Source organism: Salmo trutta, chromosome 33 (genome assembly GCF_901001165.1).
Source record: "Salmo trutta chromosome 33, fSalTru1.1, whole genome shotgun sequence".
Classification (NCBI taxonomy): Eukaryota; Metazoa; Chordata; class Actinopteri; order Salmoniformes; family Salmonidae; genus Salmo; species Salmo trutta.
The window spans coordinates 25,014,328-25,086,416 of record NC_042989.1 but is presented as its reverse complement, the minus strand read 5'-3'; the positions used below and the strand labels follow the sequence as shown (position 1 = coordinate 25,086,416).

At 40.1% G+C, this 72,089-nt stretch overlaps 2 protein-coding genes across 5 annotated transcripts; both read left to right on the top strand.

Moving 5' to 3' along the window:
* Positions 1-12,871: 12,871 nt before the first annotated feature.
* LOC115172741 (homeobox protein Nkx-2.2a-like) lies at positions 12,872-39,662 on the top strand. 2 transcript variants are annotated; one of them, XM_029730458.1, is made up of 3 exons: positions 12,872-12,966; positions 18,156-18,461; positions 19,283-20,778. In XM_029730458.1, exons 2-3 carry the CDS (start codon positions 18,206-18,208, stop codon positions 19,831-19,833), a joined length of 807 nt encoding a protein of 268 aa, XP_029586318.1. In that variant the 5' UTR covers positions 12,872-12,966; positions 18,156-18,205; the 3' UTR covers positions 19,834-20,778. The 2 variants fall into 2 exon arrangements, with proteins under 2 accessions (XP_029586318.1, XP_029586317.1); XM_029730457.1 differs by lacking the exon at positions 12,872-12,966 and adding an exon at positions 39,257-39,662 and having other exon boundaries at positions 17,676-18,461; positions 19,283-19,585.
* A 21,418-nt stretch (positions 39,663-61,080) lies between these two features.
* On the top strand, positions 61,081-65,450 carry LOC115172740 (thyroid transcription factor 1-like). 3 transcript variants are annotated; one of them, XM_029730455.1, is made up of 3 exons: positions 61,081-61,149; positions 63,123-63,704; positions 64,145-65,450. In XM_029730455.1, the coding sequence occupies exons 2-3, from the start codon at positions 63,335-63,337 to the stop codon at positions 64,831-64,833; spliced, it is 1,059 nt and encodes a 352-aa protein (XP_029586315.1). In that variant the 5' UTR covers positions 61,081-61,149; positions 63,123-63,334; the 3' UTR covers positions 64,834-65,450. The 3 variants fall into 3 exon arrangements, with proteins under 3 accessions (XP_029586315.1, XP_029586316.1, XP_029586314.1); XM_029730456.1 differs by lacking the exon at positions 61,081-61,149 and having other exon boundaries at positions 63,024-63,704; positions 64,172-65,450; XM_029730454.1 differs by lacking the exon at positions 61,081-61,149 and having other exon boundaries at positions 63,024-63,704.
* The last annotated feature ends 6,639 nt before the right edge of the window (positions 65,451-72,089 follow it).

Below are 72,089 nucleotides of genomic sequence, written 5' to 3'. Positions count from 1 at the left end.
TGACAGGTAGGATCAGAAAACCAGCCTGTATCTGGTGACCACCATTTGCCTCATGCAGCACGACACATCTCCTTCTCATAGAGTTGATCAGGCTGTTGATTGTGGCCTGTGGAATGTTGTCGCACTCCTCTTCAATGACTGCGCGAAGTTGCTGGATATTGGCGGGAACAAGAATAGATTATCCTGAAGAAGCCGGATGTGGAGATTTATTTATATATTTTTTTATTTCACCTTTATTTAACCACGTAGGCCAGTTGAGAACAAGTTCTCATTTACAACTGCGACCTGGCCAAGATAAAGCAAAGCAGTGCGACACAAACATCACAGAGTTACACATGGGATAAACAAACATACAGTCAATAACACAATAGAAAAATATATATACAGGTACAGTGTGTGCAGATGTAGTAAGATTAGGGAGGTAAGACAATAAATAGGCCATAGTGGCAACATAATTACAATTTAGCAATTAAACACTGGAGTGATAGATGTGCAGAAGATGAATGTGCAAGTAGAGATACTGGGGTGCAAAGGAGCAAAAAAATAAATAACAATATGGGGATGAGGTAGTTGGGTGGGCTATTTACACATGAGCTGTGTACAGGTGCAATGATCGGTAAGCTGCTCTGACAGCTGATGTTTAAAGTTAGTGAGGGAGATAGAAGACTCCAGCTTCAGTGATTTTTGCAATTCGTTCCAGTCATTGGCAGCAGAGAACTGGAAGGAAAGGCGGCCAAAGGAGGAGTTGGCTTAGAGGATGACCAGTGAAATATACCTGCTGGAGCGCGTGCTACAGATGGGTGCTGCTATGGTGACCAGTGAGCTGAGATAAGGCGTGGCTTTACCTAGCAAAGACTTATAGATGACCTGGAGCCAGTGGGTTTGGCGACGAATATGAAGCGAGGGCTAGCCAATGAGAGCATACAGGTCGCAGTGGTGGGTAGTATATGGGGCTTTGGTGACAAAACGGATGGCACTGTGATAGACTACATCCAATTTGCTGAGTAGAGTGTTGGAGGCTATTTTGTAAATGACATCGCCGAAGTCGAGGATCGGTAGGATAGTCAGTTTTACGAGGGTATGTTTGGCAGCATGAGTGAAGGATGCTTTGTTGCGAAATAGGAAGCCAATTCTAGATTTCATTTTGGATTGGAGATGCTTAATGTGAGTCTGGAAGGAGAGTTTACAGTCTAACCAGACACCTAGGTATTTGTAGTTGTCCACATATTCTAAGTCAGAACCTTCCAGAGTAGTGATGCTAGACAGGTGGGCGGGTGCGGGCAGCGATCGGTTGAAGAGCATGAATTTAGTTTTACTTGCATTTAAGAGCAGTTGGAGGCCATGAAGGGAGTGTTGTATGGCATTGAAGCTCGTATGGAGGTTTGTTAACACAGTGTCCAAAGAAGGGCCAAAAGTATACATAATTGTGTCGTCTGCGTAGAGAGCGACATCATTGATGTATACAGAGAAAAGAGACTGCCAGAGGTCCCCCATAGAGACTGCCAGTGGTCCGGACAACAGGCCCTCCGATTTAACACACTGAACTCTATCTGAGAAGTAGTTGGTGAACCAGGCGAGGCAGTCATTTGAGAAACCAAGGCTGTTGAGTCTGCCAATAAGAATGCGGGGATTGACAGTCGGAAGCCTTGGCCAGGTCAATGAAGACGGCTGTACAGTATTGTCTTTTATCGATGGCGGTTATGATATCGTTTAGCTACCTCATTCATCTTCAAATAATATTTTTGCAGGAATCTCCTTGCGAATGATTTTGCCGAAGATTATATCTCCGCCGGCCTGGGCAACCTGAGCTTTTGCTATCTCATGAGGTGCACCCATGACCAGCTCGGAAACCAGATTTCATAGCGGAGAAGGTACGGTGGGATTCGAAATGGTCGGTGATCTGTTTGTTAACTTGGCTTTCGTAGACTTTAGAAAGGCAGGGTAGGATAGATATAGGTCTGTAACAGTTTGGGTCTAGAGTGTCTCCCCCTTTGAAGAGGGGGATGACCGTGGCAGCTTTCCAATCTTTAGGGATCTCAGACAATGCGAAAGGGAGGTTGAACAGGCTAGTAATAGGGGTTGCAACAATTGCGACGGATAATTTTAGAAAGAGAGGGTCCAGATTGTCTAGCCCAGCTGATTTGTAGGGGTCCAGATTTTGCAGCTCTTTCAGAACATCAGCTGTCTGGATTTGGGTGAAGGAGAAATGGGGGAGGCTTGGGCAATTTGCTGTGGGGGGTGCAGAGCTGTTGACCGGAGTAGGGGTAGCCAGGTGGAAAGCATGGCCAGGAGTAAAAAAATGCTTATTGAAATTCTCAATTGTCGTAGATTTATCGGTGGTGACAATGTTTCCTAGCCTCAGTGCAGTGGGCAGCTGGGAGGAGGTGCTCTTATTCTCCATGGACTTTACAGTGTCCCAGAACGTTTTGGAGTTTGTGCTACAGGATGCAAATTTCTGTTTGAAAAAGCTCGCCTTTGCTTTCCTAACTTCCCTGAAAAGTTGCATATCGTGGGGGATATTCGATGCTAATGCAGTATGCCACTGGATGTTTTTGTGCTGGTCAAAGGCAGTCAAGTCTAAAGTGAACCAAGGGCTATTTTCTGTTCTTAGATCCTGGGTTGGCGTGGTTACACGTGGTCTGTGGTTGTGAGGCCGGTTGGAGTTACTGCCAAATTCTCTAAAACGACATTGGAGGCGGCTTTTTGTAGAGAAAGGAACATTCAATCCTCTGGCAACAGCTCTGGTAGACATTCCTGCAGTCAGCATGCCAATTCCACACTCCCTCAAAACTTGAGACATCTGTGGCCATTGTGTTGTGAGACAAAACTGCACATTTTAGAGTGAGTGGCTTTTTATTGTCCCCAGCACAAGGTGCACTTGTGTAATAATCATTCTGTTTAATCAGCTTCTTGATATTCCACAGATGTCAGGCGTATGGATTATCTTGGTAAAAGTGAAACGCTCACTATCAGGGATGTAAACAAGTTTGTGCAAAAAAATGGAGATAAATAAACTTTTGGTCCGTATTGAACATTTCTGGGATACTTTTGTTTCAGCTCATGAAACACTGGACCAACACTTTACATATTGCGTTTATATTTTTGTTCACTGGCCCCTTTGATTTCAGTTCCAGTCAACTGAGGGGAAGGTTCATTGTGCTACTGAGCATCACTCTGGCCGTGTGTCTGCTTTGGCTGCTTCCCAACAGGCCCAATGGACAACTCACTTCATGGTGAGTGGGGTTAGTGGTGCAATCAGCGCCATCAACATTTTTTTCTGAACCTTGACTCATGAACAGTGAGAGAGGGAGTTGACATGCCTTGACCACCGGTGTGTAAGTGTGACCGATCACATTAGCCTAAGAGGCCTAAACCTCTCCTGTATCCAATTCACCAGTGCTTCCCTCGAGCAGCACCATGTCAATGTTTAGACAGCGAAGAACATAATTCTCTTTTTGTGTACTTTAATAAGGAGACATCCGAGTGTTCAGTTGACATGAGCACACAGACTGAAAAATACGGCAGAATGATATTATCCCCTTCATTCTACGCAATTAAAACATTAATGATTAATTGGCCCTAACTAACACGACTGGTATGCAAATTCAGGGATTTTCAAGAGTTAAAGACCACAAGGATTTTTTTTTTTGCCAAATAGGAGCCATTTAAAGTTGACCTCTGGAAATGTTATTTTAAATGCATTGTGTGGTGGCTGTTTAATTTGAAGAGGTACTTATCTCAAAGTCAACATCTTACTTCTGTTTTCCTGACGTACGCTTGGTCGCCCTATATTAGTTGGTAGCCTGGCAACCACAAGAGCAAAGCTTTAGCAAATGGATATGTTTGCAATATGACGGGCCCTGTGCGCTCCTCCAGCACTGACCCCGCCAGCCATTTTGTTCTGGCCCGTGAAGGTGTCAGTTATAAACGTTACCTTGTTTCAGCAGGTGTGCCTGTATGGAGAGGCCTGCCGGCTCTGAGGGGGTCACCAACCCCACACTGTTACCCCCATTTATTTAAATAAGGGGCCATTAGGACGGCTGGATGTCCAATGTGAAAGTAGCTGTTTGTGGATAAAAGAAGCAATTACCTGAGAGGGGACGATGTGCTGCTGCTGGGGTTGCTCTCCTACTCTTCCTCAGCTGGGCTCCAGGGCTTAGTTGAATATGCTCCCACCAATAGATGGCGACAGAGAGGGGAGTAAGGAGAGGTACAGTCTAGTCTAGGCCTTGAGGAAAACTGGCATGAGAATCACACTTACATAGTTAAATCACAGTTTACTTTGATTACATTGGGGAAATGAATATGGAGCAATGATGAATAGGTGAATAGGCCACCAAGTAATGGTGAAAAACATTGTGATTGCTAAGAAGCTACCTCATTCAGGATTTGTAATTTAAAAAAATAATCAAAGCTTGATGATGAGCTGATTTTATAAATCAGCTGTGTAATGCTAGGGGAAAAAACAAAATGTGCGCCCAGGGAGGGTCCCAGGACCGAGTTTGGAAAACTCTGCTGTAATAGACATCGATCTGGTTTATGTGTAGAATAGATATCCATGGCCGCAATCACTTGAATGTCATTGTATTCATCCTAACTGCTCATGGCTGCTGTATTCACACATGCTGGTTTAATGCCTACTTTGACCACAAAAATAATGTCTTATTTTCAACCCCAGAGTTCACTGCTTAAATCAGCAAGTGTATTACACATTCATGTTTGTAAAGTTGGTGGGGAAGACATGAAATGTAAATCATCTTACTATAAAATGAAAAATGAAGCATAGGTTACTCTCAAACTTTTAAGAGATTGAAAAGATACTTGTTATTCTTAACAGGCATTGTGGTTCTTATTTCGCTTCCCACAATCATTGAACTTCTTGTTGTACATTGTGTGTGCAAATGTGTAAGCAAGACATTTAGCTCACTTAGAAAGGCACAAATTGTTCTTTTAGTTGTTATTATAACTCCCCTTGCCTTCTGGAATCCTATAGCTCAAGAGGGCCTTGCCATGAAGTCAAAAGAAAATGTGGATGGGCCTTACCTTTATAATGGAGTTGTATTCATATAAACCAACAAGATGGCCAATTAAAGATTAGTTCTCATCATTAATTTGCCCTTGGAGGTTTATTCTTCAATTGATATCACCTTATAAAAGCGTCCTTTCAATGTTTTATAATGGGAGTCCAACCTCCTCTAATTGATTTCTATCTATCGCCATCACATTCAAAAAAAGTTTTCACCTCTCCACAAAACATGTTAATTGCCATCGTGGGCTTGTATAAAAGAATATCTACAACTTAATTATCCTGATTTTTGTAAAAGGCACATTGACATTTCTAAATTGCATTTTCCCTTTTCTGCTTTTATTTTGGACACATTGTTAATCAAAAGGCTTCAGAAATGTGCAGATGGGTAATGCGGTCTGGTTCAAGGTGAGTGTTACCTCCTTGTAGACTCTCCTGCTGCCCTCCATTGTCCTCTTTGGGTGATGTATCTGGACTGAATCTTGAGGTTTCATTGGGCGCCATACGGACTACTTTCTGTAGCCTATGAACACACACATACACACACAAACACACACGTGTGCTTTATTCCGCCACACACACACACGCACGCATGCATGCCGCACACACACACACACACACACACACACACACTTTCACACACACTAAAGGTCTACAATGCAAAGAGGAAGGCACTGATTACCAGGTGTGACTCACTGATGAGTGAGTGGTCATTGCTGATTTCAGCACCATCTAAGGCCCAAAAAGGCTTTTCTTTTCTCGTGAACATAGATTTTTTTAGATCCGAATTCAAACTTGGGAATGTGTTCATTTTCAAAAACTAGATTCCTGTATGCTTAGAGTTTACTGTGTCAGATTTAAGATAGGCCTACAGTTTTAGCACATGTCGAGACAAGGCCTAAATCCCCGTCGTCTGTGTGAAGAAAAGACAGAAACAATGTAACAATTTGCAGACGAGTCGGTAAACCACTACTACCCTCCGTGTTATAGGCCAATGTGTAACCATTGGAAAACAAACTGGACAATCTACGATTAAGTCTATCCTACCAACGGGACATTAAATATTGTAATATCTTATGTTTCAACAAGACGTGGCTAAACAACAAAACACATATAATATAGAGCTGGCTGGCTTCTCCTTGCATCGGCAGGACAGAGCAGCTATGTCTAATAAGAGGAAGGGCGGGGGTGTGTGTCTATTTGTCAATAACTGCTGGTGTGTGATGTCTAATATTAAAGAAGTCTCGAGGTATTGCTCGCCTGAGGTAGAATACCTCATGATAAGGTGTAGATCACACTATCTAACAAGAGAGTTCTCATCTATATTATTCATAGCCATCTATTTACCACCACAAACTGATGCTGGCACTAAGACCGCACTCAACGAGCTGTATAAGGCAATAAGCAAACAAGAAAAGGCTCATCCACATGTGGCACTCCTAGTGGCCAGGGATCTGTTAACTTAACTCAGTTTAACCTCATTTCTACCAGCATGTCACATGTGCAACCAGAGAAAAAAAAACTCTAGACCACTTTACTCCACACACAGAGATGCATACAAAGCTCTCCCTCACCCTCCATTTGGCAAATCTGACCAAAATTACAACGTCCTGATTCCTGCTTACAAGCAAAAACTAAAGCAGGAAGTACCAGTGACTAATTCCACATGGAAGTGGATGAACCATCAAAAAGGCAAAGCATCAGTACAGGACTAAGATTGAATCCTACTACACAGGCTCTGACGCTCGTCAGATGTGACAGGGCTTGAAAACTATTACGGACTACAAAGGGAAACCCAGCCGTGAGCTGCCCAGTGACACGAGCCTACCAGATGAGGCAAGCAACACTGAAGCATGCATGAGAGCACCAGCTGTTCCAGACAAATGTGTGATCATGCTCTCCGTAGCTGATGTGAGCAAGACCTTTAAACAGGTCAACACTCACAAAGCCGTGGGGCCAGAAGGATTACCAGGAATGGTATTCAAAGCATGCACGGACCAACTGGAAAGTGTCTTCACTGATATTTTCAATCTCTCCCTGACCGAATCTGTAATACCCACATGTTTCAAACAGACCACCGTAGTCTCTGTCCCCAAGAAAGTGAAGGTAACCTGCCTAAATGATTTCCGCCCGTAGCACTCACAAAGGTAGCCATGAAGTGCTTTGAAAGGCTGGTCATGGCTCACATCAACACCGAGACCCACTACAATTCGTATACAGCCCCAACAGATCTACAGATGACGCAATTACATTTACATTTACATTTAAGTCATTTAGCAGACGCTCTTATCCAGAGCGACTTACAAATTGGTGCATTCACCTATAATATCTCAATCACGCTTAACACTGCCCTTTTCCACCTGGACAAATGGAACACCTATGTGAAAATGTTGTTCATTGACAACAGCTCAGCGTTCAACACCATAGTAACGACAAAGCTCATCACTAACATAAGGACCCTGGGACTAAACACCTCCCTCTGCAACTGGATCCTGGACTTCCTGACGTGCCGCCCCCAGGTGGTAAGGTTAGGCAACCATACATCTGCCAAGTTGGTCCTCAACACAGGGGCCCCTCAAAGGTGCGTGTTTAGTCCCTTCCTGTACTCCCTGTTCACCCACGACTGCATGGCCAAGCACGACTCCAACACCATCATTAAGTTTACTGATGACACAACAGTTGTAGGCCTGATCACCGACAATGATGAGACAGCCTACAGGGAGGAGGTCAGAGACCTGGCAGTGTGGTGCCAGGACAAAAACCTCTGCCTCAATGTGAGCAAGACAAAGGAGCTGATCGTAGACTATAGGAAAAGGAGGGCCAAACAGGCCCGAATTAACATTGATGGGGCCAAGCTTCCTGACACCCAAGACCTATATACTAGTGGGTGTCAGATGAAGGCCCAAAAATTGTCAAAGACTCCAATCACCCAAGTCATAGAATGTTCTCTCTGCTACCACAGAGCGCCAAGTCTAGGACTTACACTGCTACTACTCACTGTTTATTATCTATGCATAGTCACTTTACAAATTAGCTCGACAAACCTGTACCCCCGCACATTTATTTGGTACCGGCACCCCTTGTATATAGCCTCGTTATTGTTATGTAATTTTCTTCTTACTTTTAGATTTTATTTTATGTTTTTACTTTCGTTTATTTAGTAAATATTTTCTCAACTCTATTTCTTGACCTGCATTGTTGGTTAAGGGCTTGTAAGTAAGCCTTTCAAGGTAATATTGTATTCGGCGCATGTGACAAATAAAATTTGATTTGATTTGCATTAATGAAAACAGTAGATTAGTCTTCTCCTACCTTCAAAGGCACTTCGATACAGCTCTCAAGATACTTTCAAATGTAGTTTTAAAAGAAACTGGATATGAAGGACACATGGCATAATAGGAAGACTTTATATCAACTATAAATCCAAGTCATGTAAATGTGTCATGAAATGAAACAAGTTGTGTTAACCAAAGGCACTAGTTGAAAGTGCAAATGCTAAAAGTGGTGCTGTTATAATGATGTCAAACAATCGTCACAAATGAATCTAATTTAAACTGAAATTAACCTCAACAACCACATTCAACCATCTTTTCACATCCAGAGTTTATCGTTGTATGTAGAACCATTGTATTTTTAACCAATGTATTATTTCCATTAGGCCATCTTTTGTGAATGGTCCTTCTGATATTGTACATGTCAGAGGAGGCTGGTGGGATGAGCTATAGGACAGGCTCATTGTAATGGTTGGAATGAATATATGGAACGTTATCAAACACATCAAACATATTGAAACCACGTTTGACTCCATTCCATTAATTCCATTCCAGCCATTACAATGAATCCATCCTCCTATAGCTCGTCCTACCAGCAGGTAGGCTAGTGGTTTACCACGTCGGGCCAGCAACCGAAAGATTGCTGGTTCGAATCCCCAAGCCGACTAGGTGAAAACTGTGTCAATGTGCCCTTGAGCAAGGCACTTAACCCTAATTGCTCCTGTAAGTCACTCTGGATAAGAGCGTCTGCTAAATGACTACAATGTAAACTAAACTGGAACCAGACTCCTCTGCTACAAATACTTGTCCTTTGATCAACAGCAGTCCATGTTTTCCATACATTATCTAGGTTTACGAATGTAGCTATACAACAGTATAGCAGCAATGAGCTTCCTCTCTCTGCTATTTCACTATGAACGTATAGGGATGAGGCAAACATCATCTTTTACCGCTGGACAGCTTTTGAAATAGAGGCTCTAAAGCAGTCCTTGAGGGCTGGAGTGTGCAACCAAGGACTGACTCACTTACCTGGGATGGATCCGGCCTTGGCCGAGGCTATGGATTGTTACCATCAATGGAAACCTCTCTGAAACCACTCTCTCCATTCCTTTAGTGCATTTTCCTCTACACCCACCCTCCCCCCACACATACACACACACACACACCTCACATCTTAATTTTTGGAATCAATGGAGAACAGTGGGATATCATGATAGTGGAAAATGTTCATAACTGCTCTGAGATATCATCAGATCTCAGACAGTCTGCTTGCTTCTGTCCCCGTCGACCAATTGGTGGACATCTTTTGAGAGCTTTTATGTGTTAGTATATTCATTGGAAGGCATTTCAGCAGTTATCATGTAGCAATTTTTGGAAGCATACTCAACATTCCACTGTAAATGTTTTGCTCCTCTTTCCATTGATCACTGGTCAAAAAGATGGTTTGCACCATTCAATTAGTTTCCATCCAAGTGAATTTAATGAATTTTCACCTAGTGGGTCAAGGTAACAAGTGTTGCTTAATGTTGCCTTTTTCAGTTCAGTATGTGACTGGATGGGCAAATAGTTCATTTATGGTTAAGTATCGGAGTAAACCAGAAACATTCTTCATTTTGAGTTTGGTGACATTAGTTAAATAACTTTGTATAATTTCACAAGACAAAATGTGTCCCTGTTTTTTGTGTACTACGTCATTCATTTCGTGTGATATATTACGAATTTTGCAATTCGTATGATATCATAAGAATTTAAATTAATTTATTTGGAAACATCTTACCGCTCTACTAAGCCTCTCTCCAGCCCTCATCTCCTTACCTTTCCCTTTCCAAGAGGAATTGTGCGAAGCCGGAATGTTTAAGACCCACCACCCAGCACTCCACAGCTCCCCTCTCTGTACAATGTGCCATCACCACACAACACACAAGAAATGATAGTATCCTCCAATCTTTAGAACCAGGCACTTTTGTTTGAGCCTGAGCAAAACAAGGCTTTTATTTCAACATTCCCTCTCAGCTCTTAGTAGACCAAAGACTTCCATTCATCAGGCCTGGCACCCAGGCCCAGGACTACTAGTGCCTCACGCTCTCTGAGTGCATGAGGAAAAATGGCTGTGCCTTTTAATAGGAGAGGGCTGTCTATGATACGAACCAAAGATGATGTATATTAACTATTCCCATACCAGGAGTCTCAGCCGTTCTGCAGGGCTCACACAAAACCACACAAGTGTGCCCTCGTGTTAATTAAACATTTTACCGAAAGTGAATCTTCCCGTGAAAATCAACCCAATTTCCCCTGGTAATTGTGACTCGAGAAGCTCCTCTCTCAGCTCTCCTCGAGTGGTCGATATATTCAAACATAAACTGATTGATTTGAGAATGCCGTGCCGTCGGTGTTTTTATATGGCGGTTGACTACATCTGAAGTGTCTTAGTCATCAGGCTTCAGACCAGGGATTGATAGTAGCTTGACCGCTGGGCCTATTTTACGCATCCTTGTTCAGGAGGTCTTGTATTTAGTCTCCAGAGCACTTTTGATGAATCTGAAGCAGCACAAGAGGATTCACAGTGCGGTTGAGTGGAAGGTATTTCTCATTCCTCGGGACCTATGAATACATTCAAACTCTAACTAACTACTTTGGCTTAATGTGGAATGTTAAAAGTGGGATGAGGCCAATGTATTTATTTGTATTCCCTACGTCTTAGCTATACTCTTGAACACAGTGATAGCAGGAAGGATAATCTCAGTCTTTCAGCAGTAAAGTGGACGTGCACAAAACCCATCAGTAATGTATTCTGTATTGATTGATGGTCGCTCCTGCAGTACTAGGCAACACCATTATTATCATGTAAAAATTCCAAACTGCCCACAATAAAATCACTGTGGCTTGATTCAAGTTGTCCTCCCCCCTGTCATAATACCACAGCTGATGTTTGCTTCATATATCTTTCTTCACAGCAGTCGTTGGCATCCCCGCCTCATCCTTACAACCACACATAATGTACTTAGTAGTCCTGTTGCTACAATCTGGGAAGGTTTCAGAATTAAAGAAATTTCTCATTTCCTGCAATATGTAACAGAGGATAATCAAATATTATTTGAGATCCAGCCCATATCGAAATGACCGAATGTCTAGTAATTCTGGTCTTAATATGATGAAAAACGTCACCATCTAGTTGTTTATGTGTAGATATCTTATTTGAATTTAAAATAATAAAACATAGAGGTTTTTATCCAGACTAAATGTTTTTGCATGCTCAGTTGGATACATACTTTGCAAAACTGTAATTCTTACTGCTGCTGTGTTATGAAGTCTTATGTATCCAGCTAAAATATGCTATTTTCATTTATTTGCTCTGATTCTTGAGTCATCTACACATGTCAGACTTGTTGCTATGTTTACAAGTTACATATGAATATTATCACCAAACCTGCATGATGACTGACAAACGTTCGACAACAGTGAACGTAGCCTATCCCTCGTTCAGAAATAATGATCACTTTATATAGTCTACATCATGTCGTTACGAAATCCCACGGTAGTGTATGATGAAAATGAACAGTTAAATTGCTGAGATTATCACTGTTATCGGGTGAGAAATTGCTTACTGTAGCCTATGGATAGCAGCATGTAGCATAATGACTGGCATGGTGCTCAAAAATATGAATAATATTTAGGAACAAAATGTGTAGGCTATTTTATATTATATTTATAGATTAATGATATTATTGTATTTGTATGGTAAATGTATATTTAGTCATAATTGGCGTGATAGCAAGCCTCACCATAACGTTGAACATTAAGGCTATAAAGCTAAAATAGAGATGTACATAAAATAATGTGCCTATACATTTCGATTGATTGATATAATTCATAACCTGTAAAATACATATTTTCTTTCATTTCCACGCTTGTTGCATTAGATATAGGCCGAATCAACCAGTGTGTATATATTGTGTTATTTAGTTATTGCCTATTAGACTACAACTGTGTGTAAATTGCATCATTGAGAGAATGGCTTACAATTGCAAAGAATCATAGAGACTTTCGCTATCAGTCATTGTATCCGGGTATCTAATGTAAACAGGGGTGTCGCGTGGATTACATGCCACATCTGGTCACTCGGCATTGTTGCTTCTTGGTTACCAAGCGATTTATTAGAGACCCTTCTGCACAACGACTTGGCTACGAGCCATGTTCTAAAGAACAGACAAACTCCCAGGCTCAATTTCAGTTGTAAAGATCTAGGTTTCACATATAAATATGTAAGCAAAATCTTAAAACATCACGCGATTTAGTGGCACAAAAAGCAACCTGAACGAGAAAGTCTGGTTGGCTCAGTTACAAGTACCATCAAGAAGGAGCCGTGTTTGCTCTCATGACCAATTTATTGCCAATGAACATATGGACAATATTTCGTCTCACGTCATAGCAAGGGGGAAAACAAACATCATGCAATGTCAGCTATTCAGTAAGAGCAGAGCACCTTTGCCAGCTATGCAAACTTACTTGGACCACATCAGAAGAGGGCCACTTGCTTTCTGGGTATATAACCCGCATCAGGCTTATCTCTGCACGCACTGCTGACTCCCATTTGGAGATATTTCAGTGAGCACGCGCTGTTTGAACGCCGGCTACACCACTCAGCCCCTTCCAGTCATCAATCACCAGGTGAGCGCAATATGCCTATGATAGTTTAAAGCTACAATCATTAGTTGCTACATCAATTTTTTTTAGCTTATAAATTAATGATATACCCATGAAAAATGTAACCTATACATGCTATTTTTTTTTACCATAACAGAGGTGGGGTAAACCGTCTTGTTATTGTTTCAATTAAGTACTTTTGCTGTAAATCACTCAGTTAGGCTACTGTGCACTGTAGGTGTTGTAGAATAATACTGCTTCTTTTTGTGTTTGTGCGTGTATGCCTGTTTCCTACCTTTTCGTAACAAGTCAAGGATGCCATAACTTACATGTCCATGTGTTTATAACTTTTTTTAATGCATACTGCACTTGTTATATTCCTAGACTTGCATGTGTATCACAACAACGTTTTTTGTCAGTTTTGGAACATTGGTTGTTGATGATTTTACGCACACGTGGGGATTAAGCTTTACTATGACAGTTACTGTGCACACATTTCCCACCATATTCTGTATGTAACTTTAAATGCCTCCATATATAAAACAAATAGAATAGTTAAATCAGTATAGTGTCCACTGTAACTGTGGCTGCTTGTTGTCTTCCCTTCATGACTGCCTGCGCATCATATGGTAAAATAAATACTATAAGTATTTTACTATGGTCAAATCAATGCAATAGTTAACATTAAAACGTCAAGACAATATATATTCTTGGGTGAAATAAGTATTGCTTCTGAGTCAAATTTGAGAGAGCAACGTTTACACAGGCCTGCGTCTGACGTGGTGTTTTCTATTTCCTGTCATTTCACTGCTTGGTCAGTAGAGGCCGCTGGAGTATTACAGATGTCTCTCCAGTGCCAGAGTAACACTGCTGCTTCAGAACACTCAGCATGTTTATGTTATATTAGCGACTCCAGAGCTATTTGCTTATTGGTATAGGTGATGCGAATTGTTTGAGAAAATGTAATCGTATTAGCAGGGTGAATGCATGCACAAAGAGTCCACTTCTCCTATGATTCATTTCAAGCAGGTCGCAGAGACAAACCAATTGTTCTTCTCGGTTAGAGATTGAAAGGGGGAAGTGATTAAAAATAATAAACTGTTTAGCAATTTGTCTCAGAGAAGCCGATAAAGGCCTGACTCACTAACAGACAGTGCAGCATGAAATTCAACGTTACAAATACACTGGTGGTTTAACAAATGTACATCTCCTCCGGGCACGGGCGCAGCGCTAATCTCATTGTGACATGTTTAATCATTAGAAGAAGGGAGACGAATAAAGGCATTGGGTTTGCCCGCCAGCAAAAGGTGCTCGGAACCAAACCGCTCCAAATGATTTGTGCCACGGGCCAACCTCCCCGGGCCATGGCTTAGTCCCATAAATAAAGCGGACATACTTTTACCTGCATATTATATATAGCCTTTTAATCATAGAGGGGAAAATCGGTCTTGTCACTTTATACATTCATCATGGGCACCTCGAGGCAAACGGGGTTATCTTTTACAAAGCCTAAACGCCAGCCTGAGGCATCGAAACACACTGAAATTCAGCGATTAAAGAAAGGAATGATCAACGATATTATACATCGTCCTGAAGCATTCTTAATGTATTCAATTTGAATACGTATTTAATCAACTGTGAACAAAAATTTCATTTGTGAACAAAAATTTGGGTGAGAACTATCTATTCTCCCGAAGGCTTTTTTGATTAATTTGAAAATGAATTATGTGATGATGGAGAATGCATGTTTCTGCAGTAGCCTAGTTTGGTATTGTATTTGATCAATTTGAAGTATGAGAACCGTCTTATAAAATAAGCTGTTTACAGCACTTAGCGCTCTATCACGTATTCTTATAAAACACTAACTAATCCAACAGTATTTTTTTCGGTGGAGTATAGACTAATTATTTATATCACCAGACTATCACATAACCTTTATGCATGCTCCAGTTTTAGTTACTCACACAACCAGTGATAAAATACCTAGGAATTCCCATGTGAATTCAAAATGCATTGTTTCGAGTGTATTATTGTTTAGTGTATCCATGCATTTAGCGACAACTAGACGGTAAGTGCAAGCAACAAGCCTCGCATATCCTCCGCAGAGCACCAATTTAAAACAATAGTCAATGTTGCATCTTGGTGCATCTGTGGCAATGAGCAGTTATTCTGCTCATCAGCACTCTCCCTCTCCGATCATTATTGGGTCCGATACCCACCAGAAGATGCGCTCACTCGCCCACCCCTTTCAACGCTGAGCCTGAGACCTTGTAGCAGCAGGGAATGACGTGCTGTCATCCTCAGCTTACGTCGTTTTCCGAGTTAAATATAACAAGAGAGATTATTTATTACATGATTATTATTATTGTTATTGTTATTTGGATTGCTGTGAATACGCCTATCATTAAGCCTTCTACTAGGCAACTGTTATCATAGCAATTAGTGTGCTTTTTATTTTAGTTTTCAGTGTGAAATTATATAGCCATAGTAATAACATATTCATATCAAATATGTAGCCTATTAATTCATTTAATAAGCTTTAGTAAATGAAGCTCGCTTCGTGCAGTGGGCTGTTTGGATGGTGCATATACTTATTATGAGGCACTTATTGTCAGGAATCTGTCCAGTCATGTTAACTGAGCCTGCTTTGCTAAAGACCGTCATGCACTGCCCGTAGTCAGAGTGAAAAGGCAAGCGGCCTGTTTGAGTTAGTTACCTGTGAAAGTAAACAGGTAAACACAAGGAGATGGCTCTCGAAGTGAAGTACGGCCACTTAGCCTGTGCACATTTACCTCTTCTTGCCGAAACCCTCAGTTCAATTGTTCAAATACATCCCCAATAACTGGCCACAGACCGCGCTCGTGTGCTCCTACCACCAACACCAGCGTGCTCTCTCATTTTGCCATCAAGAATCATGGCCAAGCGCAATGACAACGCCGGTAAGCCTATAGCCTAGCATGACAATAAATAATGCAGAAACTTCAAGTTTGCGGAACATAAAAATGACTCGTAAAATGAAGGAACTGCTCAATATTGAATGTAGTCTATTGATGAGATGTGCACATAGGCAACGCCTATGTCGGGCAGTAAGGTCTTGCTATGTCACGGCTCGACTTTGCTCAAACCCCGTTCTGTTCATTAGAACCATTGTAACTAGTTGATACAGTGTGATTCATTCTAGCTGCCAAAACTCTCCTCTGGTGAAATATTTAGCTAGGTGAAGTGCTAGCTCCGTGAGAGAAGGAATACAGACCTAGTATCATGCAGTGTTGATGAGGACCAATAATAATAATAATAATAACAACAACAAAATAATAATAATAATAACAGTAATAATGTTGATATTATCATACAAATCTTTTGTAGGCCTATTTCAAACTGTGGAAGAACGGGCTTTCCTCCGTGAAAATTGCCTCTGTGGGCGAGAGGGTACCCCACTTTGTAGCCCACTGTATTTATTGAGCCAGTAAAGTAAATGGCATATTTAGGCACTAGAGAAGATGTTTTGACACCTTCCTAGTTTGTGAGAGGGAGAAGGATAAGGAGAGTGTCCGTGTGCGCTAAAATGAAGGACTTTCCTTAATTTTGTCGAAGGATTCCAGGATTGAGTGAAGAGATAGTCCATTGAAAGCAGTTGAATACCATGACAACTAGGAACAACCTCGGATTTATTCCAAACAGTTAGAAAGCATTGTACAGGGGCGTCAATCATCCATTATTTCGCCCCTGAAATAAATGCAAAAACTACACCCGGACAAAAGCTTCCAACAGGAGCCGGACATTTGTCTACATTTCCCCCATTGTCTGCAGCTTAGCAGTCGGTTTGTATTTGTGTTTGCCCGGGTCCGACCACCCAGGATGCGCGGAGGAGTTGCTGGAAAAGTGCAACATTGTCACCCAGATCACATACTAGATAGTAGGCAGAGGGGCAACAGCAGAAGCAGTGGAAGCTAAAAAAAAATCCTTGAAGGGAGTAAAATAAAGTAATCTGCAATAATACTTCGCTTTCTACAAAAGAGGTGACGATGTAGCACTTATAAAGCACGTTGAAGCAGCCTGCACAGACAATAGGCTACTCTGCTATGTTCTGGGAGAAAACGCACATAGAATACATTTCATAAGAATAATGCAATTGGAAAAATGTGTACAAAAATATACAAAAATGCTGTGAGAACCTGTTCTGTTCAATTTAATATAGTAGGTTAAAAACCATAATTGTCAAGATTATGATATAGTCCTAAACAGCCTATTAAAAACTATTCTTCATGTCGGCTAAAACGCTGCTATTATTCATAGGCTTATGTTACATTATTATTATGATGAGTATTATTATTAATTTATTTCCTTATAGGCTGTTCATCATTATTATTATTATTATTGTCAGTCGGTTATCATTTATCTTTTTGCGTCCGATCGGTGTTTTCCAAACAAATAGAATCCGATCTTAAGCCCCTAAGTCTGAACCAAAATATTGACTCAAATGTTTTACATGAATTAGTGTTGAAAATTCAAACATCATTTTATTCAGGAGAGAAATGATGATGTCGAGGCTATCGAACGGGCATCCAGACAGTTTTGGACCAACCGCCAAAACGCACTTTTCCTATTGATTCAATATTTTATAAATGTGGAGAGAAGCCTATAATGCAAAAGCTTTTTCAGGAGCAATTTGTTAAAACTCGCTTTCAAGTATTCGGAGTATAAAGCTACTTGGTGGTCCTTTGTATGTAAATAGGGTGTAAAAAAAGGCCCTTCCCATCTTTGTAATTAATTGACACGTTATACCACTCATCATGTTCTGAAGCACCAATGGTAGAGGCTCGGATCTCCCCAAAACCCACAATTTCACATCTGCAAACACTGTCTTCATCCACTTGACTCCCAAGACCCGCCCACACGTGGCCAACCTTTTGCGTTTTTAATGCTTTTTCACTGCAGGTTCATGTGTTGAGACCAACCTTATATGGGCTGATCGGACCGGTAATGGTTTATTTCCCCTTAGCACCCAGCAGTAGCACAGTATACATGAGACAGATATAGCGCTTCAGCCACTTTGGCATTCTTCCTGGACTTACAGAACCGATTCCTCTACTACTTGGATAGGCAATGGTTATCGACAGAGGCTCATGATTTTCTTTGAATAGTTCAAGGTAAAACAGCACTGAGATAGCATTTTTTTCTGAACTGCGATTGTGTTTTGTGTTTTAAAACAGCGGATTGCCAAACTGGTGCAGCAAATTTCCAGCATACATTTCCCCAGAATATGTCGTTGACCAACACAAAGACGGGCTTTTCTGTGAAGGACATTTTGGACCTCCCTGACACGAATGATGAAGAAGGATCTATCACTGGACCGGAGGAAGATAACGAGGGATCGGAGACGACAAAACCCACTAGAGTTTTGGTACAAAGTCCGCTAGAAAACGTTCAGAATCTGCCTATAAAGAACCGCTTTTATGATAGTAGTGACAATCCTTACACAAGATGGCTTGCCACCACAGACACTATCCAATATTCACGTAAGTAGCCAACTCTTTAAGAATCGTGAATTCATTTGCAATGCACTTAAAAGTGAATACTTTTATCTGCCTGTTTCCTGAGTGAGAAATGCATCATATACATGTTATCCAATCTATACTTGATGGAATGCATCATCTTTATTCCGTCGTGTCTGGGCTCAATGGTGCCTTTGAATGATGTGCAGCATTCATCTTTATTCGCCATGTATAGCTGCGCTCGTCTTAAGGCGTTACCACCATTCAAATCATTTCATGTTTACATGTGCTCCAGTGACTCTAAATGTTTTTTGAATATGATCGATAGAGACATGTTAATGCATCGACTATAAAGCCACATAAAATCGACATCAGAAATGTTCATTTTTTGCATGATGAAGGTTTGTAGGCAGACAGTGCATGGTGTTGCTGCTTCAGTGATTCACTTTCTTTGGGGACTGAGGGGAATCAATATTGTAGGTCCCAACATAAAAAACGAATAACATTGTATTTTTGCTGTACAAAGGAACTATAAAGACACATAAAATAGACTTCAGAAATTTGACCCTGTGTATACACACAAAAAAAACTAATAACATTGTATTTTGGCTGTACCAACGAACTATAAAGACACATAAAATAGACTTCAGAAATTTGACCCTGTGTATTACACACCAAAAAACTAATAACATTGTATTTTGGCTGTACAAACGAAATGCGTTACTTTAACATGCTTTGAAAAATTCATTTTACATGTAGCAGCCTAACATTTCCATGTGTGCTTGGCAGGTGTATTTCAGTCGAGAAAACCATTTTAACCGTTGTATTTTGTCTCTCCCACGCAGTGCATGGTCTTTCAGCAAGTTCTCAAGACTCAGCCAAGTCCCCAGAACCCTCTGCGGACGAATCGCCAGACAATGACAAGGAAACGTCAAGCAACGGCAGCGACTCCGGTAAGAAGCGAAAAAGAAGAGTACTGTTTTCCAAGGCACAGACGTACGAACTTGAGCGTCGGTTTAGGCAACAGAGATACCTATCCGCGCCAGAGAGAGAACACCTCGCGAGTTTGATTCGCCTGACACCAACTCAAGTGAAAATTTGGTTCCAGAATCATCGGTACAAAATGAAGAGAGCGCGCGCTGAAAAAGGTATGGAAGTGACCCATCTCCCCTCTCCCCGGCGGGTGGCGGTACCTGTCTTAGTCAGGGATGGAAAGCCTTGTCATACTCTTAAAGCTCAGGACTTGGCGGCCACTTTTCAGGCTGGATTCCCCCTCTCGGCGTATAGCGCCCAGACCCTTCATCAAATGCAATATAATGCTCAGTACTGCGCCGCCACCACGCCACAATTCCCTTCAGCACATCACTTGGTGCAAACGCAACAGTGGACTTGGTGAACTAGTTGAGACTGACTGGGCTGCCGTTTAGGAGCACGATAGGGATTTCACTAGAAAATAAAGACTTTTCATTTTGCAGCTTGACCCATATCTACCATTTTTTCGGGGCTAATATGTGCGCCGTGTTTACATGTTTTCGTTAAGAGAACTGGGTACAGCCTCTCCCGAGATTTAAGAATGTCAATGCTCTTGTGAAATTTTGTACAGTATGTTTGTGTGTTGTAGATATGTTTTATTTTTGTCCTTCGTGTTATAAGCACGTGCAAAACCACTTTATAATTATGGAATATTTTATTTCTTGCTTCTTTTACAATGGACCGAAAATATTTATGGCCATGAATAAACATTGGCGACTTTTAGCTTTTTTCCCCTTTGTTTTTGTTTTTTGTAAATACTTTGTGGTAATTGTTTGCAACCTAGAAACATGTCAGGATCGTATACGTGGAGATATACATATTTCCAATTCAAAAAGAAGGAATAATTTCTGGCGGAATTGTCATGACTGTCTAACAGAGCCCATATTATTATGTGAATAACAGTTAAATCGCGCGCTGATGGGGAAATATCCCACTTTTTATAAGGATTTTAATAAAATGCTGTGTTTCAGAAATTACGTTCTGGTTTGCGTGTCTTAATACGTCCTATTTGATTTATTGAATACATACGCTAAACATTGTTAATGTGATGCATGGCAGCCTATACGTGTTTTGTAAAGTGGCACAGAAAGCAGGTGAATTTATGTTTCGCGCAGTTAAATTATTATTTTTTTAACCTAAATTAATCCGTCTAAATGTTCTGAATTTGGACACGTCAGTAATAAGGAGGCTAAAGTCACTTGTGAAATGGGGATAAAATCCACTCACTTAGCCTAATATAAGAGGGCTTCTTCAGCTAAGAAGCTTTTGAGTCAAAAGCTCTCCTTTTCAAGGTCTCGAACTCCTCTCGGATTGGGGTGTGAAGTGGTAGGCCTATATTTTAAAAACGGATTTAATGCAAAGACGTTTTGATTTTACGCACGGTTTTACGCTCAAACAAACACAAGCCGTGAAAGGAATATTCCTTTCACGGGTTGTGTTTGTTTGACAACAATGACGAGTTACGTAGTCTTCAATATCCCTTGCTCTATGTTAGCTTATGCTTTATCTTTTTGTAGATGCAGGCCTATGGATGGATGGGCTGTGGATGTGTATCCAAAATAGCTATCTTAAACAGTGTGCCAAAGTAGTCGACACAATAACCAAATGGGTCCCAAGTGAATCACCGAGCGTATTGTGATTATCAGACCCAATTCAGTGTGTTGGGTAAATATGATTACCGTGGCAAAATCTTAACTGCATTGTTTTTGACCCAGCACCGAGATCTTATAGAACAGATGTTAGAGTCGCCCTCACTATCATTGAACAAACAGCTAAATTGACACCAATTGCTAATTATTTACAGAATCCTATCTCAAGGGGCCACTGCTTTTGGTCCAGGCTACAGAGACTCAATTTGTTTTCTTCAGAGAGGCTACAATGTTTACATTTGTAAGCTGTGCTGCTGACGTATTCCCTGATATTATTCGTTGCTCCATTAATAACTATGTAATAGTATTACTACAAGCTAATGGCGGTGTTGTATCGCATTCTTTATTCCCAATTAAGTTGTTGTTTATAGGCTATACAAATAGTTTTTCAATGGAAATAGCCATCCTTGAATGACCTATTGGCTAATAGTTTCGATTTCATATAGCACATTGGGCTCCTTACCCATGGTGCTACAATTTTGATCGCACACGTGTGGAAGTGGGAATGATAAATAAATGGAAGTACAATTTATAGCAGCTGATTTTCATTTATAACATCATTTTTTTCTACATTATTGTTGCTTAATTTGGCTATACGCCTATACCCTCGAGTGAAATAACAGCTTGATGTAAAAATATGACATAAATGTTAGGCTACAATACAACTAGACTACACAAGTAGGCTACAATACAACTGGACTACACAAGTAGGCTACAATTATACATTCTAAAAACACCCATCGCTCTAGCAACCTGCGTAAGAACACTGACATCATTTGAGTCTACTTAAGTCAATAAAACATGTTGATTTCTGTCTGGCCCTAACCCCGATGGTCAAAGATTTAGCACTGTGACGAGGCAGTTTTGTGCAGTCTATCATTGCACAATATACAGTACACCACACAAAAAGCACACAAAGGCGTAGGGCCAGTTGTCGTGGATGTTAGAGGCGTGCATATTAACGAGGATCCAGAGTGGGAGAGCAGACAGTGTGGATAGAGAGCCTGTCAGAGTTTCTTGGTGCTATTCAATTCCTTTATCTTGACCAGTGCATCCCGGAGTCAGGGAGATGTATCCTTGGGTTTTTGTCGTGCCTGTCAGTTAGTGCCATTGTGATCCTTGTTGTACACGTTGTATCCCATATGGACAGCTGGGCTCGGGCAAGGAGAAAAGGATCCCTCACAAAACCCAAATTGTGTCCAGCTCTCAAATAAAGCATTGTTGTCTAAAAGAAAAACGAATTAAAAATTCGTGCTATATCTATTCTGGGAAAAAGAACCCACATTCACAGATAACAGGGGGTCCTTCTTCCTCGATAGAGCTACGCTAACAACAGCCCTCTCATTTCTCTTTCTTTCTCTCTCTCTCGTTCCCCTCGATCCTCCCAGCTCAAAGAGTGAGTATTGTCTGTCCCAAAAAGTGTGTGGTCACTGGGCAGCAAAACTATTTTAAAACTCCTAATTTCGAGCAGTCTTATTTCCTGTTAGCTTTGTATCAGTGTCATGGATAGCATATTTCTGATCTCCATGGAAAATATCTGACTTGATTTATATACCATGACACGAGACAAGACATTTAGGAATTCTGGAATCTGCATGAAATAATAATTTCCCTGAGCTTTATCCGTTTAATTTTCCAGACGTTTCCATTCACTTGAAGACACGTTATAGACTATGAATGCGTGACTATCATCTTATATGGGCATTTTAAAACACTTACAGGACTAGTTTTTAGAGTATAAACGTGTAGTTTTCAACAATGACTATACGATGAATGCAATAGGCCAACAAATAGATAAGACAGAGCAAGGGATATTGGTTTTGAATTTAAAATTGTTCTTGTAAATATAGTCGGATGCAGGCCTAAATGCATTTCAACGATAACTATAGGCTTCCTTGTTTATTTATTCATTTTGTTTGTTGCCCTTGACCTTGGGATAAGAATTTAATATAATAAAGACAGGTCTCCATGCAGACAAAAAGTGAATTATTCTCGATAATAATGACTAACTTGCTGAATAGCACATAACTCACCAAGATTCAGCATTAGACAGATTTGTTGTTATTTTTTAGTTCTGTGTCAGAGAGGGATTATTATCAAGGCTCATTCCCAAGAGCATGCACAATGCATCTTATCTTTTGATGGCAAAAGTTACTATTTCATATGTTCAAGGTCTATCACGTTATGTTTTTCTGGGATATGGAAGTGTGCACACCTCAAACCCAGGTATAAATATTATCCATGACGCACATGCACCTTGGCATCCAATTTTGGTTCTTATATTCTGATTAATACACGAGGTAATGCAGCTTTTCAATGCCAGAACAGTAGCAGCGCTATGTTTATCTGAAATTGCTTTAGGATGCACTAAGAAACTCAACAACATTAAAACAAACATATTGGTGTGTGCACCATAGCTCACCCCGTGGATAATACTATTATATGCTTTAGAATAGAATACTTCAGGAAATATGCACTTGGGGCTCTGTGGATCTTCGTCATTCTGACCGTTTGAACCTCAACATAAATCATTCTGTATCGTGTACATCTCCAAATAAACGAGGATTTCAAAGCTACAATAAGCAGGGCTTTCATTTAAAGGAAGCAATCTAGTTTTATTGCCTTAAAGAAGATCCAGATTAGATTCGCCTTCCGCCGTGGCACATAGCAGATATTAAAGAGAGAGAGAGAAAGCGAGCGAGAGAGGAAAAAATAGACCGTTACACCTGGTTGCCACCAGATGGAAGTAGAGGTCTATAGTTTGGATCTATATTGCGTTCTTGTCCTCAAAACGAATAGGCAGTATTATCATTATAATTTACTACATTTGAATATTATTTTACTTATTGATCAGTATGGTGCCTTTTAAAAATAACAATCATATGCTTATTATAAATTGGTTGAATTAGAAACAAAGACAAGCTTGGTGTAGCCTACAATATTTCAATGACATGTATTCCAATATTATATTGCACTTTTGAAAATAAAACCAATTACGCACCCTCATTAAAAGAGAGAGAGAGAGAGCGAGAGAGAGAGAGAGAGAGAGAGAGAGAGAGAGAGAGAGAGAGAGAGAGAGACCAACTCCACAGTGTGGCGCAATTGGATTATGAAAGGAATTTTAACGAAAATAGTTTCAACATTTTCCATATCATTGATTGCTATATGCATGAAATTGATTTATATTTTTGATTATTGTAGCACCGAGGACATCTAAGGGCAATTATAACATGCAATTGTCAATATGTTGGTGGAATTTAGAGGTTGATTGTGAATATCATATTTTGATAAATAGTCGCCTATGTGTTCAGCGGTGGAATTGGATAAAGTGATTGCTGGAAACTGACCAGTGTAAAGTTATTGATTATTATATTAAAAAGGACATTTCACTGTGAAATCATCATCAACTTCCTCCTCCTTCTCCTCCTCCTCATCATCATCATCATCATCATCATCATCTCAGAGCAATGGTACCCTGCTCACACAAATTATTACATCCGGGGGGGGGCTATTTAAGCACAAATAAGCAACAATAAAAACTGCTATTTCTAACAACCTCTCTACAGAAAGCCTCCGAGTCCGTATCATTTGTATTGATGTTGGATTCATTCAGCCAGGATCGGTTACCAAAACCATCCATCAGTTTAAGCTATTTTGCAGCATCATATACTTTTATAGCCAGGACAACCGGCCAGTAGAGTTGGCGCTAGTAACAAATAGCTTACTTTTGTTAGCTTTGATTTAAAGGTATCACATTGAAGCACATAAAGGCGATTCACTGTGTTAAAGACTAATGAGTAACCTAGTATGGAGACAATGTTTATATACATAATTGATGAAGATGCAGTGGTGGAAACATACCTTTTTGATATGATGACTGACTGGTTCTCAGATGCCTCATTGTGCATTTTACAACATAAGGGTTTATAACACCTTACAGTGTGTTCAGAAAGTATTCACACCTCTTGACTTTTTTTCCGAATTTTGTTGTGTTACAGCCTGAATTTAAAATAGATTAAATTGACATGTTTTGTCAATGACCTACACACAATAATACCCCATAATGTCAAAGTGTAATTATATTTGAGACATTTTTACAAATTAATTAAAAATGAAAAGTTGAAATGTCTTGAGTCAATAAGCATTCAAACCCTTTTTTATGCCAAGCCTAAATAAGTTCATGAGTAAACATTTGCTTAACAAGTCATAATAAGTTGCATGGACTCACTCTTTGAGGAATAATAGTATTTAACATGATTTTTGAATGACTACCTCATCTCTGTACCCCACACATACAATTATCTGTAATGTCCCTCAGTCGAGAGGTGAATTTCAAACACAGATTCAACCACAAAGACGAGATAGGTTTTCCAATGCCTCACAAAGAAGGGCAACTATTGGTAGATGTGTACATATTAAAAAAAAGTAGACATTGAATATCACTTTGAGCATGGTGAAGTTATTAATTACACTTTGGATGGTGTATCAATACACCCAGTCACTACAAAGATACAGGCGTCCTTACTAACTCAGTTCCTGGAGAGGAAGGAAACCACTCAGAGAGTTCACCATGAGGCCAAAGGTGATTTGAAACAGTTACAGAGTTGAATGGCTGTGATAGGAGAAAACAGGATGAATCAACAATATTGTAGTTACTCCACAATACTAACCTAATTGACAGAGTAAAAAGTAGGAAGCCTGCACAGAATAAAACTATTCTAAAACATACATCTTGTTTGCAACAAGGCACTAGAGAAATACTGCAAAAAAAAATGGGGTAAAGTGTTACAGTGTTACAGTGTTATTTTTGGGGCAAATCCAATATGACACATTACTGATTGTCACTCTCCATATTTTCAAGCATAGTGATGGCTGCATCATGTTATTGGTATGCTTGTAATAGTTAAGGACTGTGAAGTTTTTCAGGACAACAAATAAATGGATAGGCCAAATCCTAGAGGAAAACCTGGTTCAGTCTGCTTCCCACCAGACACTGTCAAATTAATTCACCTTTCAGCAGGACTATAACCTAAAACACAAGGCCATATCTACATTGGAGTTGCTTACCAAGAAGACATTGAATGTTCCTGAGTGTCCGAGTTACAGTTTTGACTTAAATCTACTTGAAAATCTATGGCAAGACCTGAAATGGTTGTCCAGCAATGACCAACAACCAATTTTACAGAGTTCGAAGAATTTTTAAAATAATAATGGGCAAATGTTGCACAATCCAGGTGTGGAAAGCTCTTAGAGACGTACCCAGAAAGACTCATAGCTGTAAGCACTGCCAAAGGTGCTTCTACAAAGTATTGACTCAGGGGTGTGAATACTTGTGTAAATTAGATATTTCGGTATTTAATTTTCTCTTTAAATTATCTTTTTATTAGAATTTTATTTTAACAGGGTTTACATAGACAACCAAACAAAGTGCATCACACAGACTAAGTACAATAAATGGAATAAGGATACAGAAAAACGTTATACAAAAGGCAATAAAAACATCACAATTATAATGTGGGGATTTTATGGGAGGTTTTCTACATAGGATCACAATGGAAAACAGATTTTCCAAAATGTATCAGACTTCTGGTGTAAATCAAAGGTAAGTTTCTATAGGTGTAGAATAGCAGAAGCCTGAGAAAGCCACATCCTCACATATGGTACTTCAGGTGTGGACCACAATAACAAAATAATGTTTTTGGCTAAGTGAACAAGGGTATTGAACAGACGTTCAGAGTCAGGGTCAAACACAATGTTCCAATCAAAGTAGAGTAAATATAAATTTGGTGAAAGAGCTAATTGTCTACCCAAGACCTTCTGGATGTGTAGATTCTGCTACAGCACCAAATGTGCATGAAGGTGCCAGTATACTGTTAACATTTGAAACATAAATGCGATGCATTGGAAAACATTCTGGGAAGGCGAACAGGTGTAAAGTAGGTTCTATTATATTTTTGGGGGGTGGGGGCATTGAGTTCTTGTGTGTTTATGCAGGTGCATTTGGGGTAGACCCTTTCGCAGATTGAAGTCCCGCCTTCCTCACCGAATGCATGTCCAATGTCTCTCTCCCAAACATGTCTGAATGCATCATAGAATGAGACACTTCTGTTCAATAAAATAGAATATAAGTCATAGATTAAACCTCTCCAAACACTAGGATTCGTAAATAGTTTTTCAACTTCAGTCATTTGAAAACGTTGATTATCCACTTTCTTCCGACCCTATATGAATTACCTAAGTTGTAGGCACTTAAAAAACTGTGGGGTAAGTCAAAATCTGTTTTTATCTGTTGGAAAGATGTAAGAGTGTCCTGAGTAAATATAGGCATAAGGTCAGCAATACCCTTTGTCTTCCAGTCCAGAAGTCCAATACTCCTTATTTGGGTGGGAAGTCAGGATAAAGGGCAATAGGTGACCAGAGTGATATATGGTCTGGAATCTGGAAGTATCTCCTTGCATCTTTCCAAGCTAAGAGTGTATTATGTACTGTACAATTGTCAGATAAGGCCTGGATCTTTTCAATGCTATTAATAAATGGTAAGGAAGCTATTGCTCTTGGATGACATGCTATTGATTCCATCCCAACCCAAAGTGAGTGGCGTCTGTCTAGGCACCAACTGTGTGCTTGATTTGACCAGACCGGTAATATAGTTACAGATTTGGCAAATTTACAATTTGTTTTGTAAATTTGTTTCTAGGTTTCTTATTGTTCCAGATATATTTAGAGATATAGGCATTCATTTTCTGAAAAAAGGACTGAAATAGATGGCAGGGAATATTTTGGAATATATCATTTTGCAGATGAAGGATACTCATCCTGACTACATTAATCCTGACAAAAAAAAGTGTTTGGTAGGGCTGACCACTTAACCAGGTCTTTTTTAATCTTTGTGAGCAAAGGCATATAATTTGAAGTGAACAGGTCTTTAAGATTTGGAGTAACATATATGCCCAAGTACTTAAAGCCTGTTTCAGTAAATTAGAATGGAGATATCATTTCTAAGTTGATTGTAGAGCGAATATTCAAAGGTAAAGCCATGGATTTATCCACATAAATGTTGTACCCTGACAGGTTACCATATTCAGATATTATGTCTGTTACTGCAGTGACAGAGGTCTCTGGTTTAGACATATATAAAAGCACATCATCGGAAAATAATGAAATTCTATGCTCTTCGTCACCCACAGAAAAGCCCATGATGTTACATTTACATTACATTTTAGTCATTTAGCAGACGCTCTTATCCAGTGCGACTTACAGTAGTGAATGCATACATTTCATTACTAGACCTTATTCCCTCAGCCAGTGGTTCTATGACTAAGGAGAACAGAACAGGAGATAAAGGACAGCCTTGACGACAGCCCCTACTGATAGGAAATCTTTCTGATAGTTTACCATTTGAGTTAACTGCCGCTGATGGGTCAGAATAACGTAATGTTGCTAAATTAATAAAATGGTCTCCCAGATTCACTTTTTCTAATTCAGCAAACAATAGTTTAAAAGGCCTTTTCGGCATCGACAGAGACAATGAGTGTAGGGTCTTTAATTCTGCCAAGATGGTTTATGATATCCAAATCTGGATTTGACAAAGCCACTCTGATCAGGTTCAATGAGGTTTGGAAGTAGGACCTCCATCCTGCGAGCAAGTGTCTTAGCGATTATTTTAACATCAACTCCTAGCAAACTGATAGGTCTAAACAAAAAGCAGTTTAATGTGTTTTTGTCCTTTTTTAGTATCAGGCAAATGGATGCAGTTTCCCAGGACTCTGGTATGATGTCTCTTTCGAACATATCATTTAGAGCAGGAATGAAGATAGGGCATATCTCAGGCCAGAACGTCTTGTAGAACTCTGCCGAGAAGCCATCTAAGCTGGGTGCCTTACCAGAAAGCATTACCTTAATAGCTTCCCTAACCTCTTCAGGAGTAAAGGAAGCATTTAGTATTTTTCTATTCTCATCTGATATAGTGGGCAAGACGATCTTATTCAGATATTTTGTAATTTCGTCATTCGATCTTGTACATTGTGAAGTATAAAGAGATTTATAGAAGTCGCAAAACGTATTATTGATAAGCAATGGGTCATAAGAAGTGGAGCCATCTGCCATCCTTATAGACTTAGTCAATCTTTCATTCTGTCATTTTTTAAGTTGGTGTGCAAGTAGACGGCTCAGCCGGTTACCGAACTCAGAAAATCTTTGCTTGGCTTGGTAAAAAACAAGTGTTTTAACATGCTTTGTATGATCTAAATAATTGAGTTTGGTCTTAGTACAAGCTAGTGAATTCCACTTTGCCTAGATTGGTTATTGTTTATGGAAAAGTTCTAAATGGTTTACTTCAGCTTCCAATTTTTCCCACTTTTCCATTCCAAGCTTCTTGATCAGAGGAACTTGGGAAATAGCTGCAGCTGAGACAGGAGAGAGTTGATTGTCAAGCCAGTAATTTGATTATTTATCTTTTATCTATGAGCAGAATCTTTCATCATTAAGCAGAGACTTATTATGTCTCCAATATCTCATTTAGGGATTGTTTTGCCAATTTCAATATCTTTATACACTGGGGCATGGTCAGAAATGTCTATAGAACCAATAACATGCATGTAAGTAGAGGGCATAAAACATTTTTCCAATCTAGAATATTAATTATGGGCTCGAGAGTAGAAAGTATAGTCTCTGACATCAGGATTTAGCTTCCTCCATATGTCTACTAAACCAGATGAATCACAAATGCTTCCAAGATTATTTGAGGCTATATGATTCGATACTGGAGCAGTTGATGATTTATCCAAAGTACAGTTCAAATTTCCTGCTATAAACCCAAGACCCTTGCAGTGTTCATTAAATAATAAAATCATGTCAGAAAATACATTTGGGGGCGTCTATGTTTGGGCCATATACATTTAGTATAGTAGCAATATGTTGACCTAGAATATCACCTGTAATGAAAAGAAATCACCCTTCAGGGTCTGTGTCTTCGTGCTCAAATTTAAATGGGACATTTTTATTTACAAGGCCTCTTTTGTTTGAAATAAAATAAGAAAAATACACCTGGCCCACGCAGTTCCTCTTCAGCATGTTTTGTTGAAGATAAATGGGTCTCCTGTAGAATAGCAATTGAAACTCTTTCCTTTTTTAAGAATGTTAGAATTTTCTTCCTCTTAACCACATGCCCACTGCCACAAACATTCCAGGAGACCGCTTTAAATTAACTGTTCATGTTACAGAATATTATAGAATAACTTAACCCAGATCAAGTAGTGCATCACAATAACAAAACAATTAATAAGACGTTTGTGTAACCGTAAACTAAATCAAAACAGAAAAATTTAAATTTGCAAAACCACACTGTCGAGTCCCTTAATGAAATGACAGACCCCAAAAACACTACCTACTCTATTTTCTGTCACGTTACTAACAGGAAGCCCACCAAGGCTTTTTAAGAAAAAAAATGTCACTATGTCCTGTATTGAATAAAGGGGAATTAACGTAGATCTCTGGACATGTGGATGAAAAATGAATAATAACCTAATCTTTGAAATCTTCCTAAGCATTAGTGCTTGTACACTCATATGCACGTACCTGCACACACACCATACAGTCACATGTAGCCTAGCCCAGGGGTCCCAAACTTTTTCACTCGTTGCCCCCCTTCCAGCTTTGGGGAACATCCCGCACCAGCGCTGTGTGCGCACACGCACGCACTACGTCTATTTCTATAAGCACTGTTCATGACACAAACTATTCATACCCCTATTTTTGGTGGAGAGAATTTTGCAGCTTTAAAGCTTATTTCCTGCAATTCTACATAATTTGTCACGGGGTGCAAAGAACGTTTTGCAGTTTTAAAGCAATTTTTCTTGCAATTCTATACATTTTGCCATGTCTAATATGTATTCATCTGATATGTGAGTGACAAAAGAATTAAAACAATATCTATGTGCTAAAAAACCTGAATTAAAAAAACGTTAGCTAACATGGCCTAGTTGTTCTGGATATTTCTGACAAGTTAAAAATAAATCAAATCAAATTATATTTGTCACATACAACAGGTGTAGACCTTACGGTGAAATGCTTACTTACAAGCTCTTAAACAACGATGCAGTTGTAGGAAAATACCTAAAAAATAAATTAAAATAATTAAAGAGCAGCAGTAAATAACAATAGCGGGGCTATATACAGGGGGTACCGGTACAGAGTCAATGTGTCAATGTGCGGGGGCACCGGTGTCGAGGTATTTGATATAATTATGTACATGCAGGTAGGGTTGTCAAAGTGGCTCTGCATAGATAATAACAGAGAGTAGCAGCAGCGTAGTGGGGGGGTGCAAATAGTCTGGGTAGCCATTTGATGAGCTGTTCAGGAGTCTTATGGCTTGGGGGTAGAAGCTGTTTAGAAGCCTATTGGACCTAGACATGGTGCTCCAGTACCGCTTGCCATGCGGTAGCAGAGAGAACAGTCTATAACAAGGGTGGCTGGAGTCTTTGTCAATTTTTAGGGCCTTCCTCTGACACCACCTGTTATAGAGATCCTGGATGGCAGGAAGCTTGGCCCCGGTGATGTACGCTCTGCAGTGCCTTGCGGTCGGAGGCCGAACAGTTGCCATACCAGGCAGTGATGCAACCCGTCAGGATGCTCTCGATGGTGCCGCTGTAAAATCTTTTGAGGATCTGAGGACCCATGACAAATCTTTTCAGTCTCCTGAGGGGGAATAGGTTTTGTCGTGCCCTCTTCATGACTGTCTTGGTGTGCTTGGACCATGTTAGTTTGTGGTTGATGTGGACACCAAGGAACTTGAAACTCTCAACCTGCTCCACTACAGCCCCGTCGATGAGAATGGGGGCGTGCTCGGTCCTCTTTTTCCTGTAGTCTACAATCATCTCCTTTGTCTTGATCACGTTGAGGGAGAGGTTGTTGTCCTTGCACCACACGGTCAGGTCTATGACCTCCTCCCTATAGGCTGTCTCATCGTTGTCGGTGATCGGGCCTACCACTGTTGCATCATCAGCAAACTTAATCATGGTGTTGGAGTTGTGCCTGGCCGTGCAGTCATGAGTGAACAGGGAATACAGGAGGGGACTGAGCACGCACCCCTGAGGGGCCACCGTGTTGAGGATCAGCGTGGCGGGTGTGTTGTTACCTACCCTTACCACCTGGGGGTGGCCCGTCAGGAAGTCTTGGATCCAGTTGAGGGAGCTGTTTAGTCCCAGGGTCCTTAGCTTAGTGATGAGCTTTGAGGGCGCTATGGTGTTGAACGCTGAGCTGTAGTCAATAAATAGCATTCTCACATAGGTGCTCCTTTGTCCAGGTGGGAAAGGGCAGCATGGAGTGCAATAGAGATTGCATCATCTGTGGATCTGTTGGTGCGGTATGCAAATCAGAGTGGGTCTAGGTTTCTGGGATAATGGTGTTGATATGAGCCATGACCAGCCTTTCAAAGCATTTCATTGCTACAGACGTGAGCGCTACAGGTCGGTAGTCATTTAGGCTGGTTACCTTAGTGTTCTTGGGCACAGGGACTATGGTGGTCTGCTTGAAACATGTTGGTCTTATAGACCCAGACAGGGAAAGGTTGAAAATGTCAGTGAAGACACTTGCCAGTTGGTCAGCGCATGCTCGGAGTATACGTCCTGGTAATCCGTCTGGCCCAGCAGCCTTGTGAATGTTGGCCTGTTCAAAGGTCTTACTCACATCTGCTGCGGAGAGCATGATCACACAGTCATCCAGAACAGTTGATGCTCTCATGCATATTTCAGTGTTACTTGCCTCGAAGAGAGCATAGAAGTTATTCAGCTCGTCTGGTACCTTTGTGTCTGGGCAGCTCTCGGCTGTGTTTCCCTTTATAGTCTGTAATTGTTTGCTAGCCCTGCCACATCCGAGTCGGTGTAGTATGATTCGATCTTAGTCCTGTATTGACTCTTTGCCTGTTTGATGGTTTGTCAGAGGGCGTAGCGGGATTTCTTATAAGTTTCCGAGTTAGAGTCCCGCTCCTTGAAAGCGGCAGCTCTACCCTTTAGCTCAGTGCGAATGTTGCATGTAATCCATGGCTTCTGGTTGGGGTATGTACATACAGTCACTGTGTGGACGACATCCTTGATTCACTTATTGATAAAGCCAGTGACTGAAGTGGTGTACTCCTCAATGCCTTCGGAAGAATCCCGGAGCATATTCCAGTCTGTGCCAGCAAAACAGTCCTGCAGTTTAGCATCTGCTTCATCTGACCACTTTTTTTATTGACCGAGTCACTGGTGCCTCCTGCTTAAATTTTTGCTTGTAAGCAGGAATCAGGAGGATAGTGTTATGGTCAGATTTGCCAAATGAAGTGTGAGGGAGAGCTTTGTACGCATCTCTGTGTGTGGAGTAGAGGTGGTCTAGAATTGTTTTACCTCTGGTTGCACATTTAACATGTTGATAGAAATTCGGTAAAACTGATTTAAGTTCCCTGCATTAAAGTCACTAGCCACTAGGAACGCAGCCTCTGGATGCGCGTTTTCCTGTTTGCTTATGGTGGAATACAGCTCATTTAGTGCGGTTTTAGTTCCAACCTCGCTCTGTGGTGGTATGTAGACAGCTCTCTAAGGTATGTAATGACTAACATGAAAAGAGGAACTGATGATGCACTACCCAATTTCCAAACAGGTTTTAAGACTAAAACCTGCAAAAACAGGTTAATAATATATTTTTATAAATGTGTATAAATGGGATATATATATATATATCCCATTTATATACGTTTTCAGACCCTTTACTCAGTACTTTGTTGAAGCACCTTTGGCAGCGATTACAGCCTCGAGTTTTCTTGGGTATGACTCTACAAGCTTGGCACACCTGTATTTGGGGAGTTTCTCCCATTCTTCTCTGCAGATCATCTCAAGCTCTCTCAGGTTGGATGGGGAGCGTTGCTGCACAGCTATTTTCAGGTCTCTCCAGAGATGTTTGATCGGGTTCAAGTCCGGGCTCTGGCTGGGCCACTCAAGGACATTCAGAGACTTGTCCTGAAGCCACTCCTGCGTTGTCTGTGTGCTTGTTGTTGTTTGTCCTGTTGAGGTCCTGAGCGCTTTGGAGCAGGATTGCATCAAGGAACTCTGTACTGTGTTCCGTTCACTTTTCCCTCGATCCTGACTAGTCTCCCAGTCCCTGCCACTGAAAAACATTCCCACAGCCTGATGCTTTCCTCCAGACGTGATGCTAGGCATTCAGGCCAAAGAGTTCTATCTTGGTTTCATCAGACAAGAAAATCTTGGTTCTCGTGGTCTGAGATTATTTTAGGTGCCTTTTTTCATGTGCCTTTTACTAAGGAGTGACTTCCATCTGGCCACTCTACCATAAAGGTCTGATTGGTGGAGTGCTGCAGAGATGGTTGTCCTTCTGGAAGGTTCTCCCATCTCCATAGAGGAACTCTGGAGCTCTGTCAGAGGGACCATCGGGTTCTTGGTCACCTCCCTGACCAAGGCCCTTCTCCCCTGATTGCTCAGTGTGGCCGGGCAGCCAGCTCTAGGAAGAGTCTTGGTGGTTCCAAACTTCTTCCATTTAAGAATGATGGAAATCACTGTGTTCTTGGGGACCTTCATTGCTGCAGAAAATTTGGTACCCTTTCTCAGATCTATGCCTCGACACAATCCTGTCTCGGAGCTCTCCGGACAATTCCTTCGACCTCATGGCTTGGTTTTTGCTCTGACATGCATTGTCAACTGTCAACTTTCCAAATCATCTCCAATCAATTGAATTTACCACAGGTGGACTCCAATCAAGTTGTAGAAACATCGCAAGGATGATTGATGGAAACAGGATGCGCCTGAGCTCAATTTCAAGTCTCATAGCAAAGGGTCTGAATACTTATGTAAATAAGGTATTTCTGTTTTTTATTTCTTAAAACCTGTTTTCGCTTTGTCATTATGGGGTATTGTGTGTATATTGATGAGGGAATTTAAAAATATATATTTTAGAATAAGGCTGTAATGTAACAAAATGTGGGAAAAGGGAAGGGGTCTGAATACTTTCGGAATGCACTGTATGTGTTTACATGAGAGTCTATGTGTTTCAAACTTTGTAAAGACTCTCCATTTCAACACAATTAAACATCTATGAATCAGGCAGAATAGGACAGGCAGCGATTCTCAACATGTCCGGGAAACCCTAGCGGGCCTTATTGTCTCATTTGAGTCAAGGACCTGGCCTTTGGAAAAATATACATGAAAGTATTTTTCAATAGTTTATTTAAGCCTATCATAATGGTTTTGGAAGAAAATCACTTTTCGAAACATCAGAATAATAAAAATGTTTGTATTTAACCAGCAGACCTTTTCTAAACTCTAACAAATGATGGAGAAGCCCTGGAAAGGCCTACTTCTTCACTACCAGCTGGTAGGAAATAACTGAGCACATATGCGTAAATATATGATTATACATTTTCAGTGTTTTATAATATATATTTTTTAAATCCATTGAAAATCCATTGGCCAGAGATTTCTCTTTTTTTGGGCATGCATGATGCCCGCCTATTGGGGGGCAATCAATTTAGCCAGACATGATTTAGACCAGGAGCATTTCTCCTTAATGGAATAGTGTGGTCCTTCGGTGCTTCATGGATGGACTGTAGTTAGTACCACAACTGTCAGTATTTGAATCATCCAAATATCTACTGGACTAACAACTACAGTGAAACCAGGAAAACAGGTGAGTAAAGACAAAGATAACTGAATGTGGTTGTGTTATTAAAATGACTTTGTTGTAAACTGTGCGTTGATACCATGTTGACATACTTCATTGTTTATGTTTTCATTGTCAATTAAAAACAATAACAACAATGTATTAGCAATACATCATGTTATTTTTAAGTAGCTCTCAAGGGGAATTACAAAATTGAGGGCTATTTGCATGTGAAAATGCTCAATGTTTTTGTTGGTGATATGTATATCCTACAGATTGTGGATTTAAGAGCTGTCTTTTTAAAGCTGTGTGTGTGTGTGTGTGTGTGTGTGTGTGTGTGTGTGTGTGAGTGTGTGTGTGTGTGTGTGTGTGTGTGTGTGTGTGTGTGTGTGTGTGTGAGTGTGTGTGTGTGTGTGTGTGTGTGTGTGTGTGTGTGTGTGTGTGTGTGTGTGTGTGTGTGTGTGTGTGTGTGTGTGAGTGTGTGTGTGAGTGTGTGTGTGTGTTCTATCCCTACCAGGTCTATGCTGGCCTTCACAGTATAAAAACCGCTGTGTTCGAGCGGAGCTGAAATGCTGAAATGCTTCAGGTGAAGGCTCAGCTGCCCAGAGAATATAGCTGGATGAAACACTTGCAGCAACAGAGATATGAGCAAGAGATATGTAACCACTAGTAAGGCATAATGTTTAGAACATTGTTTATAGAAATGTATGTATATAGCTAAACATAGTTCTGCATTCCATATGATGGAGAATCAGTACACATTCTATGTTACATTTCTAAACACCATTTCTTTAGTGTTTGTCTTTGTTCGTGTAAAGTGAGGTGAATAATGATTAAATATGATAACATTCAGCTCTTCTGTGTTACTTCTTCTTTAAACCATCTGGCCAATACCAATTCAAAGAATCCGTGATTGCTTTGCCATGTGACATGTATGGCCCTGAGTCATGGAATATATGTAATGCTTCATTTTAAAATCCATACAGTAATCTAAATTAGAAGAATTAATAACAGATATGGTTGTGAATGTAAATGCTACATTGCACCTGGCCAAAGGTGTCTTTTCAGTACATGAATGTTGAAGGTTGATGTTAAGATGAAAAACAGCTATATTGATGGTTCTTTCAGTAGGTGTTGTGTACAATAGGCACCCGGTGACCTTCAGTAGTCCTGCACTCAGAGATGTCAATGCTGCCTGTCTCCATAATGATAACTGTCTCAAGGTCTCAGCTGCCTGCCCTTGCTTGCTTTCTCAAGAGTTCTGCAGGATAGCACATCTATACTGTGTATGAGGTCAGGGTTGCATTCTGTAGACTCCAAACTGCAGTGACGACTTCAGGTATCATTTATTCTATTAGAGAATGATCCATCTGGTTTGATGACAACTAATCGTGGCCTAGTTAAATGGCTTTGGAATCAATTTATTTGGGTCACTTTTAGCCTTTTACTGCAGTGGGCTAAATCAGGGTCACACAGCGTGTTTCTAACACGGAACCCAAAATGGCTGCGCGCGTGCGCCATCATGCGCCATCGTGCATAAATTATTTTGTCCCCCCACACCAAACGCGATCACGACACGTAGGTTAAAATATCAAAACAAACTCTGAACCAATTATATCAATTTGGGGACAGGTCGAAAAGCATTAAACATGTATGGCAATTTAGCTAGCTGGCTTGCACATGATAGCTTATTTGTCCTGGGATATAAAAATTGAGTTGTTATTTTACCTGAAATGCACAATGTCTTCTACTCCGACAATTAATCCACACATAAAACGGTCAACCGAATCGTTTCTAGTCATCTCTCGTCCTTTCAGGCTTTTTCATCTTTGAACTTATATGGTGATTGGCATCTAAACTTTCATAGTATTACCACGATGACCGGCAAAACAGTTTGTCTTTCAATCACCCACGTGGGTATAACCAATGAGGAGATGGCATGTGGGTACCTGCTTCTATAAACCAACGAGGAGATGGGAGAGGCAGGACTTGCAGTGCGATCTGCATCAGAAATAGGAATGACTTCTATTTTAGCCCTTGGCAACGCAGACGCTCGTTGGCCCGCGCAAGCAGTGTGGGTGCAATAATTGAATAACATGGATTTCAAAATGTATTTTGCAACGCTCGCGCACGCGACGTGTTCGGTCTGGTCAGCATGTTAGTCTTAAACAAATCCACATTGAAACAAAATGATACACCTCACACACATGGTTATGAGTTTATAAAGAAGAAGACACCTGTACCATGTTAGATAGAGTTCAAATCTATTCCATTCTGAGTTTGCATCCCAATATTACACAGAAGTCTGAAATATAACAAACCCATTTGATGTAGAAACACCAGATTATTGTGGCTTTTTAAAAATAATGTTTATTAATTATGAAATTGTGAAAAATATGAATAAAACTCCACCCATGAGGCTACTAGGTCATTTGACTGCAGGAACGGGCTACTGTGCAGCGCATTGAGTAAAGGAAGTTGGCGAGTTAACGTCTTGGGTCTAGTTGTTGCCGTCATACATCCAATCACTTTTCACTGTTTTGTTTTGTCATGGGTTACTGTTACATTGCCATTACATTACCATTCATACCTGTTGTGCACAGAAAAACAAAGTTATTACTAATATTACTAAGTATAAGTACAACGTATGTTCGTTCTCCTGACCCCATGGCCAAACATAATTCAATATGAACATTAGTATGTTAATACTATGGTATGAACTGGACTTCCACTTTGACAGGGTAGTAGTAGCTAGTATCCTACAGCGCTGAGATGTGCAAACAGCGGAGTCAATGAAATGCGACACGACAGAGAGAAATGCTTAAAAAAAAGCATCAGAGATCGCCTGGTCATTTCACATATAGGTTTAGTAGATTCTGCTTACCAAGCAAAACCAGCAACTTCATTTTGCTGTCGGAGACGCTGAGTTGGCTGTTTTTAAGAAAACGGTCTGTGTTTTAATATCCTTTGCTTAGGCATCCATCAGTTTGTTTAGTGCCGTCGAAGAGAGAACCTGAAGTTGCTTACAATAAATCCCAAGTTTCGAATAGAATAGGTTGAGAATACATTGGCAAAGTGGTGGTCTCCACAAGCAAAGCACACTGGAGGCCTATCAAGTTACCAGTGAGAACCAAGGTGAAAATGGCAGAGGATTTATGTGTATGCTCTGTTTTTTGTAGCATTCCCAATGTTGAAGTCTGATCAATTGTTTTGAATTGATGCTTATATTCCAGATTTCTTTAATTCTCTCTGTATTCAGGCTGTAGTATCCTGCCTTATTGCAATTAAGGATGCATTCATAAAGAGTGTACGTCAACTACATTACAAGTGTCATATTTACACTACAACACACATAGCAAGTATATTAATGCACAATATAAACTCCTGCACTAGATTTCTCTCCATTCAAAAGTGTTGTTGCTGTGAGTTTAAGGTATTCTAATTTCTGTATGGTCTTATTTTCTTTGTCTTCTCTTTCCCAATGTTCCACCTCAGGACTTGAAATGTCTTGTATAACAAGCACAATCTTCTCAAGTAAGATGGCCATTGGAGACTACGCCAACAATCATGTTCCAAGAGTTGAGTGTTTATGCCTTTCCCTAAATGGATTGTCTCACATTCTTCACAAGATGAACCTGAGATGCTTCAGATGCCAACAGTGTGAATCGATGCTTGGATTTTCAGTTTGATAATGACTGGCCATCATCTGTCACAGACAGACAGACACTCTTCAATCAGATAACAGTTTAACCTGCACCATGATAACAAGACACAGCTTGGATGGAAGGTCTGTGTATAATATAACAACTCAAACCTATTTAAATGTTAAAGAGGAGCTGACAGCGTTTTAACTACTTTGCATATATGATACAAACAGATCAGATCAGATCACTCTTGTCTGAGAGTGCCAGAGCGCAGAATAACTGATGAATTTCCGAACGCGCAACTCCTGTTGAATATGACCGGTGTCAGTAAATGTAGGCTAAAAAAAGTAATAGTTAGTCAAGAACGGTCAATATAACATTCAAACATTGTAACCAGCTCTGCTAGGACGAGTAACATGGTCAGTGAGGTTTTCTCTCATTTGTGTCTGGAAGTAGCTAGCAAGCAAGCCATCTTCAGTCAGTAAGCTTGGGTGCTTGGTTGGGACAATATATTGGCAGGCAAGCTGCAGAAGGATGAGCAGGCTCTTCCCCACTGTTTATCAGTGCAATTTTGATGGCCAACTAGCTGAAAACGTTTGAGAGGGTTTATCTAATGTTCCTTTGTTAGATTTTAGCTCGTCTTGCTCTGGCTAGCATTAGTTGTTGATCGTGTTGCTGTTGCTGGTTGTTTGATCAATAGGACTGTAAAGTTCCCAAATGTAAGAGGACTCCCGTGGTATTTAGCTACATATTTGCAGAAAACCATTCAAGTGTATTTTGTGGCTTTTGGCAAATGTGTTCTAATGATTTAAAGTCGCGCTGTTGCAACTGCCTGTAAACACACAGTCCAGTTCAAAGTGGATGATGGAAGGCCCTTGTGGAAAATGGCTTGTTTGCATATAGGCCTACTGTATCTCTGATTGGCTATGGCGCACCAGTCTACGTAGACTCCAGTGCTGGGGGTGTATAGGAACAGATTTTAATAAGATTTCATGTTGCTAAAGTGCTGTCAGTTCCACTTTAAGTCATAGATCTAAGTTTTGTATTTTGGCTGGAAAGTGTTTAAAATTCCTCAACCTTTTTATGGGGGTCCCTGTAAAAGTCTAGTTTATATTGATTGTATTATTTTAATGACACATTTTTTTATCTGTTTGACAGTGGTGAAATAAACATGTATTTATCTGTATTTGACAGTGGTGAAATAAAGTTCAGTTTGTATACATGTATCAAAAAGTGTGTGTTTTCTTCCCTAAAAGAAAAAACGTTTTATGTTGGAGTCCACTGAGGTACATTTTCATCAACAGAAGAGACAGAAAGCACTGAACCACAACACAAAAACCACATCAGGACCATGCCTTCCTTCAAAATGTTGAGTATGTGTGTGTGTTTGTGTTTTAGTTAGCTGCTTACACATACACTCTTCAAACATTTGAGTAACCCCTGAACCCGTACTGTACATACAGTATAAAATACAACTAATAAGAAGGGGGAAATGAATGTTTTTGAAGTTGATTGAAAACACATCAAAGTGTTTTGATGCCAACAAGCCCCTCTGGAAAAGGCCACACTTTCCTGTAGAAGAGCATAACTACAAGTTTAGATGAGTGTGCCTAACTTGAAGATGGTCAGGCAATGTTTTAGAATCAGAGATTGGGGACTTTATTTTATGGTAGGCCTACATCCTGTAAATCACCAGGGTTTGCCATACAATTAAATGTCATATTACACATTATTTACACTGATATAACCTAAGAATTAAACGTCATGTTGTACACACACCAACTCCACATGGGAACTATCTGCTACAAATTAGGAAGTAGATTTTTCAAAGTTAAACACCATGGCAAAAAAGAAGCAAGCAAAGTGTCTTCTGAAAGTATTCATACCCGTTGACTTTTTCCACGTTTTGTTACGTTACAGCCTTGTTCTAAAAATGGCTAAATTGTTTTTTTCTCATCAATCTACACACAATACCCCATAATGACAAAGCAAAAACTGTTTTTTACATTTTTGCTCAATTATAAAAAATTAAAAACTGAAATAACACATTTATATAGGTATTCAGACCCTTTACTCAGTACTTTGTTGAAGCACCTTTGGCAGCAATTACAGCATCGAGTCTTCTGGTGTATGACGCTACAAGCTTGGCACACCTGTATTTGGGGAGTTTCTCCCATTCTTCTCTGCAGATCCTCTCAAGCTCGGTCAGGTTGGATGGGGAGCGTTGCTGCACAGCTAATTTCAGGTCTCTCCAGAGATGTTTGATCGGGTTCAAGTCCGGGCTCTGGCTGGGCCACTCAAGGACATTCAGAGACTTGTCCTGAAGCCACTCATGTGTTGTCTTGGCTGTGTACAAAGGGTTGTTGTCCTGTTGAACCTTAACCCCATTCTGAGATCCTGAGCGCTCTGGAGCTGGTTTTCATCAAGGATCGCTCTGTACTTTTCTCTGTTAATCTTTCCCTCGATCCTGACTAGTCTCCCAGTCCCTGCCACTGAAAACATCCCACAGCATCATGCTGCCACCACCATACTTCACTGTAGGGATGCTGCCTCCAGATGTGACCCTTGGCATTCTGGCCAAAGAGTTCAATCTTGGTTTCATCAGACCACAGAATCTTGGTTCTCATGGTCTCAGAGTCTTTAGGTGTCTTTTGGCAAACTCCAAGCGGGCTGTCATGAGTCTTTTACTGATGAGTGTCTTCCATCTGGCCACTCTACAATAAAGGCCTGATTGGTGTAGTGCTGCAGAGATGGTTGTCCTTCTGGAAGGTTCTCCCAACTCCACACAGATACTCTAGAGCTCTGTCAGAGTGACCATTGGGTTCTTGGTCACCTCTCTGACCAAGGCCATTCTTCCCCGATTGCTCAGCTTGGCCAGGCGATCAGCTTTAGGAAGAGTCTTGGTGGTTCCAAACTTCTTCCATTGAAGAATTATGGAGGCCACTGTGTTCTTGGGGACCTTCAATGCTGCACAAATGTTTTGGTACCCTTCCCCCAATCTGTGCCTCGACACAATCCTGTCATGGATCTTGACGGACAATTCCTTTGACCTCATGGCTTTGTTTTTGCTCTGACATAAACTGTCAACTGTGGGACCTTATATAGACAGGTGTGTGCCTTTCCAAATCATGTCCAATCAATTGAATTTAGCACAGGTGAACTCCAATCAAGTTGTAGAAACATCTCAAGGATGATCAATGGAAACAGGATGCACCTGAGCTAAATTTTGAGTTGCACAGCATAGTGTCTGAATACTTGTGTAAATAAGGTATTTCTGTTTTTCATTTTTAATACATTTCCAAAAATGTATAAAAGCTGTTTTCGCTTTGTCATTATGGGGTATTGTGCGTATATTTCTGAGAAAAACAACAACAATTTAATCCATTTTAGAATGAGGCTGTAACGAAACAAAATGTGGAAAAAGTCAAGGGGCCTTTAATACTTTCCGAAGGCACTGTAAATTGGGCCAGGAGGACCCTTCTCTGTTCCAGTGGAAACCACAATTGTTTCTCCATTGCAAGACTCCAGTTCTGCCAACAGTGCTACAACAGAACCAAGATCCAAGGAAGGAGGAATCTTGTGGAAGAATTTGAAGGTAAATTAAAGTGCATATTTTACATTGAAATTCATATTACTGAGACTGTACTTGTGAAGGTGGTAAATGTCATTTTAATGGTGTCAGACCAAGGCTCTGCATCTGTCCTCGTGCTCATAGACCTTAGTGCCGCTTTGACACCATCGATCACCACATTCTTTTGGAAAGATTGGAATCCCTAATTGGTCTACACGGACAAGTTCTTGCTTGGTTTAGATCTTATCTGTTGGAAATATATGTTTGTCTCTGTGGATGATTTGTCCTCAGACAAATCAATTGTAAGTTTCGGTGTTCTTTCACTATATATTCTACCTCGTGGGGATGTCATTCGGAAACACAATGTCAACTTTCACTGCTATGCTTCGAAAGCCAAGTTAACAAACAGATCACCGACCATTTTGAATCCCACCGTACCTTCTCCGCTATGCAATCTGGTTTCCGAGCTGGTCATGGGTGTACTTCAGCCACGCTCAAGGTCCTAAACGATATCATAACCGCCATCGATAAAAGACAATACTGTGCAGCCATCTTCATCGAACTGGCCAAGGCTTTCGACTCTGTCAATCACCGCATTCTTATCGGCAGCCTCAATAGCCTTGGTTTCTCAAATGACTGACTCGCCTGGTTCACCAACTACTTCTCAGTTAGAGTTCAGTGTGTCAAATCGGAGGTCCTGTTGTCCGGACCTCTCTATGGGGGTGCCACAGGGTTCTATTCTCGGGCCGACTCTTTTCTCTGTATACATCAATGATGTCGCTCTTGCTGCTGGTGATTCTCTGATCCACCTCTACGCAGACGACACCATTATGTATACTTCTGGCCCTTCTTTGGACACTGTGTTAACTTCATCCAGACGAGCTTCAATGCCATAGAACACTCCTTCCGTGGCCTCCAACTGCTCTTAAATGCAAGTAAAACTAAATGCATGCTCTTCAACCGATCGCTACCCGCACCCGCCCGCCCATCTAGCATCACTACTCTGGATGGTTCTGACTTAAAATATGTGGACAACTACAAATACCTAGGTGTCTGGTTAGACTGTAAACTCTCCTTCCAGACTCACATTTAGCATCTCCAATCGAAAATGTCATCTATAATCAGCTTCCTATTTTGCAACAAAGCATCCTTCACTCATGCTGCCAAACATACCCTCGTAAAACTGACTATCCTACCGATCCTCGACTTTGGCGATGTCATTTACAAAATAACCTCCAACACTCTACTCAGCAAATTGGATGTAGTCTATCACAGTGCCATCCAATTTGTCACCAAAGCCCCATATACAACCCATGACTGTGACCTGTATGCTCTTGTTGGCTGGCCCTCGCTTCATATTCATCGCCAAACCCACTGGCTCCAGGTCATCTATAAGTCTTTGCTAGGTAAAGCCCCGCCTTATCTCAGCTCACTAATCACCATAGCAGCACCCATCCGTAGCATGCGCTCCAGCAGGTATATTTCACTGGTCATCCCCAAAGCCAACTCCTGCTTTGGCTGTCTTTCCTTACAGTTCTCTGCTGCCAATGACTGGAACGAATTGCAAAAATCACTGAAGCTGGAGTCTTATATCTCCCTCACTAACTTTAAGCATCAGCTGTCAGAGCAGCTTACCGATCATTGCACCTGTACATAGCCCATTTGTAAATAGCCCACCCAACTACCTCATCCCCGTATTGTTATTTATTTTTTTGCTCCTTTGCACCCCAGTATCTCTACTTGCACATTCATCTTCTGCATTATCTACCACTCCAGTGTTTAATTGCTAAATTGTAATTATGTTGCCACTATGGCCTATTTATTGTCTTACCTCCCTAATCATACTACATCTGCACACACTGTACCTGTATATATATTTTTCTATTGTGTTATTGACTGTATGTTTGTTTATCCCATGTGTAACTCTGTGTTGTTTGTGTCACACTGCTTTGCTTTATCTTGGTCAGGTCACAGTTGTAAATGAGAACTTGTTCTCAACTGGCCTACCTGTTTAAATAAAGGGGAAATATAAAAAAAACACACAACTGTACATTTCGACAAAACATGGTGAAGTCCCTAAATTGCCTACCCTGGAAGACTGTGTTTCAGACATGAGGAAGTGGGTGGCGGCAAATGTTTATTTTTTAAACTCGGACAAAACAGAGATGCTAGTTCGAGGTCCCAAGTAACAAAGAGATCTGCTGTATGATCTGAAAATTAATCTTGATGGTTGTACAGTCGTCTCAAATAAAACTGTGAAGGACCTCGGCGTTATCTGGTCCCTGATCTCTCTTTTGATGACCATATCAAGACTATTTCAAGGGCAGCTTTTTTCCATCTTCGTAACATTGCAAAAGTCAGAAACTTGTTGTCCAAAAATTATGCAGAAAAGCGAATCCATGCTTTTGTAATTTCTAAATTAGACTAGTGCAATGCTCCACTCTCCAGCTACCCAGATAAAGCACTAAATAAACTTAAGTCAGTGCTGAATACGGCTGCTATAATCTTGACTAGAACCAAAATAATGTGTCATATTACTCCAGTGCTAGCCTCTCTACACTGGCTTCCTCTTCAGGCTAGGGTTGATTTCATGGTTTTACTGCTAACCTACAAAGCATTTGACGGACTTGTTCCTACCTATGTCTCCGATTTTGTCCTGCCGTACATACATACACGTACACTATGGTCATAAGACGCAAGCCACTTTATTGTCCCTAGAATTTCTAAGCAAACAGCTAGAGGCAGGGCTTTCACCTCAATTTTTATGGAATGGTCTTCAATTTCCATGTGAGCGTCGCAGACTCTGTCTCAACCTTTAAGCCATTACTGAAGACTCATCTATTCAGTAGGTCCTATTATTGAGTGTAGTCTGGCCCAGGGGTGTGAAGGTTAATGGCAAGGCACTGGAAGGTTGAACCACCCTTACTGTCTCTGCCTGGCCAGCTCCCCTCTCTCCACTGGGATTCTCTGCCTCTGGCTTCCATGCTGTCCCTAGGAAGGGTGCGTCACGTTATGCCAGGCTTTTTTGTGCTATACTCAACTTGAGTGGGTTGAGTCACTGACGTGATCTTCTTGTCCGGTCTTGATCCCCCTCGGGCTCGTGAGGTGGAGGAGATCTTTGTTGGCTATACTCAGCCTTGTCTCAGGGTAGTAAGTTGTTGGTCTGTTGATATCCCTTTAGTGGTGTGGGGGCTGTGCTTTGGCAAAGTGGGTGGGGTTATATCCTGCCTGGTTGGTCCTCTCCGGGGGTATCGCCGGATGGGGCCACAGTGTCCCCACCATCTCAATCTCCAGTATCTAAGCTGCAATAGTCTATATGCCGGGGGCTAGGGTCAGTCTGTTATATCTGGTGTAATTCTCCTGTCTTATCTAGTGTCCTGTGTGAATTTAAGTATGCACCCTCTAATACTCTCTCTCTCTCTGTCCCTCCCCTGCCAGAGGACCTGAGCCATAGGACCATGCCTCAGGACTACCTGGCCTGATGACTCCTGGATGTCTCCAGTCCACCTGGTCATGCTGCTGCTCCAGTTTCAACTGTTCTGCCTGCGGCTATGGAACCCAGACCTGTTCACCAGACATGCTACCTTGTCCCGGACCTGCTGTATTGGAATCTTCCTCTCTCTCTTTCCCTCTCTCTCTCTCTACCGCACCTGCTGGCTCAACCGAATGCTCGGCTATGAAAAGCCAACTTACATTTACTCCTCAGGTGCTGACCTGTTTCACCCTCTAGAACCACTGTGATTATTATTTGACCCTGCTGGTCATCAATAAGCCTATGTGACATGAATCATGTCTGCTTTTCCTTTGGCCTGATTGGCCTGATTCAGACATGCAGGAGCGGGTTTTTGTCCTTGCCTGACAGGCTGAACAAAACCTTGGGATGTTTGTTAGAGTCTCTAACAGGTCATCTACTTAAGAGCCAGTAAACCTGTCACTGGCAGATGTCGTCAGGGAGATTGCTGTTGGCCAATCACTCTTGAGCCTGAACATCAGCCCCACCAATAAGCTATTAGCACACTCCAACCATAGGATGTTCATGGCGAAGTAGGTTGGGACCGCCAGGCCCAAGAGCTCACAGGTGATGCACATGACCAGGTAAAGCGCCCACATTGTGCCGAAGCCCAAATTCATGCTGAGGTAAAGGAGGGGCCTCTGTCATTCGGACTCCACCGCCAGTATTTTCTCTGCATCCTTATCAGCACTTAGCTGCTCTAACTTGGCATACCTGAAGCTCAAGTCGCTCTGCAGCAGTGGGTTGATGTCGTCCCACTGCTCTGACAGCCCATAGGTCTCCAGAATAACCTACCAGTGGAGTCTCCACTCAATGGTTGAGGCTTCCAATTATCAGAATAATAACTATGTGCACTCTCTGCGCAGGCTGTAATTTATAAACAAAGACACAGGACTCAATGATGGCCAGCATGTTGAAGCTTATCCCATTGGAACTGAGCCCAGTCGCAGAGGTAATCTATTGGGTCTATGTGGCTCCACCCAATGTCACCATGCCGGCGGAAAAGCTGTTGAAGAGGGAGTGACAAGTGGAAGAGTTAGAAATAATCTACAAACATCTTCTACCAAGCAATGCTACATTTTTCTCGTGTTATCAGTACTACCGAGCCTCTCTAACTTGATTACAGAAACAACAACACCCTAACGAAGACAGAAATAAGGAACATTCTTTCAGCTCCATCCCTCAGCTTTATTACAAACCAAGTGACAGGGCTGACTGACTTTATTTGAAAAATTGAGAGTGTTGCGTAGTTATTGATTCGAAAAAGCTATCAATCCAATACTGTGATCATGCGATGACTTTGCATGTAGGCTCTACCTCTCAATCGTTGTGGGTAATCCTGGGCATGTATCCGCAAACTACAATTAAAAACAGCAATAAACACACAGAAATGGTCTAATGCCTAAACAACAAATGGAAAGGGAGAGAGACAGAGCATAGATGTGGTAACTTTATCCCTACCTATATGTACATATCTACCTTAAAAACCTTGTACCACTGCACATCGACTCGGTACTGGTACCCCATGTATACAGCCAAGTTATCGTTATTCATTGTGTATTTATTCATTGTGTTATTATTTTCTATTATTGATCTTTTTTTTCTCTGCATTGTTGGGAAGGGCTCGTAAGTAAGCATTTCACTATTAGTCTACACCTGTTGTTTATGAAGCATGTGCCAAATACAATGTGATTTGATTTGATTCAAAGAGGTCAATGGAACTTGACCAAAACAATAGAATTGCCGTGGAAACACATGGGGGAAAGGGCCGCAAGGAACAGATCCTGAATCTCCTCATTGCCCCCCAGCAAAATTTGCCTACATTTAGGCTATTGCTTATATTTGTATTTCATACTATTTTGAGGTAAAAATCTGAGTATAATGCTTGTATGGATGTCACCACCAATACATGTTCCTGTCATCGTCAACAATGAACTGCATTACAGTTAAAAACAACTTTGCCTACCACCACCAATTTCTGTAAGCTAGCTATGCAACTGTCTTTTACGAATGAGAGTTAGCATTTAGCAGTCACTTCTTCTAAACCTGAATGTGCGCCAATCTGGTCAATGGAACGGTCTGCGTTTCATCGACCCCTATACAGCATATTCTGAATTGATATTCACATAATAATAAGGAATTCCCCTCGACCAGGCCCACAAATTGAGGAAAACAAACATTCTTTGCCATTGACCCCATTGTAAAAGAAAGAACTTTGTAATCCATTTTTTGTTATACAGAAATAACAAAACATGCCGAAAAGCTGCTGTGTTGTTCAATGTACATATAGGGAAATAGAGCCTGCGAGAAGAGCCCTGTGGCTTCAGGCTATTTGTGTGGGAGAGTTGGAAATGTGAGGACCTAGTGTCCAAGTAGGCTACACATGGCTGTGTGTGTGGAAAACATTTCATCACAGGTAAGATATTTAACTTGTTTAGTTTAGTTTTAAAAAAAAGGTCAAGTTTATGCTGTGAGTTTTTGCAGTAACCTAGGTAACCACAGGCTGTTTTCCACACAGATGGCCGGGGCCACGACATTCTATCTAATATCGACTGGGCCTATCTATGGATTCAAGTTGTTGACCTTTGACGAGAGTGCATACAGTATTAGATAAAATAATGTACCTGCAGCCTTGTGAATGGCCATGGTGCCTACTTACTGGAACAGGTGTATAGAGTGTTGTTTTCCCCCAGTACAGGTGGTAATTGTGGTAAACATCCCTTTCCACTTGTTGTTATTAAGCAAAGTTAGAAGAAGACAATCTGGCCATCTCTGAAATATGCAAAACATTATGTGCAGTCAAATGGGAAAAGGGTAGGGAATCAGACTAAACCTCTGTCTGGCTGTCTCTCTGCCTTTCCACTTGTTGTTTAGGCATTAGACCTTCTGTGTGTTTATTGCTGTTTTTAATAGTAGTTTGCAGATAGTGATTTTCTGAAGGAAGAAAACCAATCACACAGACAGCAACTCTAACATTACAACTATGAAGACAAACAATTAACATTTATGATGACTACACAAGATATCCAGGCATTCTTGCAGAAAAACTGCAAAAATATTTTGAAATTGTCATTTGTTATTTCTAGTGTAACACTATTAGTTAAAATGTGAACCCCTTATCTGTTCACAGCAGTACATATTAGTATGATTTGAGCCTATAGAAAAACATATATGGTACTATAGGGTAAAAGTTCCTCCCTCGACCAGGATTTGTATGTAGATCTTCCAATTCACAATAAGGGTCTGATTTATAAATGTAATGTTTATTATTTTAATGTTAATGTGTTATCAATGCCGTACCTTTAACTAGATCAGATTAGTTCATTAGTCACACGCAGAGGGATGCAGATATAATCGCAGGGTACAGTGAAATTGTTATGCTCAGTACAGGTCAAAAAAAGTGAATGAGACAATAATAATAATAATAGTATTTACACATTTACAACTGTAGCAATGATAAATTGGGGGGGGGGGTAAGTGTCCGTTGGGTAGACATTTTCTCATGTTATGATAATACGATATGAATAATTTGTTATGATTTAATTTGATTGTTAGATAATAAGCTCCTCAGTCTTTTGTCCAGTTGTAACATTTTTTATTGCCTTATCTGACACGGTGCTGAACTATTTCACCAGCAGCAAATCACCCTGCATCAACTGTGCGCTTGCCTCTGAAGCTAAGCAGTGTAGGTCCTGTTCAGTCCCTGGATGGGAGGCCAAATGCTGCTGGAAGTGGTGTTGGAGGGCCAGTAGGGGGCACTCTTCCGTCTGGTCTAAGGAGATGCCAAAGCCCCAGGGCAGTGAAGAGGACATTGCCCTGCGTAGTGTGCTATCTTTCGATTGGGATGTTGTATTTGTGTCCTGACTCTCTCTGGTCCAAAACAATCCCCTGCACTTATTGTAAGACTGGGGGTGTTGACCCTGGTGCCACATCCCCTTAATTCCTAATTGGCACATATCACTCCTCTCTGGCTGATGTGTGGTGAGTGTTCTGGCACAAATGGTTGCTGTGCATCACCCTAATGTGCTACACATTGGTGGTGGCAAACTAGTCTTAGAAATACTTAAACAACAGCAGCTGGTATGTGAGGTTGACCCAGCAGTAGGATTTTAACATGCTACATGCTGTGTCCACTGACATTGAGGCTGGTAGTGCTGTCTCTGACCCACACTCCAACACAGTAGGTGGTGGTAATGCACCAATGTTGTATACCAACTGCTGAAAATGCCCACTGAAGAAGAAGGAACCTGCTAGCTTGCTATGCTAGGAGACACCAGTATACAGTGTCCTTTGACCCTGCCTGCTGAGCACTGCGTTCCTGCAGTTCTGTTAAGTGTATCAAAATCACTCTCGCGTGGCACCACCGGGGAATGATTTACCTTCGCCTTAACTAAAATAACTGCGGGAAAGCAGTGCTCAGCAGGCGGGGGTAAGGACAGTGTGTGCCGGTGTCCTAGCTAGCAACATGTAGTGAGCGCAGCATGTAATAACCACAGTCTGCAGATAGACCCTACTCACTTCTTTTGCCCAGAGTGAAGCTTTTAATTAGCAACCGTGAAGATAATACCAGGTGCCAAAAATACTCACAATAATGACAAACTGGTCAGAGCAACAAAGAACATAAACTGAATCAATTACATAGCGCTCTATCAAAAGAAAAAACAGGCTTCACCCATGCCTGGAAAAACCCAGCAGCAGCAGAGTGCAGCAGAGGAGCAGAAGTGGAAAAGCAGCCAATAGGAAAGCATTTCACATCATGATGACAATTAACATTCAAAAGACATGAAATACAATACAACATGTGCGGATCAGAAACATATATGTATTTCCATAGCGCACACTTCAATAAAGGTGCTACACCCATGCTTTAAGCATAAATGGAAGTTAGGGATATAAACATGTACATCAGTGGAGGCTGCTGAGGGGACGACGGCTCATAATAATTTGGCGGAATGGAGCTAATGGAATGGCATAAACACATGGAAAACATGATGTATTTGATATCATTCCACCCATTCCGCTTCAGCCATTACCATGAGCTCGTCCTCGCTAATTAAGGTGCCACCAATCTCCTGTGATGTACATCTCCCGGGAATAAACTACTACCGTATTACCGTACCCTGAATAAACCATGCACTCGAACGCACCCAGTTTGACAGTCAAACTAACCAGGAAATGGACAGATACCCCTCAACAATAATGAGGAAAACAAGGCATATATTTTAGCTTAACATTTAATAGTTAAACATGATCACATTTTAGTAGTACCTTCTGATTGTTCAATACATGTTTACAAAGAGAACTATACCTAGCGACGCACAACAAAAGGTTTTGCACGCACAAACCAGTTGCCGGTGATGCACAACAAACTCTTACATGTTTCTTCTCATTACAGGTAGTCTACAATAATCAAGAGGACATCTCAAACCTACATTATTATCAATAAATAAATGTGCTACTCATAAACTGTTCCATAAAAAATGTCTGGTCATTTATATTAGGCATCTCTTTAGATGAGTGACGGCGATGATGGATGGGACAATCATCACAGGGTAACATGGACCACTTCAAAGGGTAGAATGGTCACACTTAATTTGCGTAGTCCGGCTTTTCCATCTGTAGATGCTCATAACTATCTGTTGAGGAGCAACTGCTTGCTAAGTTTAGGGTAAGGCTTAAGTTTAGGGTAAGGCTTAAGTTTAGGGTTAGGATAAGGGTTACGGTTTAGGGTTAGTAAATAGTTTACATTTTACTGATAGTCTGTAGAATAAATAGTAGTAGAGCAGCGACAAATGGACTATATTAATAAAGTGTTAGGCCTCCCAAAAATATTCCACGGAGGGGGCTTTTCAACTCTTACAACAAATCAGAGTTTGGGTAGGCGTGGCTTAAAATGCAAGCGGGAATTGTGCTCTTGAAAAATAATACCCTCTAGAACATGACAGCGACAGACGCAATGCAGACACATATAACTAGGCTAACTACAGCCCCAGCCAGTCAGTAACACTTGTAGGCCTAACGCTAACGTTAGCTGTCATTGCACATGCAAACCACTCATGTGTTAAATACACTCATTGAACATATCCTCCACAAGCTCCATTTAGCTAGCTAACAATTATGTGTCTGGCAAGGATGTTTAAGGCAGGCCAGGGCACAAACGGGTAAGGTTCTAGACAGATTTCTTATAATTTTATTCTGCATTTTCAGTGGAGTGTCCCTTTAAAATGAAATGGACCACAGACACTTGAACATCTTTTGCTTTACATGAACTTTGATTGCTGATAAAAGTCCATCAACCAAGTTGTCTGGAGGAATCCTTTGTTGTGTCCCAAAGACACTGCTAGTAGGAGGAGTATTAAGGAGAGGACTTTCTGCAACGTTTTAGCACACAATTTCACGATGGTTTGATAGAAAAGGCCAGCCAGGCATTTCAAGTGGGGAAGCAGCAAGAGACGAGAGGGCAGTATTGTTGAGAGGAACAAGTAGCATAATGATCAGCAGGACAAGATGACATCAAGCGTCCTCAGGAGGATCTGTTATAGAGGGAGGACTGATCACCTGCAAAGGGAGAACCATTGGCACAAGACAAGACAGAAACCACAAACAAAAGAGAGCTTAGCATCACAAGTAGTATGGGATATAATATCACTGTACAGTCCAGTGTCATGGCAGCATGGGCATGTTTGGTGAGGTGGAGTCTCAGTTACAGTTAGCAATGTAAAATCTTGAATGAATTTCTTCAATGTAGAATCTTGAGTTCCGTTTTTCTAATGATGAAAATTACAATAATTGATGATGTACACATTTCTCTAAAAGCACTGTCTACCCACTCCCAGAATAACCAATACTTCTGTTAATCAAAATCCACAAAGACTGTACATTAAGGTATACACTTTCTAAAGAGGTATTATAAGGTTGTATATCAAGTTTGTAGACTGTTAATTATTTATTAATAAATGTGTAATAAACTATAATATACTGAAACCCACGGTTGGAATTTTGTGTGTGTCATTTACTGCATTTTGTGATATTATGGTGCACCGTGTTAGGGCATTAGAATAGTGCACCTGTAGAATATCATATTTTGGCAAGCATCAAAATGACATTATCGCAACTTCTACATAGTCATAACTTTATTATCGATGTATAAACTAGTAGATGCATCCAGTTTTCTGAAAATGTGTGCTGGAAGTTGTTTGGAAACAAAATTAAGTCCAAATACAATTGCCAACTCAATCACCAAAGAAAATGTTGTCCCATCATAGCCGCGGGAAGTAGAGGTGCTGAGGGTGCTGCAGCACCCCCTGAAAAATCGGAATAACAAAAAATAAAATGTTTTTTTTCATATATAATTTTGGGGCAAAAATATACTTTTTCACAAAATTAATGCACTGGGCCTTTAATAGTAGAGGAGACTGGTGGGAGGAGCTATAGGATGGGCTCATTGTAATGGCTGGAAAAAAATCTATGGTTTGTGTTTGATGTGTTTGGTACCATTCTATGGATTCCATTCCAGGCATTACAGTGAGGACATCCTCCTATAGTTCCTCCCACCAACCTCTTCTGAGTTCAACTCCTTTTTTAAATTGTTCCCCTCTAATCAGGGACCAATTTAGATCTGGGACACCAGGTGGGTGCAATTAATTATCAGGTAGAACAGAAAACCAGCAGGCGCCGTACCCTGTAGAGCAAGAGTTGAATACAACTGCTAACCCGACCCACAATGCCCTAGCAAGCCGTGAGCCTATTAGATCAGGGTTTCCCAAACTTGGTCTTGGGGCCATGTTTGGGTGCATGTTTTCATTTTTCCCTGGCACTATACAGCTGACTCAAAAAATATAAGCTTGATGGGGGGTTAATATCACTTAATCTTCTATCAGTGTCATATAGTGTATATGACCAACTATGGAGGTGCTTCTCTGGTCCCAGAAGACTTGGTACCAGCCTCATTCATAAGTAAAAAAATAAATAAAACATCCCTTAGAAACGAACTATCAGTGTTGGTGAAGCTATTCTGAAAATATAGTTGGCCAAGCTACCAATTACTTCACACTGGAAGAAGTTAAACACTAAAGAAACCCTATATAAAAAATATAGTTTATTAAACTAAAGTTACTTTGAAAAAGTAGTTCACCACATCCAAACTGCTTTGTGAGAAATGTGCATATGTACATCTGAAATATCATAGACTACAAACTGCAAGAACAGCTCACTTCGGTGTCATATGGTAGAAGAATGTGTAATTTAGCCTATTTAACACAAAAACAATGTATCAAGTGAGAAGTAAGGAGGCCTGATGCCGAAAAAGAATTGAAAATCTTACGTACTTCACCCATCTTTTCTTTTTGTAAGAAAAGTAGTGTGTACTCCCAGTACTTAGCTACACCAGTACATGGCAAAAAAGTAATTAACTACTGAAAGCACTACCTAGATTTTAATTTAGTTCAACTACCACCAAGCTACCACAAAATCTAGTTCAATTAGGCTAGCTGAGCTACATGTAGGTTAAGGAGCAGCGGGGACTACGAAGAGACACACACACACACACACACACACAGGCAGACACACTCATGCTAACACATACACTCTATACACATGTACACATGGATTTTGCATTGTAGATATGTGGTAGTAGAGTAGTGGCCCGAGGGCACACACTTAATGTGTTCTGAAAAGTGTTTTGAAATGTAATGTTATGTAATATTTATTTTATTGTATATTGCTGGACCCCAGGATGTGGGGATAATGGGGATCCTTAATAAATACAAAGAAATACTACTCCCCAACACTGCAAACTGTCTTTATCACATTTGAATAAACAAATATGATAATGCATGATGAGAATCCTGACAAACCCCATTAGATAATAGAGGCTAAGGTATAAAGGTTTACTTTGTGTTGTGTTGTGTAATTATATTGTCTGAACTTTGATCTCTTGAGATAATACTGTGTGGCTAAACGGATAAAAGCTACATGGAAGCCGAATGTGGGAAAAATAACATACAGTTTTAAAAAAAACATCTCATTGGTATTCAGCTCCTGTTCACCTCTTCATTGTTGAGTTCTGAAACAATTTAAAAGTTTTCTTCATCTCCACATAATGCCTGGTATTGAAAGAGCTTTGAAACTCTGGATTAGACCAAGCGTCTCTCGACTGTTATGTGAAAACATGCAACGTTGAGTTCCTGGCATTGAGTGATTGTAACATGGACAGCGCAAAACACTCATCTATTTGCCAACATTACAGGAGTGACACTATTCTCGATTAAGTTTTTTTGACATGATTGTGAGACCAAAATGGAATATGTAAGTCAGGTAGTGTCTGCTACAGTATAGCAATGACATCAACCACCCACAAACTCCATAAAAGAAGAGTAACTTCTTGAATTATTCAAGAACCAACATTTTTCCATATTGATTGTATGTAGTATCAGTCGTCCAGTTACCTATACTTCACATTGGTTTCTGGACGGGACAAACAATGAATAGATGACCGATGTTTTGCTCTAGATGTACTTACTCTGATGAAAAATAAATTGGTATCTTAAATATAGAAACTCAGTGCAACATTAACTTTTTTAAAACCTATTATATCGTTTTTTTTAAATCAGGACAATATAATAGGTCTACCAAACTAAAACGTAAAAAATGAAATTGTAGGCTCACTGACTCTTTCTTGTTTAATACTTTCTTGTTTAATAAAAAGTTTAACGACCTATTCAGTTACCTATGGAATAATACCACAGAGAAAAAATATGAAGACAATTACACATATTTGATCAAATGTATCCTCTCTTCAAAGGAAATGGAAGTTTAGTAACATTGAGTTCAATGAATGAGGACAATCACAGACCAAGCAATTGGATAAAGCAGAAGAATGGCAGCAGGGACATTTCACTATGAACTGTGGTTGAGCCACAAACACAGACACTTCAAAAGCTTTGTTTATGTTCCCTTACTGTTGGGACAATTAATGCTGCTGAGAAGTGTGTCAGAGATGTACCACTGACCATAAACACCTAGCCAGACAAAGTACACCTCGCTTTGTTCTAGCAATGGTTTTAATACGCTTTTCTTGGCTTTGTTTCTGAATTATGTTTGTAAAGAATAGTAATTGTGTGAAAACATCCACAATCAAACCACTAAATAGTAGTGGAAAGCAACACTTTCATTTGAACAGAGGGCTAAAGGTCCACATATCTGGTGTAAATTCTTAAGCGCTAATGTAACCAATGCATCAGATTCCATAAGCAACTTTTTTAAAACACTTGTTTTAGAAAAGTGATTCAAAAGTGTTTCAACACATGCTTTCTTCTTTCTGACATTTTTTTTCATAATTTTTCAAAGACTCAATAAAAACTATTGTTCACAAAAAAGAACACGTATGAATATCTAGTTTTATTTACCGCATGCAACATCAGGTTTTTGTTATTACTCAACATTATATTTGGGAAACTTGCACAACCCAATAGTATCAACAAGGCCGTGATTGTTTGGTTTTTAGATCCAATAACCATAAGAGGTCGTTGAATGTGTCTAGCCCTATTATTAAAAAGATAAGTGCAACTGAGACAAATTAAAAAATGTAATTAACAAACTAGAATGAATTTATTCAAGTAGAAGGCCTAGCCCAAGAACAAAAAGAAATATTGAAAAGTACACTCTATAGTAGTCAATTATAGTTGATAGTGATTGTCATGATCAGAAAATGAATCTTCACACCTGAACTTTATACTGACAAAGATGCATTTAACTGAACATATCTGATAGTGAACGATGTAGGCCACATGCAATTGTTAGACCATTTTAGTCAATGTAGGATACATTGCAGGAATGTCGACTTGATCCTTCACAAAAGTTAGATGAAGATGATGAACATTGTTTCTAGACTACTAGCTCTTTAATAGATATGCAAATATCCTAAATTCTTCACAGGTTTGAAATCTAGTAGCCTACCAAAATACTCATTGCAATTATCTTCATGCCTAAAACTTGTTTTACTGCCTTATATGTTTTTTGCGGGCTATTAGCATCATTTCGTCCATCAAGCGAAATTAATTGTAGTTGAATGAAAACTCGTGCAGAAGAAAAAGGCCTTCAAGAGGACTGTCAGATACTTGGTCCACTTGGAAGGACCTTTAACCTACTTAGCGGTGGGCCTACACAGTTTCAAGTAGTGCAAATGAAAGATATGCACCTGCTTTTACGCACAAAATGGTCGCCAGTGTAAAATGAGTTTGGCTTTATTGAAATCCTGAGTGCATGTGTGGGATCTTTTGAGTTACCCACCCAGTTCTCATCTTTGTAACAATCAGAAAAATGGGGTTTGGTCGCAGTGTCCTTGCATTGAAATATTGCAATCATAGTTTAAACGTTTTGGATATCAATCTGCAAGAGGATGCTGGAAAATGTGTGTAAACCCAATGTCATACATAGCATATTATGTTCGAATTGAATTTCTGGTATTGTGGTTGTAATCGACTAGAAGTAGTCTATATAGCTTGTCATTGTTTTAGTTATCATATAGCCCAATGGGAAACTATTATTAAAACGATGAGTGTCCAAATAACCTTGGAGGATATTCACATTAAAATACACACAGGCCGAAAGGAGAAAGAGGAGGTGGGTAGGCTTAATGGAAAGAATCATTTCCCGTTGTAGGCCAATGCAGCAGAGCTAAACGATTATTCTGACCATAGAAAAAGAAGCATCAGTCGTTAGATCATGGACAATGATTAGTCAAATATACAATTTCTCTCGGATTCCTTTAGTTTTTGTGGGCGCACTTTGTTTAGAAATATCTTAATTGTTATGTTTTTTGGTGGGGATATTCCCGTAAATACAAGTGCATGCGCTTTTCAGTAATAGTAGGCGCTTAGATCTGACAAAGAAGGCACATGCTCGACATACTGTAAATATGTATATGTTTTATATTACACTTTTATAAAGTCACATCACTTGCATTGAAATGTGCATTTCTATCTCCTTCGCCAGTAACATCCTTATGCATACCAGTCTGCTTGTGCGATATCAATCAGTCAATCCAGGTTCACACCTGTCGAAGGGTGTGCGTTTATCTATTTAGATACATTCATATCCTTCTTCAAGTCTGACGTTATGGGACCAACTTCATTCATCCACAATTAGTAATTTGGCCATGGAGAGAGGCCTAAAATAAGACTAACGTGTAAATTAGTAGGACTATAATACTAATATATGTAAATGTTTTTAATAGACGAAACAAAAAAGATCACATGTACGCTGGACTTCTTCAGGTGAATTGGCCTAAACAACAGATCTTTGGCATGAATTCCCTTCGGAATAATTGGCACATGAAATGTTTGCACAAATTGTACAATGTGTGCCATTATGTTTTGGTTGTAATTTAGTTTTGGTCGGCTGTTTAAAAAACATGGAATGTACAGTTAAATGCGTAATGAAGCAGAAAATATTAGCAAAAACATGAGTAATACCTGCGCGCAGCCGTGCGTCCTAGACGCATTTAGACATAAACTCTGATCCTCCGATAGTTTCATTTTAGATCCAGTTACACCCTGAGTTTATGTCATTTTAAGCATCATATACTGTAAAATTGCCACAACATTTGACATGAGTCTACCAACATAGCATATTTACCAGTTGTGCAATGTCTCGTCTATTGGTGCCCAGCAGGAGTCACTTCCCACTGGTCACAGAAGTCAATTCAACATCTATTCCACGTTGGTTCAACATAATTTCATTGAAATGACGTGGAAACAACGTTGATTCAACCAGAGTGGGCAGAGTGGGTTTGTTCCGCCGGTGTATCTTTGAGGTGGTAGGTCAGGACCCCGGCTCTTACACCGAGCGCTCCAGCCCTTCACTGATCTCTCCAAATCTCTCTCAGGTTATTGAACCAGCGCGCAGCGATGGAGAAAGCACTTCAGTGACCACGCTCAGGTCAATCTGCTGTGCTGCTGCAGTATACCGCAGCCAGTGTCACTGAGGGAGGGGCTGTTTTCACATAGAAAAGCATCGCCCATTTATGATTAAATTGTCAGATAATGCTTTGGTGTTTATGTTTGACAAGATAACAATTCATTAATGAAACAAAATATCAATAACATTGACATCAGTGCTCCCAGTAGTGTGTAGAGAAATAGCCTGCAGCTAAATGTTAGCCTAGCCATCAGGCCCACCCGCATGTTTCAATTCATGCCATTTAACCCACAAGCAAGATATGTGTCAGTGAAAGAATCGTGATGCGTTTTTTAAATGAAATCCTTGTTTGTCTTTAGACCCTTATAATACCATATCTGTAGCCTTGGACCACGGTGGTAGTCTACACATCCACAATAATATCGCATTACAGGCCCAACAGCGCATGCATCTGCATAAGGAGGAGGCGATCTATTGATCGAGCTGGTTAATCCGGACACAATCTAATTACAAATAGGCCCAAATAAACAAGATTGTTCGGTCATAAAACTATCATACAGCCCGCGAACAACATTGTTCCATACATTGTTCTACAACATTGTTCCATACATTGTTCTACAACATTGTTCCATACATTGTTCTACAACATTGATCCGTGCCCTGAAATGTCAATATTATAACTGCGTGATAACAAATTAGAAAATGACCATGAACAAAGCCTAAATGTTTTCTATCAAATAAAAGTTTTATTTAGTGCATAGTTTCAAATACATTATGAGCATAGCTTATTAATTGTCCCCTCTTAACAAGTAGGTTTAACAAGGTGCTATAAGTTTAGCAGAAAAGAAAGCAAAGCAATTGCAGAAAGCGCGCTGCGAAAACCCAGAGAAAAACTCATAACCTAACCATCTTTGAGGTACAATACACAACTTCACCGTCGCAAACGATACTATGACACCAATACAAAATAGTGTTTGGTGTATATGTACCTAATAAGATTTGATATTTCATTTGCATTTCCTCCATTCAATTGGTGATACAAAGTCTACGGACGATACATCTCAAAATTGGAGGGCAAGCCTTTACTCGTATGTGGAACATCAATAGGATATGCCTACATTTTTACTTTTTTGAAGTTAGCAATCTTGGGGTTATTTATTATGTATTTATTGTTTGAGTTATAAATTAAATATATATTTCAAAGCTAAATGGCAAATAGACTACAGGCAATCACAACAGACAAGCACAATATAGGTTGTAATGGAATTACAATGTCATCTGAATAACAGTGGCAGGTCTTTATCGATTCCATTTAAAACTTGCACCAATAAACCAATTCAAATATAAATCTGACAAACCGTCGAGAGGTCTAGGCATTTCCTTCCCCGCACGTCCAAATATCTTGCTGTAGAAGAGAGGCCTCTTATAATTTCATGTTCACCTGCTCTACAAGTTGTAATGTGGGCTACAAGAGTGTATATGCATCAAAACTATTCCTCCAAGCTGTGCAGCCAACCGGCGCGAGATTTTAGTGCTTTTCCAATGTGGAGGGTCTCTGGACCCGGTCGTGCTCTCTGACTCAATAATCCAGAAGGTTGAGAGGTTTGCCTCATTTACATAACGTTAGAGGTGCTGTGACTGTGGCCTACCTTTCCCTTGTTCCCAAAACCCACCACGAGCCTCAGCGTATAGCCAAAAGCGTAGAGGTGGCTCACAGAGTCCGTTTATTTGATGGCCTATGCAGGTAAGACCACATACCGTACCTAGGTGGATCATGTTTAGCAGTATATTGATATAAGCAGGTTAATTGAGGTTTAACTGAAATAGACAAGTAACAACACGTGTGCTATTGTGTTTTGCAGTTGAATTGCAAGAAACTTTTCAAACAAAGGAAATTACCATATGGTCTTGGTATGATATTTACTCTGATGTGAGGTTAACTTTATGCATAATGCGACTGACTGTTGAGTGTCGTGAATTAGCTTGTCTCCTGTATTATGCCTCCTAACCTATACAGAATCCACTACTCCGTTGGATAAATGCAATGAGAAGGGTTTGTGAGTAATTGAAGGATGCAAGTGAGCACCTAAATATTTACTGAATGAAATTGCATAGCAACAATGATTTATTACTCATAACGAACATCTTAAACGGAGATTGGTGTTGCGTTGCCAGTAATTGATGGCTGACCATGTCGCATCTTCATTTGCACTATTAGGATACCCTACTTACTGACGTGTCATACTAAATCAAATGATGGAGTTTAGACCATTATTTTCCCTCTTCAACCAAGGGAAATATTCCACCATATATGATAACATTGGTGCTTTGGTATATGGATATTTGTATTTGTTTTAGTGAGTTCTGGTCACCCTAAATGACACTTTGGTCAAGGATGTGAGAAAGTAATACCACCTGAGAGTAAAGCCGTAATAATCGCATTAATAATAATTGAAATCATTTATCACAAATATAGAAAGGCCCATTAGTCAATAATTTAGACCTTCGTAGTGCTTATGTCTGAGTATTTTAGCTTTGCTTGGAAACCGATAAGTCTATCATTATGAGCTCAATGTCTATACAGGTAGCTCTTGTCCTGTGCTTTGTCCAGTTATAACATTAGCCTAATAAGAACAAATACGATGTCACAAAGTCAAAATCATCACAACAATCACCACCGCCATCTTAATCTTCTTCATCATAACAATCATTTCCCATTGTCTCTTTTCTTAAATCACTGATTTTAGTAATGGTCAAATATTCTCTAAAACTTAAACGATTAGCCTTGATAAAACAAAGATCAGGCCACTGCAGTTGATGAACTGTAAAATAAATATAGGAATCATAATAAAGTAATAATAATAGCCTAGTAATACCGTCACATTTCATGGCTAATTGTTTTGTTGTTTGAAAAGTCCTTTTCTTGTTGGTCTTATCTGATGGCCCTGCCTCCGGCGCCTGGGAGTTTACACAAAGATTAAGATGCCAGGTCACGCAGTGGGCTTATGAGTCAGCTGGTTGAGGGCCGAATAAGGATGTTGTTGCATATCATCAGTTATCATAATGTGAATTTGAATTCCAATGAAACATGATCAAATTATTCGAATTTATTAAAAGCAATGCATTAGCAGAACATAAAACCAGTAATTTATTTTACTTTCATTTATATCCGTAAACTTGAAATACACAGTAACTTTCTTCTGCACTCTGCAAAGTCATATTTTGTCCATTCGGGTAAAGCAAAACAACTTTGTCAGATATATTGCCTGCAAGAACACAGGTGGAAACAACTTGTAGGCTAGCCTATTCTAGATAGATAGATCTTCAAGTATTTCTAATATTATATTTATCTAATGTCTATATGCTATTTTTAATTACTGGAAGCAATATACTCACAAGTTAGGATTGTACCATTGTACCTCTTTAGTGATGTTCGCTGCCGCCTATGTCTGGTAAAGTGCTCTCAAAGTTTCTAGAAAGTATGGAATTCCCTATTGACGCAGAACAACATTACAGGTATTATATATAAGCGCAGCTATTGTGCAGAACTTTATTATGGATAGACATGTGGACAAATAACAATGTCTCATTCCATAAATGATATGTTAGAAACATAAATACACAGATTTTATTTGGCATTATGTTCACCTTAATACAAAAGTAAAAACATTTTCCTCATCTTACTAAAATGTCAATGACTATTGTTTGCTCATTTAGGACGTCGCTCCGCCCCCTGTGTTTGTCGTAAACCTGGCTCCTGGCTACAATAAACCCGAGCTATGAGCACCCAGGGCTCGCCTCCTTCTCCAAGGCGATCAATCGGATCGCAGGCGTACTACAAGCACTCTCTTACGTAGCCATCCACAAGGAGAGAGCTGATACAACAACACGGTTGATCTGCTCAACAAAATCTACCTGCTTTCTGAACCATGTCGTTGAGCCCAAAGCATACAACGCCTTTCTCAGTGAGTGATATTTTGAGTCCTATCGAGGAGACCTACAAGAAGTTTAGTGCCATGGACGGCGCAGGGAACCTAACCTCTCCACTGGGAGCTTACCGACAGCCTCAGGTGTCCCAGACTGGCATGCAACAGCACTCCATGGGCCACAATGCCACCGTGGCGACCACCTACCACATGCCACACACTGTCTCCCAGTTCTCGCACAGTGCCATGGGGGGATACTGCAATGGGAGCATTGGCAACATGGGAGACCTTCCGTCGTACCAGGAAACCATGAGAAATAGCGCAACAGCCACAGGGTGGTATGGCGCAAACACGGATCAAAGATATTCAACAAGTAAGTCGTTTTTTAGATTTTGATTAGTTTTTATTGTTTTATGACTTGTTTTATTTCACTATCACCAAACTTTTAACGAAATACGGACAGGTTTGAACCAATAACACACTACTCACATCACTGAGTAGCCTAGGCTAGTCTGACATTAAACCATTTTCGAATATCGAAAAAAGTATGTTTTAATTTTATTTCACAAAATATGTATGTATTATTATTATTATTATTGGAATGAAATAAACTTGCTCGTTAATGCTGCCTAGTGATCTCAGAAACGTGGATGAACGTTTAATTCTGAGCTGAGACTGATAGTTTGTTGACTACCCTACATTTGGCCAATTACGCACGGCATACAGACCATGGCTGAACTACTTCAGGCCAACAAACCGACACATTTGCATTGCTGAATATTGAATGTGCGTATATGTATGTATATTTTTAAGTTTCTAGATTCATGGGACCTTCCACAGGTATGAACATGACTGGAATGGGGACCCTGACAGGCATGGGGGACGCCTCCAAGTCCATGCCACCCCTGCACGCAGCGCCCAGGAGGAAACGACGGGTACTCTTCTCCCAGGCTCAGGTGTACGAGCTAGAGAGGAGATTCAAACAACAGAAATACCTCTCAGCGCCAGAGCGGGAACACCTGGCCAGTATGATCCACCTGACGCCGACCCAGGTCAAGATCTGGTTCCAGAACCACAGGTACAAGATGAAGCGGCAGGCCAAGGACAAAGCGGCGCAGCAGCTGCAGCAGGACAGCAACCTGTGTCAGCAACAACAGTCGCCGAGGCGCGTGGCCGTGCCTGTTCTGGTGAAGGACGGTAAACCATGTCAGAACGGCTCCAACACACCAACCCCGAACCAGCAGCAGGTACAGCAGCAGCAGCAACAACAGCAGCAGCAACAGAACGGTTCTGGGGTCGTGCTCCCCGCGTCCAGTAATGCCATCAATCAACACCAAAACCATCAGGTCAACTCTTTAGTTCAGGCCCAAGACCTGGAGGAGATGTCACCTAGCCCTCCTTCACTCCACAGCCAGATCAACATGGCGCAAATAGACACTTCTGTTATAGACTACACTAATAACATGGTCAGCTCCAACCTCCTCTACGGCAGAACTTGGTAGGACCTACTGTCGTTTACAATTTTTATATGTTAACCTGCGGACGAGCCCAAGAGAAAACGAGACATATCATGTTGATATACATAACTGTGTGAAAATGGAGCCCTTGGTGTCTGAGAGGACAACGCGCTCAGGCGCACAAGCTGGTCAGGGCACATTTTCTTGACATTTCTGAAGAGGAAGACTTATTTTTGAACATTAAACAAAATGGCTACCCTTGAAATAGATTGTGTCGTTTCTGTACCTTTTCTAATCAATGTGATGGACTTCCTCATGATGTTAACGTTGTCTATGTTGTTGAACGGGAATGCTGCTCCACATTAAGGGGACTGTAGGGAAAAGTGAGATAGGTGGGATCAGGTATGAACTCTCTCAAGGTACTAAACCACCACTTCTTTGCAGTGATAACCTGGTATTTGATGCTATTAATATTGTAAACTAATGTATTAATTTAGACTTAAAGAAAGTAGGAACTGTATATTTGGCTAACACACGAGAATGCGTTTACCTGTCGACTTTTTTGTTTTCTTTATTCTTTTGTCAAAACGAACAAATGCGTGATGGCTGCTGTACATGTTTCAAACCATTTGAACGTTAACAATAAATCACTTGAAGTGCGAGCTATTCCTGGCGAATTACTTTTTATAAGGATCTGGTTGGAGTGCGTTTTCATTATTGTGTGATTGAGACCAAATTGAGTTGGAACGCAAGGTCGATGGGGTAGCCAGCATTGTTAACAGAGCCATCGCAGATGTAGGAGGACCAATACAGTGAAATATTATACCCTATTAAAAATATTATCCATAATTTTTTTTTTAGGATAACATAAAGACAGAGCAAGTTTGGCACATTCGTTAGAATAAAAACACTGAAACACAAGTTCTATATGTTTTCAATATAGTAATAGTGTGATTCCAAAGCTATACAAATAGACTAATCAACACAGAGTTGTATTAGTTCTTAGACTATTTCAATTCCTAATAAAGCTACCTCTCGTATGCATTAATAATCAAATCAACGTAAAATATATTCAGTTTGCCTATCATTCAAACTTTAATTGTGGCATTATTATTACTATTACTATTATTATTATTATTATTGTTATTATTATTATGGCAATTTGTTGAATATAATGTCGATCAATTTGTAATAACGTGTGTAGTTCATAATGCACATTTTGAAGAACATGTTTCTCATCACGCAAATACAGCAGCATTTAGACCTTATGCGCTGATATTCAGAAAAGGGACGTAGGCCTAATTTAACCTAATAAAGGACGGATGACAGTAAAGTAGGTGTAAATGCATCACCAAAAACGCGAATGAAATGTCAGGATAAGTCTCTTATCAAAGAAAGCTATTTCATCCATGTCCATCGCTCCACTATGGCATCTGTATGGCTATACCAAACTTACTGTGTACACCACATATTGATGTTGCAATGATTTTTGTTTTTGTTTGTTAACTTCCTAGATTTCTACTCTAAGTGTTTTACATCACAACTGTATTTGAAAATCTGAATTTACTCAAACTAATACATCATAATCTTTGACAGAGAATATTTTTTCACATTTGACTGTATTTCTTTAAAATATTGATTTCCCAAAATAAATCCCAAAATAAATCACATAACTTCTATTGTAGTTGCATGGGCTATTTTCATAGGCATCAAATAATGCATAATTATTCTAATAATGTTGAGGGGCCCTTCTAAAACTGTCTGAGAAATCCAAACCCTCTTTGATAAGGCAATCTATCATAAGGATGGCGTTTAGTAACCACCTGTTAAATATTTGTATAACACTCTCCAAAACATTTATATTACAAGTTTGCATCTGTCTCTTTCTGTGGTCTGTCTAGTCTTCACCATGACTTGTACTGGACACCTGATAATAGGACATTGGACATTGTCTCTTTCTGTGGTCTGTCTAGTCTTCGCCATGACTTGTACTGGACACCTGATAATAGGACATTAGACATCTGTCTCTTTCTGTGGTCTGTCTAGTCTTCACCATGATTTGTACTGGACACCTGATAATAGGACATTGGACATTGTCTCTTTCTGTGGTCTGTCTAGTCTTCACCATGACTTGTACTGGACACCTGATAATAGGACATTGCAAATGCAACATATCCATTGGCCATTTAAACAGGTTTGAAAATTCTCAATAACAGTTATGATGATACCTTAGGATGATTATGATAAAGGCCTATTGCTGTCTCTGCATCCCCTCACTGCATTCCCCTCCCATACAGCTTTATGTATATGCATTCATCCAGAATACAGACTCCTGGGTGGGAGTTCTATTAGGAAAAACATATTTATAATATTTGGAGAGGTTTGATATGAGGTTCAAAAGTAAGGCACACATGCTGGGAGAGTTGTTTTCCTGAACCCAATGTTTTCCATATTTTTGGTTTGATTGAATTTTTCTCAGCAAAACTTTTCATTATTGTCCTTATGTTTTAGTTGTTGTCATGGCCCACACTAGTAGTCTATGCTCGTCATCTCTAACATTGCTATGATTGTGTCTCACAAGTTATGGGGATGTGCCTTGAATTGTCTTTTCTATAATTGAGAGATAAGGCCAGGCACCACACCCTCATAGGGTACGTTTCTCCCATGTATCATATCACAATCAACTTCTACCTACTGAATGTAGATACAAATATAATACTTTTATGTATTATACTTTTTCTGAAATATTTTTATTAACATATGCAAATGAAACGATATCTTATTAAATCTGCAATATGTAACTTTTTGGGCAACCAGACAAAACCCACATAGAAATGTGAGTTATAGACCTACCATTCTCATTGAAAGCAAGTCTAAGTCAAAGTAAATCCATTCTGTGTGCCTATATCTATGCTTCCAATTTTAAAGTTTATTTAAATTTTTTTTATGTAACCTTTATTTAACTAGGCAAGCCAGTTAAGAAACTAATTCTTATTTACAATGACTGCCTACTGGGGAACAATGGGTTCTGGGGCAGAATAACAGATTTTACTTTGCCAGCTCTGGGATTCGATCCAGCAACAAGCAGCTGAAAATATATTTCACAGCTTTTTGCTCTAGGACTACACAGCTGAATCAAATAACCAACTCATCATCAAGTTTTGATTATTTGAATCAGCTGTGTAGTGCTAGGGCAAAAACCAAAACGTGCACCCAGGAGGGGGGCCCCAGAACCGAGTTTGGGAAACCTTGCTCTACACTATACTAGCTTGTTTTGTCACATAAACTGAAATTAGGCGTACTGTTAGAATTTTTACAACCAGGAAATGGCAGACCGATTTATGCATAGTGCATCTTCAAATATGCGCATATATTTGTCTATCACACAAATCCATTTTTCTGGACATTGGATGAAGACAGTCTAAATATTTTGGTTTCATTTCGTTAAGACACTCCAGGACCGGACTTCTCCAGAGCACATTGTGGATAAATACCTTTTCATATTTTAATCTGTAAAATACATTTTTGACGCACTTTTCCAAAGATATTGTTATCTAGAATAAAAAATGAACAACAAATGAACAATTCCCTCTGGGAAAGTTTGATGAATATATCTAAGGTTAACCACAGTATTTGGTGAATGCAGATGCTTCTGAAGCTGAGGAAAAGGAGTTGGCATGTGGGAAATCTGAATTTAGACTACCAAACACCAAACGCTATTTAGACACAATTACCATTTCTTCAAAGTAAGTTATAAAATATAGTCCAGTTTGTAACACTCTATAAAATGGCCTTTTAAATTATGTAATTGAATGTAGTGAGCTTTGAAATTATTTATGTATGTCAGTTTATAATGTTGATGACGGTAGTATGATAAACTATAGAAAATATAGATTTTCATAAATTTTTGAGCTTCTATGTTTACTTTTTGAAAGTACAATTATTGATGGACCAAAATACCCACAAATCTGAAAATCGATAGGTCGATCCAAAAATGGCATTTCAAGCTATGGTGCCTGGCCTTAAATAGAACCGATGGATTGTAGGCACTTTGGGCCTCTGTATCTATCTGTATCTTTTGGTAAACTCTTTGTCTCTCCATCTATTATAGGCCTGGTTGTTCTGCCATCTGTCCAGTTGGTATTAATGTACACAATAGTTTGAAAGGTTACCTGAAGAACAGAACAATACTGCATATAATAGGATACATCACACATACAAGGTTAAGCGCATTAAAATACATTGAGATATGGCAGTTATGCTATGGAACTGGAAGGATTTTTAAATACATTCACTGCAAAACATATAACCATAAAAGATGGATAGTCTTTATTTTCAGAATTTCTCTGGCTCCATTCTTTCCAGTTAATTGCAGGTTACAAATGAATTCTTACCGCAGAGTAATTTGAATCTAGCAAGGGGCCTTGTCTGTGTTTTCTACTCCATTATTCTACTTAATATGTCAGAAGGTCTGATCGTGGAGAAACCTTTTCAAGTTCTATTGATGTGTTCTTCAATTGACCATGGTGACCTAGCAACCTAGTGTGTACTAATTGGCAGGGGCTTATCGTCAGTGGCAGTACAGTTTACATAGAAACAAAAATACAACCTTCATGATAAATTCGTTTGACAAAATAGTGGTCTGAGAAATTAACCTTGCAGAGGCTACATATTTCATTGTATGTTGTCCTACATACACATAACACAAATACTTTTTCATCTGCAGCAGTTATGTAATTAAATTGAGCAAAACATGTGGGTTTTTCCATGTCATAGAATATCCCATAAGATCATCAATTGATAAAAATACAGGACCTATGTTAACCCTTCCCATAATGAAAATGAGTCTGTACACTTTTCAAAGGAACAAACTATTTACTATAAGTTATTAACCTGTTACCCTACTCAGAGTTAACACAATCTTTAGACGATCTTAGGTTATTATAATATCTACTGGAATGACATACGCTGACGGCATTGGATAACAAAACTATTCAATAGGACTGGGGAAATAGCTAAGGGTGATAAAGATATGCTCATTCTCAGTTGGTAAGTACCCTGCAGGAATTCAAAAAGGTGGTACAAGCATTGTCCACCCAACCCCCACCATCCACCCTTGCACACTCCAGCTCTCCTTTTTTTTTGCCAAAGATAGTCCCCAAATCTTGCGCCATGTGAAATGATTAGGGGACGAGCACCGCTTTCAATGCAGTGCGAAAGGATGCTTAGAATTGGCAAGTTCTGAGAGAGATTTTAATTAGTGTAATGGCCTCCCATTCTAGCAAGGAGATACAATCTTTCAATTCTCTATGACAAACCTATCCCTGACTCATTGAGAGTAGTTTGGTGTCCACAGAATGAGTCGATGCAATTCTATATTTATGCAGCTTGAGGGAAACCACCAGCTTTCAGGATCAAAGGAGAGCAGAAACTTTTCTAATTCTAGTCATTTTAAACTAAAAAAAGAGCCTGCAAATAATCATCTTGCGACAGAATGAAAAACAGTTCAAGGAGGTCATAGGACTCAGAAAGCAATTCTCACTCTAATAGATTTCCATGAAATTAAATAAATGAAAACACATTTTACCATTGCCTTTGGTTTGAAGATATAACTGCTCTCTCTCTCTCTCTCTCTCTCTCTCTCTCTCTCTCTCTCTCTCTCTCTCTCTCTCTCTCATACACACACTAACACAGACAATAATATACTATTCCAGGGCTTAAACTGTCTAATTCCGTTGCTTGCTATGAATAACATTTTAGCAGTATGCGGCATTGTGAAGCCCAAGCAACCTTTTGAAGACTACTCTATTTCACTGCTAGAGCGGGAGATAGAGGAGAAATAACCCGAAGGGAAGCACAGCATCCCTTATTAGAGAACCAGGTCACATTCTCTCCAGTGCCTGCTTGCCTCGCTGTGCTGCCATGTAATCCCCCCTCCAAGTTCCCTATGCATTTTATTCAGTTTGCTCATAAGTAGTTAAAGAAACTGTTTTCAGTCGCCACTAATAACTACTGACCTGGAGTGACACAGGCCCACAATGGGTTTGTCAGGCCTGAAACGCTGAACCAAAGAAGCTGATTAGCACCTCAAGAGGTTTGAAGCAAGAATCAATGGCCAGTCTGTCCTGACGCAGAGCTTCCAGCATGGCGCTGATAATGGTGAAACACCATTAGTTATGCCTCATTAAGTCCTGCAAACCCCCTTAAGGGAAATTTGTTTAGCCTGTTCAAAATCTATTACACATTTCAGCCCCCACTGCGGTGCTTTATGGTAGGCTATAGCCAAAGGCATCAATAAAGTAAAGGTAAGGACAAGACATTTACAAACGTATACAGTGCCTTCAGAAATTATTCATTTATACCCCTTGACTTATTCCACATTTTGTTGTGTTACAGCCTGAATTCAAAATGTATTAATTATATATTTTTTTCTCACCCATCTACACACAATACCTCATGATGACAAAGTGAAAACATGTTTTCAGAGTTTTAGCAAATTTATTGAAAACGGAATACACAAACATCTAATTTACATATGCATTCACACCCCTGAGTCAAAACTTTTGTAGAAGCACCTTTGGCGGCGATTACAGTTGTTAGTCTTTCTGGGTACATCGCTAAGAGCTTTGCAAAATTCTTCAATCTCTGTCAAGTTGATTGTTGATCATTGCTTGACAGCCAGGTCTTGCCATAGATTTTCAAGCTGATTTAAGTCAAAACTGTAACTAGGCCCCTCAGGAACATTCAATGTCTCCTTGGTAAGTAACTCCAGTGTAGATTAGGCCTTGTGTTTCAGGTTAATGTCCAGCTGAAAGGTGAATTCGTCTCCAAGTGTCTGTTGGAAAGCAGACTGAACCAGGTTTTGCTCTAGGATTTTGACATGTGCTTATAACCGTATTCTGTTTCTTTTCATGCAAAAAAAACCTCCTTAGACCTGGCCGATGACTAGTATACCCATAACATGATGCAGCCACCCCCATGCATGAACATATGAAGAGTGGAACTAAGTGATGGATTGTGTTGGATTTCCTGAAACATAAGAATTTGTATTCAGGATAAAAAGTTAGTTTCTTTGCCACATTTTTTGCAGCATTACTTAAGTGTCTTCTTGCAATCAGGATGCGTGTTTTGGAATATTTTTGATTCTGTACAGGCTTCATTCTTTTCACTCTGTCATTTAGGTTAGTATTGTGGAGTAAGTACAATGTTGTTGATCCATCCTCAGTTCTCATACTATAACCATTCAACTCTGTAACTGGTGAAATCTCTGAGCAGTTTCCTTCCTCTCCATTGACTGAGTT

Bases quoted from the DNA above. Each gene is read 5' to 3' on its own strand.
- LOC115172741 (XM_029730458.1), top strand. From the start codon at position 18,206: ATGTCGTTGACCAACACAAAGACGGGCTTTTCTGTGAAGGACATTTTG. The intron at 18,462-19,282 runs GTAAGTAGCCAA...TCTCCCACGCAG, and splicing joins AGACACTATCCAATATTCAC to TGCATGGTCTTTCAGCAAGT.
- LOC115172740 (XM_029730455.1), top strand. From the start codon at position 63,335: ATGTCGTTGAGCCCAAAGCATACAACGCCTTTCTCAGTGAGTGATATT. The intron at 63,705-64,144 runs GTAAGTCGTTTT...TATATTTTTAAG, and splicing joins GGATCAAAGATATTCAACAA to TTTCTAGATTCATGGGACCT.